This window comes from Varanus komodoensis, unplaced genomic scaffold (assembly GCF_004798865.1).
Source record: "Varanus komodoensis strain SLA01 unplaced genomic scaffold, ASM479886v1 scaffold2, whole genome shotgun sequence".
In the NCBI taxonomy this organism is placed as follows: domain Eukaryota; kingdom Metazoa; phylum Chordata; class Lepidosauria; order Squamata; family Varanidae; genus Varanus; species Varanus komodoensis.
Genome location: NW_025335568.1, coordinates 24,012,102 through 24,084,190, shown reverse-complemented (window position 1 = coordinate 24,084,190; position 72,089 = coordinate 24,012,102).

Genomic DNA, 72,089 nt, shown 5'->3' with positions numbered 1-72,089 from the left:
TTGGGGCCCATCCTTTTTGGAGGGGCCTTTTGGGCTTTTTGACTCCACTTTTCACACCGATCCTCTAACTGGACTGCCCTCCCCTGCCAACGTTGTGTCACAGGCTTGAGAGCTGCTCCATCTGTCTATAAGAAACTCCCCTGTTCCAAGCCCCCTCTTGGTAGCTGCACATCTTGGCTATTCTCAGAGGCTGCCTGAGCACCTGGGGAGTCTGGCCTTGAGACAAGCACCTCTGCTTCTCTCATCTCAACATCTGGAATAGGCCCACATTCCAAGGCCTGCATTCCTCCGCTGCTCCTGCTACTCCTCCTCCGAGTCCAGATCAGCATGTCCTGAGTATGTGTGCCAAGAGCAACTGTCCTTCTCAATCCCAACACATGGGTAAAGGGAATGAACACAGGCCAGTCTTTTTCTTTTGCTTTCCCTCCCTCTGTTGCCTGTTTTATTCTGAACAGCACCCCAAACATTAATAAATGCTAATTCTAGGACATTTCATTTAAATATCATTTGACGTCAAAGCAAGTCTTGGACATGGTTCCTAATGCAGCCAAGAGCCACCTTCCAGGCACTGAACAACCATATTCCTTAATATTCGACAGAGCAGAATATCTGATATTTAATATTGTAGATTGCATAACAGGTCAAATGTGCAGATCAGAGGAATTATGGAGCACATCTTATCTGGGATTCGCTTTTACAAGCCTACAAAGTATTATTTATTGTTCCATGACTGCTACCAGTTGGCTGATGATGTCACACTTGGCTTTTTCCAGCTCCTTTTCTGTCACCCTGATTTCAACCAAGGGAAACTCTACACTGCAGCAAAAGCAAGAAGATGTCGAAAAGCATGTGCTCTGATTTATCACACCCCCAGCATTCTGAGAACACAGACACTATGTCATGTCTTTGCATACACACATCAGCAGCTCTCCCTCCCTTTGTCAGTAGTAATAGATAAACGGGAGAGTTCCTGTTCTCTGGTGTCTCACTCAGGAGACCTGTCAGCAGCTCCGTGATGACCATCTGGGTGAAACAAACTCTTGGCCAGAAGTGAGATGACGTAACATTCAAGGAGCTTTGGCAAGGACATGGCGGATTAGGGTTAAAAACCTATCATATTTGTTAGCTAACTGTGGATGACAGCGCTGGAGTGCACAATAAAATGCTTTCATTGATGCTGAGCAAATCCCTTGAGTTTGCCACACTTGCATGCATGTTGAGCTCATCTATTAGGCTGGAATGAAGCACAGAAAAAGTCACTCCTCTTTTGTTCCAAGAATAAAATATTTGTCTGCCCCAGCTATCGGTCTATTTATCTGAAAATGGAACATGAGCCAGCCAGAGTTAAGTACTTTCTGGTCCATCAGTTTCAATGGGCAAGTTGCACATATAATCGTTCATATTATAAGAAGTAAGTCTTATAATATGCAACTTTGGCCTGCATAGTGACTTTGAAAAGAAGCTCATGCTAGAATAGACTTTCTGGACTTTAAAATATGCATTGGAATATATGATTCATCTTGCTAATATATTTTAGCAGCAAAATGTACACGTTAGTTTTTTGTTTTTTTGTTCCCTTACCCTTTACTTTTGATGTACAATACAAAAACCAAAGTGGCACTTGGGTATTAATTCTTGGAACAAACAAGGACTTTCTGAAGTTCTGAAGAGTTCTTGGAAATGTTTTCTATGCAATTGTTACAGTTTTCTTCATGATACCACACACACACCTTTACAGATTTTCTTCTGTTGGTCTTTGAACGTATAGCAAAGACCAACAAAAATGGCAAGGAGATGGAGAAACTCCTCTATGTGAAAGATATTTCTTTGAGGGCAATCTGTACTTTTCTTTTGCAGTGCAACATGATGGTTAAAGTACTGTAATGGGATTTGTGATATCTAGGTTCTAGTTTGTACTCTGCCATGAAACTACTGGATGAGTTTTGGTTAAACAGCCTCACCTGCCTCACAGGGTTGTTCTGAGGATACGATGGAGATGACAGTTATATAAGCTGGCTTGAGTTCTTTGTCGAAAAAGTAGGATATGAATAAATAATTATATCTCTAACCATAAAAACAGAGCCTTTTTATCATGAAAGCTGAATGATAAGGAACGAGTCTTCAAGATTTATTTATGTATTAATTTTCAATATTACAACTATAACCCACTATTTCTTCCCTTTTACAGAGATGCCAGATCACTAACATATTCCCTCTTCCTTATAACAAACTTTCAATGAAGTTTAGGCCAGACCAAGAAATTATGATGGACCCAAAGCCATTCAGTGAATGTCATATGCAAGTTGGAGCTGGAACCTAGATTTCCCAGGTCCCAGTCCAACCCTAACTAAAACTGGCTGTCAGGAATCAGTTCCCCACAGCTCCCAGCACCTCCCATAGCTATGCATTTACACTCTTTTGCCAATGTATGTAGTCTAGTTAGAATCTGATATCTGACAGAATATCTCATCCCATATATGGCTCCTTGACATTAAGGTCATTGTCAGAGATCCTTCTTTAGGAAACATCTGAAAAAGATATAAGGATGGTGGCTACTTGGAAAAGGGCCTTTTTAGTGTTGGTACCTGATTATGGAACCAGCTCCGCAGGGAGCTGTGCCTAGAACCAATGCTGTATACCAGTGGTGGCGAACCTATGGCACACATGCCAAAGCAAGCATGCAGAGCCTTCACAGCCGGCCCACGAGCAAAGTCACCCCAGCATCGCCCCAGCAGCTGAGCATTGGATAGCAGCAGACATAGGGAACAAGCAGATACTTGGAAAGGAGCGAGGTGATGATGTCACAAGCCGCAACACATTAGCCACAATTCATGCAAGCTTTTGAATGGTTACTCAGTGCGCTGCCAAGGATATAGATATATTTGATTGTACTTGCTGTTTTCAGGTTTTATTGAAGTGTTAGCACTTTGTGAAAAATAAGTGGGTTTTGGGTTGCAGTTTGAGCACTCGGTCTCTAAAAGGTTCAGAATCAACAGGTTAGGATTAAAAAAATGAGGTGTCCTGGCATGATTTTGCTGGTTGGAATGAGTTTAGAATGGGCAGAAATTTGAGCTCTGCAGAAAAAGCTACTTGAGGAAGGCTTTTTCAAAATCGCATTATGTTCAAAGGAACGCTAGCTCTATACTAGGGTTAGGGGTGTGCACCAAGGTGGGGTTAGGGTTAGGAAAACGAGGTGCCTTGCCATGGTTCTGATGGTTGGAAAGTGTTCAGAATGGGCAGAAACGTTGAGCTGTGCAGAAAAAATTACTCAAAGAAGGCTTTTAAAAAATTGTCCTATTTGCGATGGAACTATAACCCGAAATCAATAGTAGGGGTTTGCACAAGTGTAGGGTTAAGGTTAGGAAAACGAGGTGTCCCGCCATGGTTCTGATGGTTGGAATGTGTTCAGAATGGGCAGAAATGTTTAGCTGTGAAGAAAAAGCTACTCACAGAAGGCTTTTTAAAAATTGTCCTACTTGCAATGGAAGTATACCGGTATATTAGGGTTAGGGGTGTACACTAGGGTAGGGTTAGAGTTAGGAAAACGAGGTGACCAGCCATGTTTCTGATGGTTGGAATGTGTTCAGAATGGGCAGAAACGTTGAGCTGTGCAGCAAAAGCTACTCAACGATGGCTTTTTCAAAATCGTCCCATTTGCTATGGTACTATACCCACAAATCAAGGTTAGGGTTGTGTACCAGGGTTGGGTTAGCGTTAGGAAACCGAGTTGTCCTACCAAGGTTTTATTCGTTGAAATGTGTTCAGAATGGGGAGAAACGTTGATGTGCGCAGCAAAAGCTACTCAAGGATGGCTTTTCAAAATAGTCAAATTTGCAATGGGACTATACTCCAATATGCCATGGTTTCAATGGTTGCAATGTGCTCAGAATGGTCAGAAAGGGTGAGCTGTGCAGAAAAAGCAACTCAAAGAAGCCTTTTTCAAAATTGTCCCATTGGCAATGGAACTATACCCCTATATTAGGGTTAGCGTTGTGCACCAGGGTAGGGTTAGAGTGGGGAAAACGAGGTGTCGTGGCATGGTTTAGATGATTGGAATGTGATCAGAATGGGCAGAAACGTTGAGCTGTGCAGAAAAAGCTACTCAAAGGAGGCTTTTTCAAAATGGTCCTATTTACACTGGAACTATACCCCTAAATCAAGTTTAGGGGTATGTACCAGGGGAGGCTTAAGGTTAGGAAAACGAGGTATCCTGCCATGGTTCTGATGATTGGAATGTGTTCAGAATGGGCAGAAACATTGAGGTTTGCAGAAAAAGCTGCTCAAAGATGGCTTTTTCAAAATCATCCCATTTGCAATGTTACTATACCCCTAAATCAAGGTTAGGAGTGTGTACCAGGGATGGGGTAGGGACAGGAAACCGGGTTGTCCTGCCAAGGTTTTAATGCTTGGAATCTGTTCAGAATGGGTAGAAACGTTAATTTGTGAAGCTAAAGCAACTCAAGGATGGCTTTTTCAAAATTGTTCTGTTCGTTATGGAAGTATACCCTTATTTTAGGGTTATCAGTGTGCACCAGGGTAGGGTTCGGGTTAGGAAAACGAGGTGTCCTGCCCTGGTTTCAATAGTTGTAATGTGCTCAGAATGGTCAGAAAGGGTGAGCTGTGCAGAAAAAGCAACTCAAAGGAGGCTTTTTCTAAATTGTCCCATTTGCAATGGAACTATACCCCTATATTAGGGTTAGGGTTGTGCACCAGGGTACAGTTAGGGTTAGGAAAACTAAGTGTCGTGTCATGGTTTAGATGACTGGAATGTGTTCAGAATGGGCAGAAATGTTGAGCTGCGTAGAAAAAGCTACTCAAGGAAGGCTATTTCAAAATTGTCCTATCTGCAATGGAACTATACCGCAATATTATGGTTAGGGGTGAGCACCGGTGTCCGGTTAGGGTTAGGAAAACGAGGTTTCCTGCCATGGTTCTGATGGTTCAAATGTGTTCAGAATTGGCCGAAACATTGAGCTTTGCAGAAAAAGCTACTCAAAAAGGCTTTTTCAAAATTGTCGTATTTGCAATGGAACTATACCCCTGTATTAGGATTAGGGGAGTGCGCCAGGGTAGGGTTAGGTTTGGGAAAATGATGTGTCCTGCCATGGTTTTGATGGTTGGATTGTGTTCATAACTTTAAGCCGTGCGGAAAAAGCTACTCCAGGAAGACTTTTTCCAAATCGCATTATTTTTAATGGAAATTGATTCCTATATTAGGGTTAGGGATGTGCACCAGGGTAGGGTTCGGGTTTGAAAAACAAGGTGTCCTGGCTTGACTTTGCTGGTTGGAGTTTTTTTAGAATGGGCAGAAATGATGAGCAGTGTAGAAAAAACTACTCAAGGAAGGTCTTTTCAACGTTGCTCTTTTTTCAATGGAACTGTAGCCTTATACTAGGGTTAGGGGTTTAAACCAGGGTAGGGTTAGGCTTGGAAGATCGAGGAGTCCTGCCATGATTTTGATGATTGGAATGTGTTTAGAATTGGCAGAAATTTTGAGCAGTGCAGAAAAAGCTTCTCAAGTGACTGTTTTTCAAAATTGCATTATTTTCAATGGAACTTTATCCCTGAATTAGGGTTATGGGTATGTCCCAGGGTATGTCTATTCCATTGTTGGTGAATATATGGCATGCATGCCACAGTGCGCACGCAGCGTTCTCTTGTTTGTCACTTGAGCCAAGTCAGCCAAGCCTCACCACAGCAGCCGAGCATTGGATAACCGCGCATAAAGTGGCCATGCGCATGCTCGGAAAGGAGTCGTGATGCCAGGTGATGCCGTCAAATTCCGCAACTAATTAGCCACAACTCATCCAATCTTTCACAGGACTGATCAGTGCTCTCCCAAAGATATATATATATATTTGCTTGGTCTGGCTGTGAGTTATTCATTCTCAATAAATCCTCAATTTTCAGGTTTATTGCAGTGCTGGCACTTTGCAATAAATAAGTGGGTTTTGGGTTGTAGTTTGGGCACTCAGTCACTAAAAGTTTTGCCATCACTGCTCTATACCAATGCCAGGCATAAACATTTTAATTTTATCTGTTGGAATTTTATATCTTACTTCACCTCACCTCACCTCACCTCACCTCACCTCACTGTATTCTGACATTACAGATGGAGTTTTAAATTTGATTTTGGATTAATTAATTTCATTATTGTTGTTCGATTTAGATGGTTGGTTTTAAATTTGACTTCTCTTGTTATTGTGGGGAATTTTCTCTTTTTACCTGTTATAAATTGGGAATTGTTATTGTTTATCTTATTTTGTTGACATTTAATATTGTAAAGTGTTATTAACGTAATGTAAACTATTCCAAGAGTCATTTGACTAAAAGAAGAGCATAAAATGCTTTAAATAAATCCATAATATATATTAGCTGCAGCAGAGAAAGTTGCTCGGGAGCACACATGGGAGGGAATTTTTGCACACTGTCTGCTCCTTTTGTGCATGTGCAATGGCTAAGGATCTTGATCTCCGCACACAGTTCCATCTCATCCCATCAGCTGTTTCCGAGACTTTAGCTGTTTCCTCTGTGGCATGGCAATAGGTAGAGCTGCTGTTTGAAAACTGCAAGACCAAAGCCCCCTTGGTATCTTGGCCTGTGTTTGCTTCTGTATTTGTTTTTAAGACTCATGCCAATTTGTCACAAGCAGGCAATTCTCCCAGCTAAAGCCAGGTTGCTCTCTGCCAGCCCTCCCAAAACTGACAAACATCTGGCCCTCTGGCGTGTGCCTTTCAGCGGAGTTCCACCTTCCAAAGCACTCAGGCTGCCAGAGATCTGAGCGGCGGAGAGTATGGCTTCACTTTCAAAGTCTTCAGTGCTATCTTTTGAGGGGCCTTGGAGATCCTCACCAGGAAATGGAACAACTCAAGCCTGGCACCAAATAACAGGCAAATGTTCAAGCATCTGTCACCTAAAATGTTGTATTAAGAAGACAGAGAACTCTCAAAACAAAAATCAGAGGTAGATCTGTGGTTGTCCTCAGGAATAGACTCAAATGGGCAGGAAAGCTGTAAGAGGGGATATATGAATCTGCAACGTTAAAGTTCATCAAGGTTCTCTGAATTTTATTATTATTCTTTTCTCATAAAAATTAGAGTGCATTTCCATGTGTATCGCCCATCTCTGCATCAATTGTGCACATTTTTGAAATCTTTGAAAAATGTTGGCATTCTTCTCTCATTGATTAAAACTTGTGTGTGCACATTTTTCAAAAGGACACATTTCTGAAGATATTTTTTGCTGTTTCACAAATAATATTTCAGGCTTGGGAAGATAAGGACCACATTTGCATTTTATTTTATCAATATTTAGGTCTGGGAAGGCAAATTGGATAAATTCTGATCAAAAAAGTAAAAAAAAAAAACCAAAACAAAACAAAACAAAAAAAAAACCCAGAAATGAATTTCGCATTCATCCCTAGCTCCGAGTCTTAAAAGGCTTCATGATGGGAGTGATGACCAGAATGAGCTGCTGTTGGGTCAACCTTCTGGAGTATCTCCTAAGTTCCATGCTCTGATGGAGGGCCCTTCTCCAGACTCTGGAGATCTCTGGTCCCACTGCTTCTCCTACTTGTTCTGGTTGTGCATGAATGAGCCATGGCAGATGTGTGAAGAGGAACAAGAGCTTCCACTGTGACATGGGCCCAAAGGAAAAGGGAGCTCCACTGATGCACTGTGTCCTTAATTAAAATGAATGGGGAAGGCTTTCACACAAAAACATTGTGTGCACATTGGCTGCATGACTTTCCAGAATGGGACATTATCTGTGGTTCATTAATGGATTTGTATCCTGCCTGGTAGTCAATTTCGACTCTCAAAACAGCTTATACTTAATGACCACACCAAAAGTAGCATGGAAAATGTTATGATGCACAACAAAAATGAAACAATCAGAACTACACAACAGTCACTCTAATGTTCTAATAATAGCCATGTAACTTGAGGTACCTCCCTTGGGCAAGGGGTTCCAAAAGGACCGAGGCTGTAATTGAAAAAGTCCTGCTGCTTGCAGACACCAGCCAAGCCACTGATGACTGAAACTCAGTGCAGAATCACAAGCTGCAATCTGGCTACCCTCTTCTTTGGATAACTGAGTCACAGAGGTTCATCAGCACTAAGCAGGCCACTAAAAGAGAATCGGATTTAGTTACCTTTTTGTCATTAGAAAGCTGAACTCTTAAACCACATTCTGAAAAGTTAATTAGAGGCCTTATTTGTTCCACATGGTTGTTAGGTTGTTATTGAAACAGATTTTCTTTTATTTGAAGATTTGGGTAAGTATAATTGACTTTAAAAGCAGTCCTGCTGAGCTGCATTTGCATAGCCTAATTAGTTAAACATGTTCAATTTTCACTAATACATTTTTCAAATACATCCTTGAAAAAAAATCTGGAAAAATCTGCCATCTGTGGCTTTAAGGTCACAAAAAAGTGTTTTATGCATGCTGACTAAGGGGAAAAACACAATTTCAGGGTGTGGTAAGGAATGCATATCTGGGTCTTTCTGCACAACAGAGAGAGAGAATCAATGTACAAGGTATTAGGCAGCTTTAGGGTCAGATTGAAAAAAATCCATAACCCGAATAATTTGAAAGGGAGGGTGGAAGAAGAAGAAAAAGTTCTAAAAAGTCAATAACACTACATTAATTCATTAGATCAAATGCTGTGGGCGGGGGAAAGATGTTGAGGAATAAGGGGGAATACTTCTAGGAAAACTAGGGAAAATGCATGAATAGACAACATTTGCTACAAATCCAGAGACAAATTTTAAAAGGTAGGTAGACTTGCATTCAGTCAGATCACATAGTTCAATGTAAAATATTTCATATTTAGGGCTGAACTAAGTTGTTTTCAATTTTTGGCATTTTTGCAGGAGCAGAGAGAATGGACAGACCCAAAAGAAGTGGAATGGGAAAGTACCTGTGGAATAGGTGACGCATAGCGATAGTTCCAGGGGGAGCTGTCCACGTGACCACCGCCAACCCTTTCCATCCCCGTGTTCTTTGCTTCTGGGGAAACTGCTGTCCGCCACATAATGGCTGTAAAAACGGTATTTGTTTGTCTGTGCCTACTGCAAAACAGGCAAGAAAGCGGAAACTCCCTTAAGTCAAACGTTCTAGTCTGGGAACCCTTAGCACAACAGCACTTAAAGTAAGAGATAACATGTTTAAAACATCTTAGCTTTTCCCAACTCTGCTCTTCCACTTGCTGAGGATGTGTGGGCAGTGCGGCACAGGGCTTTGGGTATGTGGTCATGGGGTCAGGCTGGATCAGGCTGTATGTACCCTCAGCAAGAGGAAACAGTGTAACCACAGCTATCAGTGGAGGCTACACTGCCCCAGGCAACAGCCCTTGGCAGATGCTTCAACTGAGCAATCCAAGTTTTTAATCTGTTGGGCATACTGTCTGTGACTCTGAGATGTTTTCGTCTATTATGCACTGTCTTGAATGGCTTATCTAACCCAGCCTCTTATCCAGTACATTTTGAAGGGATGTGGGACAGTGAGCCCTTTGGGCATGGATGGGTTTCTTGACTCCTCATCACAGAGCAAACCAAAAAGGGGAGCAACAAGAGAGCTACTCACTGAGTGCAGTGGAAGCTGGCAGCTAAACTGCAGACTAGCCATTAAAAAGGCTGGACATTCGTTGATATTCAGTCTTTGCTAGTTTTACACGTATTCATTCATAAATCTGTTCCTTCCTATTTCTTCATTAGTCTGTTTTTTTTTAAAAATCTGAGTAAAAATATGTTTTAAACATATTTCTTGTGTTAGTATTTCTGAATGTATTTAACCTTAAAATATGCAGTTTTAGATTCATTTTGGGTCGTTGCTTTTTTGAGCTGAGCACTGTATTGCAGAATACAATGAGGTATAAAATTCTATTGGTAGCTGTCTTCCAATGTGCACATTAGTTTGGGAAAACAGATCAAGTTGTGCAGCTGAAATGGTGGATTGTGCAAAATATCAAAACATCTTTACTTGAGATTAATAAACCTATGTTCCTAGTTCAGTCCAAATGTTGTATTGTGCCTTTAATCCAGGGTTTCCTGGGCAATAAATTTTCACCACAAAAATACCTATTGATAAAGCCTCTGAATGCACTTGCCAGGCTTGAATCCCACACCACACCAGAACATAAACTTTTGTGAAACCAGATCTTTTAAGTATGTATAGCATAATGCAAATTTGTCACAGTTTTTATCCAAACAGTGGATATACCCAGAAACTACCCTTGGCACGTAGGCCAATTCAAAGGCAAATGGTATATATGGACACAAATGTTAAAAGGTCTCTATAGATTCTTGTGGCATCCATCCAAATAACCCCTAAGTAGGATGGGTAGGAGAACTGACATTTCTGTAGAAAATATTTGGCTAGTCACTGCACATGGATTGCCCAAGAATAAGCACCAATAAATACCCTTAATGTGGAGAATTCACTGTAGGCCTATAAATAATCACACAAAAGGCATGCAGAGTCTACATAAGGCCCTCTGTTATTTACTTAGGGGGTCATCTTACTTGGGAAAGGAAAGGGCCTTTGCTTAAAAGCAAACACGCAAACAAACCCACCAATTCCTGGGGCTGTCAAATAAAATGAAATGGAAGAAAGTGAAAGTGCAGAAGTCCTTCAGCATTGTAATATGATGACTGTCTAAAGCATTGTCCCTGTCTCACCAGGAATTTTGATGCCTGCATTGGGATGACATTTCCATCACTTATAAATGTCCTTAATAACAACAGCATTGCAAAAATACTAATCAGTCAATATCAGAATCAGAGTTTAGTCCAAAATTTTGTATTGCTTCAGTGGAGCCCGAGATGCTTTCATAGGACTCCTTCTGAAACTTATTGGCAATGACTTTACATAGGAGGAGTTGATGAAGTGTCTCTTCCACTCTAGCAGTGGCCCTTTTGGAAGGGCTGAGCTTTCTGAGAGAACAATATCATTTCATTACCAATGCAGTGGGCAAAGGAATAGGAATGGCTAAATCAGTCTGTTTTGCTTTCCCTTGCATTTCAGATCTCAAGTTCTCTCTTTCCCAAACTTTAAGAAGTTTGTGAATTTTGGTACATTCGTATTAAAAAAAAAAAAAAGAAGAACAGAAACAACATTCTGAAAGACCAAGACCTTAGAGAATATATCAGTTTGTTTAAATCTCAAGTTATTTGTGCCCGTATATGGGGAATTTTGTGAACTGGGGCTTGTTCCTATCTAATCCAAATTGCCATGAAAGCTTCCCCCACCTCTAAGAAGTAACCACACTATAGCTGCTTTGGTCCAAAACAGACACAACATGGTGCATGTTTGTTATTGTTTTTAAAAAAGCAAATGACCATTGGGGTGGGTGAGCAAGCTAAGGCATGTGGAGGCAGTTCACTATACCCTGTCTGACATGATGTGGGTGAACTCCTCCAACATACTCCCCCCTCCCGCCAAATTGCTATTTTTCATTGGACGGAACAATCCTATTTGTGCCAAAGGGAGCTTCCCTCTAATATAAATACGGCATTGAACATGGGACACATTTTAATCCTCATTGTGGCAGGGATAAGACTGTCCTCCACATGCATAAAGGGACTGATCCTGTTCTTCCCTCTGCAATGTCCACTTGCCTTTAAATATAAAAAAAACACATTAATGCAAAGAGGTGTTCACAAACTGAGGTAATGACAGAATTGGAGCTCAGAACAACCATCTACTGAAGCCAGAGGAAGTAACACGCAATACAGTTTTCATGACTTGTTTATGGCAGAAAGAAGATAGGAAACACGATGATATTAATTTTTTTTTTAAAAAATGACACTCAATGCTGTTATTTCCCTGGTCATCTATTGTGAAGCCATGCTTTTTTGTTTTTCTTTTAACCCTTTACCAAGCAGGATGCTCATACTGGTAGCTAAATTTCAAACTTTTCATCAATTACCATATTTTGAGATTTCCTGGTCAAAATGTTTTCCAGTAAAAGCTGCTTAAGAGTTTCCACCCTGGAAATAAAAATGTTTCCTCAGAGTGGTACTTCTGAGACCGTGCATTTTAATACTTTCTATCAAGGCAAGATATCAGAAACTTACTCTGCATGGCTTACTTTCCATTCAAGCACTTTGCACACCAAAACCAAGTCCAGCAAATAACATTTGAATAATTGAAGGGTAAGCTTAGTTTTAGAACAAGTTAATTAATCATGCTACTCCACTTGTTCATTAAACTATTATTATTATTATTATTATTATTATTATTATAACATTTCTATGCCGCCCCTTGCCGAAACCTCGGGGCGGCTTACAACATGATAAAATACATTGAAATACAATAGTACATAATAAATTACCATTAAATATAAAAATACAAAAAATACATTGATTTACAAATACAAAATTAAAATTATCAGTATAAAATAAAAATATAGGATGAGAAAGAGAAGGAAGAAGAAGTTGCCCAGGCCAGATCATCCAGTCTAAGTTTTAAAAAATCCACATATGAGCTAGGCTCTCCAGCTTTTTCAAATCATCAAATCTCCAGGTGTCCTTGCGTATGCTCGCAAAATAAATGATCTCTGCATAAAAACGGTTTGGGAATCCTCCGTACATGCAGACAAAGGGTTCTTGCACCTACATTTGAGCAGTCTCACTGGTGAATATGGGATCATTCTAGGATAACTAGATGTTTGAGGATTGCAAGCCAGAGGTGTCTTGTTACTGTTTCCCAACATCTGCACTTGAAAGCTTACACAAACTGCTCTGTTCAGAAATAATAAATGATAACAAACTTGCATGGGAAAATTAATCCATGAACATCATTTCAAGAAAACCATTTACAATGTCCACAAATGGCTAGCTAAAATTAAAATCTGGTCAATTTTATATACACCAGAGACTTGATAAGAAACATCAATCCAAAATATGTACTGTGAATTCTATGACATTGGAAAGACAGTCCTTCTGAGGTCTTATATCAAAAAGGCAGAGATCTCATTAAAAAACATTGCATCTGTTCAGTGTAACTTCTTGATACCAGTTCTATGGTACCAGAAAATTGCATTTTAACATAACAACTATTTGTTTCATAAATTATGGTAGTAGGAATTTTTTACATGATAACAACATAAAACAGCCAGACTTTTTAATAAGGATATGAATTTCATTACTGGTTTCTTTACCTGTGTCAGTTTTTTATATGCTTGTTTTACCTAACTATATAGCTACAATCTGAATTGAAATTTGATTCCTTCTTTCTAATCTCTTTGGTCTCTCTGCAGAGGAAACTAGATATTTCAGATTTTGAACAGATGTAAAGTGAACACGTAAAAACTGTGTCATTTCCATGTGTCAAAATTTCTGCAGAACTAAGAAGTGTAGTCCCTAAATGAAACTGAGGTTTATCCAGATAATTATTCAACAGCCAGCCTTGGTCCTGTGACTAAAAACACTCAGGGCTTAAAATTAATTTAGCCAGCGCACAGACCACTTAGTTAAAATAATTACTCATCGAGACTAATTGAACACCTGATTCTAAAATAAACCTCACAGCTTAAAACATTAAGTAAAGGCTAGAAAGTTAAGACATTGATGGTAAGTACAATGAGAAAGATACAATTATTTGTTCACCATAGACTTGATAGGAATGCTTATAACAACTAGGCCTGGTCTCCAGTGGTTTTGGAATCTGCTGCCATTCACTGCAACTGTGCCGGGGGACACTGAGAGTCACCAATGCCTGTCTAGCAGTCAATGAGCAAAGCATCATTGTGGACATGGGGAACTGAGGTCCATTGAACTGCATTCCAGCATGTGCTGAGATGGAAGTTCTTCCCTTAATCTGCAGAAGTGTGAATTTAGAACATGGCTGAGAGCCTATTGCTACTCTCCAACCTGGACCTTTCCCTGTTTGTGAAAGAATTTGATGCAGGCACCATTTCCTTTTTCACTGGTCATTTATATTCACAAGTGCTATTTCCTTTCTGCACATCTGGATTGGGTTGTCTACTGTGCTGAAATCTGCCGTAATGCATTATCTGCGTGCTGCTCACTTAACTCAGAGCTGCATAACATTTTCAGGCCTGAGGGCCACAATGGGTGTCTGCTCTGGGTTCTGGGGCTTAAGCAATACATGGGTAAAATAGCCCTTGAGAAATTTCAGGCCCTGCATATGTATGAGTGACAGGTTGAAATTGCATTAATTTAGTACTTGAAACTACATTAAAAAAACAACAACCCTTAGGTATGCAATCCAGGAGGAAGAATCAACACTTCCTAGAAAATCTGGAAAGATTATTTCTGGCATAGTGCTGGATAAAGTGAACTGAATGAAAGGAGAACAGTGTTATTACAGACACACCCTACGTTGTCCTCCAAATCCTGCGTCAGTGGAACGAATCTAGTCACTTTGTACATTGTAAGGGTCATGGCTCTGTTCCTTGTCATGTGATCATGACACTGTGTAAATGCTTTTCCATATATAATTCGTTTGTGATTCCTTGGTCAGGCATAGATCTGTCGCCATATTATATTGTCCATGTGCCAGGATCTCAACATTGACTCTTTGTGGTTCATCTTGTATTTATTGTAGGAGCTGATTTTGCCTGTAATGTTAGCTTTCCAGGCAAAAAGCAGGCAGAGCAAAGTGTTTATCTATATTTGTTGCCCGTAATGATTTCAACTCATTGGGACTTCATTGTGTCTGGATAATACTTGTTGCCTACTTTTGAGGGAACATCTGGAATGATCTGCAGTTCTACATTTCAAAATGGTGGAACACTGTGGTATTTTTCTCTAAAGCTTCCAAAGGAGGGGTGGCCAACTTCCAGAGGTCTGGGAACCATTTTTACCTGATGGACTTATCTTGTAGGCTGCAGAGTATTAAAGGGTATCCCCCATAAAGGTCAGAATTACTGAAATTCTGCAGCAAGGCATTCTGAAGCATATCAGAGTCCTATAATAATTACCTTTGGCTTGTTTGCAAACCATTGTGCCCAGTTGTGTAACCATAGAGAGAAAAAGAAATAACACAGGCCCATCTGTCCAGATGGGAGCAGGTTGTTATACCTGCTGCTTTAAGTGAACCTTTCCCCTTTGAATAAATGATAAGTGTAGTCTGTTCTGTCAGGGATGGCAAAAGGTTGGTTATAGATGCAACTCACCAGCTGATAAGAAAAAAAAATCACAAGAAGAGCTCTGCCAGATGAGACCAGGCATTCTTCTAGCCCAGCATTCTGTTCACACAGTAGCCAAACAACTGCTCATGAGAATCCATAAGTAGGCATGAGTACAAAAGTACCCTCATATCCATGTTTCTCAGCAACTGTTATACATAGGGATTCTGCCAGTGATACTGGAGGTGGAATAGCACTATCAGGACCAGTAGCCATTGATAATCTTTACCTCCATGAATTTAAACTTCATTCCTTATTCCTTTAAATAAAGCCATTTAAATTTCTGTCCATCACTATACTTCATGCAAGTAAATTCTGTACACTTTACAAAGAAGTACTTCCTTTTATCTGTCCTGAATCTCCCATCACGAGCTTCATGGGATGACCTCATGTTCTGGTTTTATGTGAGAGAGGGAGAAAAAGGTCTCCTCATCTTCTTTCTGCACATCATGCACAATTTTCTATACCTCTATCGTATCTCCCTTTACTCACTGCTTTTTCTAAGCAAAACAATCCCAGATGTTGTAGCTTTTCCTCATAGGGAGGTTTCTCCATCCTCTTGATCATTTATTGGCCTCTTCAACCCTAAAATATACTTAGCAGATTGACCAGAACTGTATAGAGTATTCTAAATGTGATCACACATTTGTGTAGGGGCAGGATGATACTGACAGTTTTATTTTCAGTTCCTTTCCTAGTTATCCTCAACATGGAGTTTTCCCTTTTCACTGCAACTGCACTCTGGCTTTTCATTTCCACGGCTCTTTCACCTCAATCCTGAGATCTCTTGCTTAGTCAGTCAATGCTAGTGGTCTTCCCACTGCCACACAGATAGAATTGGAACCAGGAGATGAGAGAATCTATGCACAGATATTCTGAGTCGATCTGAACATCTACCTCCAGAGTTGATAATGTGCATGTAACATCCTGAGGGCACAGCTAACAGTCTGGCTTACATGCAGCCCTCACCAATGGCTTGTACAGAGCCCCAAAGACAAATCTTACATATCAAGCAAATCTCTGGTTTATAATTCAGCCGAACAAAAATAAATTATAACTTTATTCCAGCATTAAAGCTGCTAACTTATTTGGGACTTAACCCTTTCAACACTCAGTCCCCATGAAATTGTCAATGCCCTATTACCTTGCTCAAAGCATTTGTCTCTCCATTACTCATAATTATTCCAGTATGCTCCTTTCATGCCCTCTTATTTCTACTAAGTCAGCTATAATTATTAAGCAGTTCTTCTATTAGACATCACTGCATCTCTAAGAGCAATAGACGATCATCAGGCTGTATCGTTAATCTTACCATAATGACAGAACTTATAATATTCTAACATCAAATCCATTTTACAGCTCATTTTACAGCTCCGGGGTTAGTTGTAACACTGACAGCTCCTGTGAGATGAGATTAATATATCTTTAACGAAATATGTAAAACACTTGTTCCACTAAGTTTTACAAGCGATTTAAATATCACATGGTACTTCAGCCACTGTTTTGCCTCTGCTAAGGAATATGGTGTTAATAAAGGAATGATTAACTCTTTCTATTGATGTAGTCCAGGCTATGCTATACACCTAAATAAACAAACAAACAGCCAAATGAACAGGTAAATAAATAATAAAGCAGTACATACTGGCTGTTGGGAGATTTAAAAAGTCATTATGCAGGTTTCAGTTTTAATTCTTCCTAAATCTGATCTACAAAAGAAGAGAATCCTTATTGATTACCCAACAACCTAATGGTTAGTTGTGTTTAAAATGATTTCTCTTTATTAGCCAGGCAGAGATGGAAACAGTAACATCACACATGCAGCCAGAACTGGAACAGTGAATACACATTATTCTACCATTTATGTATAACCCCATTTCATTCCATAGAACATTACACATAATAAATGAAATCAACAAAGGGATTTTCACAATCCTCCTATCTCCCTGTCCTTTGTGACCAAAAGTCAAATGAAAATATGACACTTCTCCAGAACCTTATTGGGCTTGGATATGGGTAAGTCTGCAAAGGAATGGAGTCCCAGAAAGGGGCAAGAGTGGACAATAGTAGGGTTATTTTTTGTGGTTGCATGGAGTCCTAATGGAGCAGAAAAATGCTGAAAAGAGCACTGCTAATATAGCTGTACCTTTAAAAACTCATTTATTACGCTGAGGTACATATTTTTGGTTAGTTTGTTTCAAGAGCAAGCAACTTCACTCATACCTAGCAATCTCTTGTTCTCTGAATCAAACTTATCCTTGGCATCCAAAAGCCTGGAATCATGTTACAGTTCAGGCTGGTTAAAACACATATGGCCTTCAGATACAATTGGTTTCACTCAAAGTACAACCAAGGTGGATTGATTTAAATCAAGTCAATTTACATTGCAAGTTTCCCCACCTAAGCAGAAGCAGAATAAACTGTTTTATTTCTACACAAGTAGGACTCGCATCCCTTTGCCAGTTTATATGCATTTCACATGTTTTCTGTTTTCACCTATAGAGAAGGAATTTCTCATGGCAAGTGTGGTTTGGTGGTTAGAGTTCTGGACTGGGCACCCTGGAGATGTGGGTTCTAGTCTTCACTCCATCATGAAGCTCACGATGTGTCCTTGAGACAGTTGCTCACTCTCAGCCTTACCAACCTCACAGGGTTGTTGTTGTGAGGATAAAAATGGAGCCATGTAAAGCAGCCTTGGGTTCCTCAAGGGATGAAAAACACAGAATGTAAATGAAATGTCGTGATGTTATGACAGTTATAGGAGACTGCACGCTGGACAAGTTTAACTTGTCCTTCTGTCCAGGTTTGATCTTTCTGGAGTAAGTTTGTCTTGGGGTAGCTGCACCCAACATAAAATGCAGAAGCAAACAAAACTGAAATGCAATGGTCAGTAGACTAAAGCAAAGTGTTGTAATTATTGGGCAGGTGAAAGCGATTTATTTTCATAAGGTGACAATGAAATGCAATGTTTGGCAGGGATAATGTACATATTCATATCTGAGAAATGATCAAATAAAAAATCTTTGATTTGTATCCATATGTAATGCAGTTGTTGGCTCCAAATGTGTAACTTTGCTGTCTAGGAATGGGTGGTAGGATTGTTTGTTTGCTTGCTTGTTCTAAAGGCACAGTTTACCTTCTGAAAAGATTAAAAGATCACTGACTTGAATCTGAGATACCTTTTTTTTTTTTTTTTTATAGCAGGGGTAGCTAAGCTGAAGCAGTAAACCAAACAAACATATTATAAATACAAGTATCCCAGAGAATTGAAAGTTACTTAGAGAGTGATCCTTTGACCCCTAGGCAACATCTGGAGAACTTTTCAGAGTCCCAACTAGGAGGTCAGAAAAGAGCACCAATGTTGGAACTGGGGGTCCAGACTTGGGCACCTTCCCCTTTGTCTCAGCCAGTGCAAAAAAAGCTTTGCTGCCTGCTTTTCTAAGGTTGTGAACAAGATCTCAGAGAAAGGAAGGAGGGGCATTACATGGGAAGGACAGGAGAGGGAGGAAATCAGCACCATCAAGATTCAAGGTATCCTGGTGGTGCCTCAGCCCCATCGTTCCCACTGTGCAGTGCAACATTTGAAATTGTTCATCTAGCTGCTTTGTATGCTGAGATGGAAGAAGCACTAAGTTGAGCATCACATCTCTGCTTCTCCTACCCTGAATAGGCCGCCAATAATCCTCTGAGTCTGGAGGATCATAAGAATCTGATAGGACCATGCCCCTAGTTGTGTCAGTCCTTATATTTTCACAAGTACATAAGATGAAGCCCTTTGAAATAAATAAAATAAAATAAAATAATAAATAATAAAATAGAATAATAAAATAAAAAATAATAGAATAGAATAGAATATGGAAACCTGGACATTCTGGGGGTGGTGGAATATTTTGATGAGAACTCTACCCCTTCCTAGCTTCATATCACTTAGGTCTGGAATAGTGGTGTACCTAGCACATTATACCAATTCTCATCAAAATGCCTTATTTTCTCTCCAAAAATTGCTCAGTTCTGTCTGAAAATATTTCAAAGAATTATCAAAGCCTAACAAATCATCTTGTCAAGCTTGGAATATTATCATATAGCAAAGTTGCAATCCCTGCCCTAATATCAAAACTTCACTGAAATCGAAATTCAATTGAATTTCTATTTTAGAGATATTTGCATTTTATATATAAGTATGTGAATCCAGAATCAAAGAATATGAGAAGTCCTAAAGGCCTGTTTAAAATTTGTATGATAATCCCCCATCTCACACACTAAAATGGATTTTATTAATTAATTTAGAATGGCTAGTCTTTCAAGCCTTAAAACTTGGGCATTATTTTGTGGGGATATTTTATTGTTTAATCCAAGCAGAAAATAACTTCATAATTACAGGCAAGCCATCTTAAAAACCCAAACCCAAAAGATAATTTATTTTAAAAGCTAACTGCTAACAAGCAAATTAGCTACAGGACTGAATGACAGCAGATCGATACTGACAGTAAAACTACAGAGATCTTGCTGATTGCATATTGTCTGTAAATGCAAACTGTAAAAGAGGCCCCAACAGGCCTCACAACAATAACCTGAAGAAGAATGAGACACAAAGGGTTTTGAGCTTAAAGATGCTTCAATTTCCCTAGACAGTTAGCTCTTGTCACATCAAACCACCTATTAGTCACAAACTCGTACAACTAAGAATTTTCAGGCCTCTTGAGGTCTCCTGTCATCTTGAAAGAGGCTATACCAATGAAAGGCACTGGCTCCTCTTGTAACATGTTCAGTTTATTGTTTTTCAATGGCTTGAGCAATTTATGATGTCGTGTCAGACTCACCATGACAGATAAATATGTTTGGATGGTCCTTTCCCTAGGAATGGATTAATGCATCCGTTGATGATTTTGGAATGCTGAGAGTAAATGCAAGATAAGAGACACAATAGAATGAAACACACCAACTGATAGGTAAAAATCATTGATGCGTTTTCTTCCAACATCATTTGATTGTTGGGGGCATAAAAGCACTGATGAGAATGTTGCTAATTTCTGTGATAAGTAATATAGATATATTTCTGTCATACATAATTTTAACCCACCTAAAGTAGTCAAGAAATGCAAGAGAAATGGTTCAATTGGCATATCTTGTCCTTGTAGGACAATCTACCAGGTGTTCCAAGGAGTTTTGTAGAAACTGAAGAAGCAGTGATCACCCACTGCTTACTCCTGACTTCTGAATTGCAAAACACAGGGACTTTTTAAAAAGGGCAAGTATTAGGACTCAGGAGCAAAATACTAAAATAAGAGTAAAAAAACAACAACAACCATAAATAACAAGTCCCAAATGGTGCACAACACCTAGTCCTAGTCCAATCTGGTTTACATCCAGAAAAAACATGGGAGAAAAAAATATACTTTACAAAGTAGGTCTTAATATTAATGCATGCCTCATAGCCCCTTCTGTATTACACACAGTGAATGGACATTGGGCATTGGGAAACAGGGCATTAGGAAAGGTAATTGAAGGGACAGAACAGGACAGGACAGAGTAATTAGGCTAACACTTTCACTGCTAATCACTTTCTCTCTAAAACTTCCTCTCCATTTCCTTTTATGCCCATCAAGGGGCAGACCCATGTGACCCTAAATGCAGGTCAAGCATGCCTGACCACTACCCCATGAGGCAAGCCACATCACTGCAGTTTCTCAGTAAGGTGTTGGGATGGCCACTGCCCCAAGTGGTAAGCTGCAGTTCCTCAGTGAAAATCTGATGGACTGAGCCCAGTCAGGCTCGCCATTGAGCAGAAGGGTGTATAAGAGGGCTTCCTGACACAGGCAGTGGAGCTCTGTTTCAGCAGCAAGTTCATCTGAGTTCTAACCATGCTGTCTCTGTCAGCTGGTTTGTCCACTGATCATGGGAAGTTTAAGCAATCCCTTCCTCCCATATATTACTGAATTCAAGTTAGTTTTCAATGCATCATCGGGGATTTGATACATGGAGCTGTTATATAATTAGAGTTAATTGCTTATGCACATTTGCTTCATAACTAGAATAAATAGGCACTGTGGTGGAACTGCTGTCTTCATTCGGTTCCCTCACACTATACTTCCTCAAAGTTCATGTCACTTTCAGCAGCACTGATCATGTCTTAGATGGGAAGGAAGCCAAACTTAGTTCAGGAACCCTCCTCACTCCTGCCTACACTATCCATACCAACAAGACCGATCCAACCTGATCTGGTGTTTCTAATTTTGGCACCGGACTCACAATTGCTCCTGCACCTGCTGTCTCTGAAGCAATGCAACCATGCTTATTTAAATTAGGAAAAGATCTGCCCAGCATATATAGTTCCTTGTATACTTAAGCACCACATATTTCTTACCACCCTTACCAAATATAATTTAGGAGAGTTTACTTATATTTTATATCTTACCTCTTTTTCTTCCGAGGAGCACACAGTAGCCTACATAATCCAGATCTTCTCCATTTTATCTTCAGAACAAGCCTGTGCGTAGGTGAGGCTGAGACAGTGACTGGTACCAAGTCATCCAGTGAGCTTCTGGGACAGGTGGGGATTTGAACTTTGATCTCCTGCGTCATAGTCCAACACTCTAACCACTATACCAAACTGACTCCCTTTCAGTTTCCACTGTTCTATTAACTATTCCAAGATAACCTCTAGAAGATGGTACTACTTATCCCTTTTTATTGATAATGTAAAAGATAAGCTCATGCACTACAGTAATATGTACAAGATAAATTGACAGATTGCTATACTTGTTTCAATCATACTGTTGTACACAGGAAGCAGCTATATTTTCCACAAGGCTACCCTGTAATTAATATTGTTGGGTGGGGTGGCATTGATTCTTGAGCTAGGTTGCTAAAAATGCTGGCTGCTCCACTCCATCTCCATCTTTTAATTGCAATCTCCTGCTGTTTCTAAAAAGTTTACACAAATTTTCAGACAGAATGTTCATCTGTTTACTGAAAAATCAAATGGCAAACATCTTAGTGGAGCTTCTAATTTATGCTGTGGAATGTGGTTTATAAGCCATTCTCCAGATTTGTGATATAGCTGATGTATACCCGCCCTTTCATCCAAACTTCTGTCACCTATGTTTCCTAAACAATAAATTCACCAACAGTGTGCTTTCTCTGTGTGCTAAAATATGTCTGGTTGGGAAGAAAAATAGCTTTGCTTTTGTCTGACCCTGTTATGATTGATCAGATCAGTGCCTGTGATGCTTTGCTACATGTCATCTTGATTTAAACCTTCAGACCTCTATTAAAGAGATAAGTACATTTAACCAGAAAGAATGCATGGAATACCCTGTACATGTTATGCCATTATCCTTTCTGATACTCAGCATGGCACGGATGCCATAGCAATGCAAACATTACCTGGAGAAGAGAGAAGTTCTCTCTGCTAACATTTGGGCACAGCTAACTCAGGAAATGCATACCATTCCTCCCATAGCTCCTCTCTTTCTCATCTTCCGCCTACTTCTTCATGATATTTTTATTAGAAGCTGTCCCTTGCAGTGGACAGGTTAGAAAAGCTTTTTTTCTAAATAATAAATAATACGTAATAATGAATGAATGAATGAATGAATGAATAAATAAATATGAAGGTGTTCCTTTTTATATATGTGTAGAGAAAGTAACTTACTCTTCCATTATTAATGACTCCTGTAGCTTGTTTGGGGTGATGACCTCAGTAAGAAATGAGGCAAATGAGATTTGGTTACACACAGGTACACACTTGCCATTGAACACTTTCCCTACTCTTATGCTACCTCCACAGCAAAAGGGAGGCTGTTGCCCCTTGTTGTCACAGTATATGTGCTGAAGGCTGTTGGATGGATATTACACAAATATAAACTAAGCACTGCTTTATGCAGATTTAGAGCACTGGCACATCACATACCCCTGCTGAGCACATGCTTTGCATGTAGAGGGTCTTACAGTCAATCTCTAGCATTTCCATTTAAAACAGAAATGGGCAACCTGTGGACTAAGGGACTCATGAAGCCCTTGACCCAATTTTGAACGCCCTCTGAATTGCATCAGAGTAAGCAGTCCCTTTTGGGCAGCCTTTTGTATGGGAAGGAGAGAAAAAAAGAGGTTACCCTCTGATTTGTATCCTCATAAAGTTTATCCACAAGGGAATGCATCCCTCAAAAGTAACAAGTTTCCTATCTGAATTACAAGTAGATAACAGGTCATAGAAAAGATGCTGGAGACCTGTTGCAGCCAGAGGGGGCAATACCAGGCAAGATGGTTTCCAGCATAGTAGAGGGGAATTTCCAATGTTCACTCCAGAGATGTCTTTCTAGAGCTGTCCCTAAAGGTCTTTAACCACTGAACCAGTGACTGCATATACACACATGTGTTCTTCTACCCATATCAATATATTCCTTGTCTAATATAAGGCAGATGATTTGAACAGTGTTTATTTTGTCAAAAACAAAGTTTCAAGCCTGAAGCATAACTTAAAATCTGTACTTGCCTGGCCGGAAATCCTGTCTTTGATTCTTTGATAGCCATGGGCTCAGATTTTACATTTATACATATCTAAAAACTTACAGGCAGGTGGAGAAAGTCTTACACACTTCCATCTCCTGCCACTACTGTACTCTCAATTCATCAGAAGCAGCTTTTCCAGATGGGTCATCAGGATATCATTACAAATATTTGAACATAAGGTGTGGTTTGAGTCTCAGTACAGCCAACACAGTAATGAAACTCTCCATCTGGTGAAAGGGCTAATGCTGCAGGAATGCATATATGTCATGAATGACATGGGAGATTTAGGATGTTACACCATTTGCAATAATCTAATCTGAGAGTATTGGGATGCAGGTGGCACAGTGGTTTAAACTGCTGTGCTGCTGGGCTGGTTGATCGAAAGGTTGCACAATGGGGTGAGTTCCCGTTGATCTGTCCCAGCTCCTGCCAACCTTGCAATTCGAAAGCATGCAAATGCAAGTAGATAAAAAGGTACCACTTCGGTGGGCAGGTAACAGCGTTCCGTGCATCTCGGTGTTTAGTCATCTCTGACATAGGGCAACCCTATGAATGAACACCTTCCAAAATGTCTGGTCCTTGACAGTCCTTCCCTGCTCTTGTAAACTCAAGGCTGTGGCTTCCTTTATGGAATCAGTCCATCTCATATTGGGTCTTCCCCTTCTTCTGCCTTCAACTTTCCCTAGCATGTTGGTCCTCTTGATGAATCTAACCTTCTCCAGTTGTGTCTGAGGCATGACAGATACTTCTTTTTATAGCATCATATTCTTCACTCATTTATTTAAAAAACTTATACTTTCTGCCTGCCTTTTAAAATATGTCATACTATATCATGACAGATCTTAATAATCACAAGTGGAAAGACCTTCTTTCCAATGAAAAGGATATGTGCAATATAAGTTTCCCACAGTGGATGCTTGGCTTATCCTGGTTCTGGTCCTTGGCAGGAAGGGATACAACTCTCAGGCTGGGACCTCTGCTTTTGCTTCACCTGCCCCAAAGTAAGTTTCTTTACCTTCAGGCAGAAGACAGAGGAAGCTAGTAGCAGTGGTAATGAATCAGCAAATTGTGTCCTCATTAAAGTACACCATGAAGCTAGTTCTGATTGTGAGCTTTGTTCTTTTTGCCTGAAAATATGCATATTTTGAAAATGTATACATCAACTGAGTGCATCATAGAAGTGAAGACATTCTTCTCCAATGGATTAAAGCATATTTGTGGGCAGTTTTCAAAAATGTTCATTTTTCATGCACATATTTCAAATATACTCATGCTGTCATATGCATTTCTTTTGTTCTACAAATCACATTGTGAGCCTGGACATGTGAAAGACTTCAGCTACAGATTAAGTCCAAGTCTATGTCAGTCTGAAGGGTGCAAACTAGGTAAAGCCGGATTTTAACAAACAAGTCCATTAATAAATAAATAAAATGAATTTCTCATGCATTGCTAGCCAGTACTCAGGTGTCTTCAGGGATTTTGTGTACCTTTCTTAGAAACACAGAAACCCACAGCTCTTGTCTGGGCAAACACAGGGATACTCATGAATATCTAGATATGGCCTGAAGCATTTCAGATTTAGGAACACAAGAAGTTGCCTTCTTCATGTATCCACTACTTTTTGCTTTGACTGGCAGCAGTCAGGCAAAGGTCTTTCCCATCAGCTGCTTCTCATCCTTTAGACTGGAAATTTCAGGGATCGTGCTACAAAGAAAAATAAATTTAGAACACATTGTATGAGGGCAGTACTATGGATGTTAAATAACAGCTTTTAAAAAGTGAAATATGTCTGTACACAATCAAATCAAAAACAATTAGCAACTGAATGACTATTTCTAACCAATTACATTTGGTTAGAAACAGGAACCATCAGAAGTGCTTGTAGTTCCCAGGTATTTTGGCCCTTCAGCATTTACCATTTGTTGTGCTGGATGGGGCTGATGGGAGTTGTAGGCCAAAACATCTGGAGCACTCAAGTTCCACCCCTATTGAAGCTGCAAAGCTAGAATTATTAGATTGCAACCAAATAGCATGCCTAAAATAGAAGTGGGAGAAGATAGTTGAAGCCCAGTTTTGCATTCATTTGGGTTTCTGCCCTTGCTTCATTCTTAATAGATTTCTCATGACATCAGTGAAAAAGGAGAGTCTTGCAGCTTGAAAAATAATAGCTATTTCATCATTCATGATTATTGTGGAACTAAAATAAACATACTATATTACATGTAGAAATGCAACGTAATAATAATAATGATGCTACAGCAGCAGCCCAGAACAATTCTAGTATTTTATCTGCCTGAATTTACTTCTTCTTAAGTCATTTAATAGCCCAGATTCTCTGCAGATCCCCCCGCCCCTGCTTTGCACAGAAGACATTACAACACTGGGTTTTGGTCTGTCTGCTGCTGCTGTCTTTTTGACCCCCCAGACAGAAATATGCATTGGTTCCTGCAATGAAGTACATTTCATCATTTGGCCTGGAATCCCCAAAAAGGCAGCATTTTAAAAATTCACAAGGAGCAAAAGGTGAAGCTTAACTGGTAAAAGCACAAGCAGAGATTAATTTTATGGTGGAATGTCACCACAATAAATGAGCAGCAAGTTCCTGTGGCTTAAATTAAATTATACTGAGGCTGCCTTATAAATGACATTTTAATTGAGTGGTGGAAAGTGGTGGGGGAGAAAATAGAAAGAAACCTTAAGCTATTAAACCTTCCCAGTAAGGGAAATGTGTTTCACAAGGAATCAAATTTACTTATTTTTAGCATTTTAAAAAAATGTGTCATAGATACTCAGGATCTGAATCAACACCCATTGCACTGGATGGACAATATTACTCCACATTTGGTCCCAGTTACCATCCTAAATTGATGCTGATCAAAATGCCCTTTTCATGTTGGAAAAGGAGGAGAGTTGTCAAAAAAGCATCATGACGAGCCACCGTGGGGAGACATCCTCACAATAATCAATCGTCAATCAGTCATGGAAACTGCTTATTCTGCTTTTATACAGGGCTCTTCATTACTCCCTTCATATAGTTCTCAAGAGAGTAGAGATAAAGGTTTCTTTCAGTGAATACAGCAATAATTTCCTTGCTGTACAAAGCAAAACAAAACACCGCCCAAACATCTTATTCTAGCCAGGGAAATATCTCATATAACACAGACCGAAGTAAATATTTGTTGAGAACCACCCCACGCCCCCACCACCTCAGAAAAAAGAAAGGGAATCGATCTTATTCTTCAACAGTCTGCAAAATGAATTGGGGCTGGGTATTTGGATGAGATAACAGTCCTAAGCACCGCAAAAGGTAGTCAGTTGATGAGCATGACAGATTAATATTTCTTTCCCCAGGTTTAGCATCACTAATTCAGATTCCAAATGTAGATGTGACCCAGTGAAAGCTACAACATTTTAAAATCTGCAAAGGATGCTATTTTTAATTATGTGAAGGAAATATACATTAAAAGGATTGATTAAAAAGTTAATAATAACATTTGTTTAAGGTAAAGGTTAGGTAACTAAATTAAAAATGTTTGATTCAGAAATGTAAATGCAACTGCAGAATACACAAATGGTTTGAATTTACAGATTTTTAAAACATACTTTAATTCATTCCTCTTGGGGAGCTGAACAGACTAATATTAGGCATTGCCAGAAGAGAAGAAAAAGCCATTTCTTCTCTCCTTTGCTGCTTATTTTTAAATCATATGCATTTTCTTTCCTTTAAGTGAGCCGACCACCAATTTGGCACCCAATCGACACCACTAACTAACAACTGGATGTTGCTGCTCTGTAAGGGAAGGGAAGCAATTTTAAATTTATTTTCATAGTGGAAAATAGGTTTGCCAAAATAGCTTCAGTTTATGGAAAGGGAGGAACAGCTGTATTTGGTTTATAATAAATCTTTGACAAATCAGTAAAAGCAAATAGACAGCACAACTGTAACCCATAAAAGTGGAAAATATTAAACAACAGGCAGTGAAGTTGTTAAACTTTCCCACAGATGCTGCTGGTAAAAGCCTTCACAAAACATATATGTGAAATGTTCATGAGGAGAGGAATCTGGGAGCAAAGGGGCATGAGAAGAAGATGAAATTACTTCTTATTAGAGGAATATCCCATTAATGTGACAATTCTAGGTATGCGGATGAAGCTATCTCTGCCCGTTTTCCACCCCCTATTACTGAATGTTGGTGCAGAATAATTACTTGCTTGCCAAAAAAAATGACAGGGCATTGACATTGCAGACTTATTGAATTTGTATTGCGTGCCTGCAGGCCATATCGGGGGTTATTCAATTTTGCCTGAGGAGGACAACCTATTATGAGAGATGAGTCAAGAAGGCATCTTCTCTGATTGCCCACCAAAACCATTATCGCAGAACTGAGAGGGCATCAGCAGCGAGTGGACAGACAAGACAACACTGATCTCAGTTACCTAGGGACAAGATACAATTTACATTACTTGAAGCAATAGGACAGAGGGCAATCAGTGCAGGGAATAGGGGCTACAGACCTGGAGTGCGCAGGTATTAACAGTACTGGAAAAACTCAACTAATTGCTTATGCTGGGCCTGATGACCTCTAGCCTTACAAGATATTAACTGATTGGCCTGATCTGTAATTAGAGGAACAGGTTTTGCATTTCCAGGAGCTGATGTTTTCACTGAAAACACTGAGAAGGAAAATAATTCCTTTTGAACAGAGATGTGTTTTTCCTCCAAGCTCATATTTTGTATCATTATATGTTGTTACTGTTAAACTCACTGACATTTACTACTTGTTTTAGATGCAGAAGGCAAGCCAAGGTTAGTCTTGTGTCTCAATTTTGTACAGTTATAATTCTGTCACAAGAGCTGTCACAATATTAAATATGATTCTCCACCAAGTTTTTTATAAATTAAATGCAGATCAATGCCTTTAAAAATAGGCTTCCTGATAGCTTCAAGAGTTTCTAGTTTGTTTCTTTCAGTTTGGGATGGGGATCTAGGACTGAAATCCAAGATTCTGCAAACACATGCAACATTGAGATCACTTCAACATCGTACTCCAAACAAAACCATTTTTCTTCTTTAATTCTGTTGCATAAATTCCAGGCTACTTGTGATATATTTGAATGATGTAAGACTAGGAATGTACAAGCATTGTAAATCCATTCCGTTTATATTTCATGGACTGCGAAACACCTTTTGCTCTGTCATCCACTTATTGATGGAAATGGATTTTGCACAAATTTGCAGTTGCACAAATTTGCACTCTTGAAAATGCCCTGATTCCCCCAAACTGCACATTCCCTAAAAATGTGTACCTTCAGGCTTTAGTTATAAGGAGAAATGTACATTTTTGGTTGGTGCTTTTCTATGACTAAATTTGCATACAATGACAGAAAGTTTTAAATAATGGTCTGCAAGGCAACAGAATCTATACAACTTGGGAAAAGCTGGTCTACTACAGAAACCATGGGTCAGAATCTATAAATTCAAATCAATTGACCCTACTGAGGATTTACCTGCATAAGATCAGTTCTTCATATTGCCCTCTATTCTCTTGCAAAATAATGATGAAGATAATAATTAAAAAAGATTGATTGCATGCATAGATGTAGGGTGTTAAGTTTTGGGACTGGGAAGGTCTACAGTGGATCAAACTCTTTTCCATTGTCTCTACACATTACAGCATCTCCTCCGCATTGATGACCTTGGAGTCTTTAGTACCTAGGAGTGACTATGCCAGTAACATCCCTTCTCCTGTTGACCACAATAGGAGGGAAATAACTACATTGGTACCAGGGCTAGCAGGGTTCCAAGGCTTGTTTCTGGGGAACATCATGTCAGAGGAGTGAGTGGGCAACTAACATGACTGAGGGATTAGAGAAGCACCTGTATGAAGAAAGGATACAGTATGTGGGACTGTTTACCTTTGGAAAATGGGAATAAGAGAAACATGATAAAGGTGCTTAAAAATTGTACATGGTGTGGAGAAAGTGGAAAGGGAGAGATTTTTCTCCCACTTGTATAGTACTGGAATCTGGGGTTGCTGCATGAAACTGATTGGTGGGAAACTCAGTACGAATACAATGCAGTACTTATTCACACAACAGTTAGTTAAACTATAGACTTCACTTCTATGAGTGCAGTGATGGCCACCAATTTGGATGGCTTTATTTTCCTGGGATCCAAGATCACAGCAGACGGGGACTGCAGCCAAGAAATTAAAAGACGCTTGCTCCTGGGCAGGTAAGCTATGGCAAATCTAGACAGCATACTAAAATGCAGAGACATCACCCTGCCAGCAAAAGTGCATATAGTCAAGGCTATGGTTTTCCCAGTTGCAATGTATGACTGTGAAAGTTGGACCATAAGGAAGGCTGAGCACCAAAGGATTGAGACCTTTGAAATGCGGTGCTGGAGGAGACTCCTGCGAGTCCCTTGGACTGCAAGGCGATCAAACCAGTCAGTGCTAGAGGAGATCAACCCTGACTGCTCTTTAGAAGGCCAGAAACTGAAGATGAAACTCAAATACTTTGGCCACCTAATGAAAAGGAAGGACTCCCTGGAGAAGAGCCTAATGCTGGGAACAATAGATGGCAAAAGAAAAAGGGGACAGCAGAGGATGAGGTGGCTGGATGGAGTCACTGAAGCAGTCGGCGTGAGCTTAGGTGGACTCTGGGGGCTGGTGGAGGACAGGAAGGCCTGGAGGAAGGTTGTCCATGGGGTCCCCATGGGTTGGATATGACTTTGCGACTAACAACAGGAAGAATGAGATTGGACAAATTCATGGAAGATAATGCTATCAGTAGCTGCTAGACCTGATAGGTATATGCTACCTCCAGTACTGGAGGTAGTAAATTTCTGTACATCAGTTTCTTGGGAAATAATAATAATAATAATAATAATAATAATAATAATAATAATAGTGCTGTTGCACTCATGTCCTGCTTGTGGATTCCTGTGGACACCTGATTGGCCACCAAGTGAAAAGAATGATAGACTAGATGGACCCTTGGTCTGATTCACTGTGGCTCATCTGATGTTCTTAGGACTGTAAAGATAACTGGGCTCCCCAACATGCTCCAGAACAGTTTATTGTGGAGAACCAGTAGATCATGGCTGGTGGGACAGCAATGACAGCAGTCAGTAGTCCCAGCTCCACCTAGCAGTGAATGTGCCATCCCACCAGTGGGCAAATATCTCTTACAGAAGAATAGCACTTCTGCTGTATTGTCACCTTCCTGAGGTCCATCAAGAGAGCTCCACTCCAAGCACATCTATGAAAAGAAAATAATTTAGCCATGATTTAGAGAAAGGATTTTGGCATGCCTTTCAAAATAGCAGTTCTGATGTTTTTATTACTGCAACAGGCATGTTCTCAGGGAAGACCCTGACAAATATATTTTATAACAACCCAACTTTTTAAAAAAGATCTTAAAATTGGAACATGTGGCAGAAAGCATCCAAAAAGGCTGTTGACAGATTATCTGAGAAATTGTGATGTTAGCATACACTAATTATTTACAAATGTATGGTCTGGGCAGAATTCCAGGGAAATTATAGAAAGGGCCAAGCTGAGTTCCTTAACTAATTGAATAAATATGCATATTTGAATAAATACATTCAAATCATTTAATTAAATATATCTTTGATTACATGTGAAATATATAATTTATCAAATGTATATTACACCAATAGTTGTAGGAATACAGAGCTATAAAAATGAAGGACATAGGCTTCTAGATGAGTTGTACTCTGGCTGACATTCTAAACATACTATCAGTTGATTGAGCCATTGCTTCATTCATTTGTTCATTATTACCACACAGTAACCAATGGTATTATTGTGCAAACTCAAATACAGGTAGTCCTCAGGTTATGGGTGAGTTCTGTTCCTGAGAACATCCTTAAGTTGAATTTGTATTTAAGTCAGATCACATGAGTAAGCCAAATGTTTGTCTTTATATATGTATATATTTTACTTTTATATACATATAAAACACTTCCATAGCCACTAAAATATCTTAAACACAATACAGCATTGTAATAATGATTATTATACAGTAATAATAAAGCAAATACAGGTATTGAGAGAGAGAATCTGAATGTATATGAGCAGGTATCCAGTACTGTAAAATGGGTTGTTGATGGGTTGCTATTAGAACAGTGCAATAGGGTTGGTGCAAGGATTCCCACTAGCCCTGATGGCATTTCTGGAAGAGCAAGTGGAAAAAGTGTAGAAGTTTTCTCTCTGTTTCCTAGACTCTGCTGCTTCTTGGAGAAGGATCTTGCCAACCACATGCAACTATTGTGCCTTCTTATATATACTGGTTCAGGTCAGATGACTCTCACCTTTGCTAAAGGCTAAGCATTCTCATTGCTCCACTCAACATGTAAAACAGTATCCTGTCTATAGGAATGATGGGAGTTTTGGTGCATCCTACCTGCATGGCATGAGGTCAGCAAGTCATAGTTGTTTTTACTTTAATTTGGCACAATTGAATGCATCCCTTCCTGTTGCTGGAAAGCAATGGATCTCAGTCAGCACATTTGGAAGAATTGACTTGTAAGATTGATTCTCAGGGTGTTGGCTTCAGTTAGGAAATTGATCCCATTTGTAGAATAGTGTAGCTGCTGCTGCTGCTGCTGTTCCTTCACATGAACATTTTAAAATGAATACTTTTGGGACATTTCCAAGTGTCAATCAGTGAAGTCATTCTAAAATTTTAGACACAAATTACAGTCAGATAGTGGACACACATACTGGTATTTAGAGCTGCAGTTCTAAAAGTGTTCACTAAGGACTAAATGCCCTACTGAATACAGTGGAAGTTATTTCTGAGAAAAAAATGCACAGGACTATACTGGGCATTGTTGTGTATTCTTTACAATAATGTGAAAAAGACCTTTAAAACCTGGTGCCCTCCAGATGTGTTGGACCACAGCCCTCTGTGGATGGTAGCTGGAAGCCTCCAAATATTCAGAAACAAGTCCCACTGTGTTCAGTGAGGCATTTCTCCTAGGAAAATGTGCACAGGATTTCAGCTGCAGAGATTATATTTTTCAGATATAGGGAACAAAAGGCAAGAAACATTGATCTCCCCGTTATGTGCAACAGTTCCAGCTTCCTCTCATCCACTTCTCCTAATGCCCCTTGGCTCTCATTCAGTAGCGGATGGGAGGAGAAACAGAATTCTTATTTAGCTGAGAACGGTCATCCATTTGGCTTATCTGCCTGATCTGATTTAGTCTTCCCTTTCTCCAACATCTGTTACCAGCAATGTCCTTTGATGGCAGCTTCCTTCAGAAATAAGTCAAGGCTCATCTGTTTCCCCTTCTTTCCTGCTCATGGTAGGCATGCCGTGAGTGGAGGCGGCTAGAGCCGGGGGTCAGGCTAGATTGCCTGGGAGTCCCCTTCTGACTCGCTCTGTTTCTATGTTTCTATCCTGTCCTCCACAATCATACTGCAGTGGTTAGCACCGAAACAAACAAACAAACAAACCAGATTTTTCTTTTTATAAGGTCACAGCGGTTCTTTTTTCCGGAGTGCTAAATGTCAGATGCAAAATACAGCTTGTTTTCTTAAAAGGGAAGACAAAAATGCCCCTTCCTTTTTTTGCTCCTGTGCTCCCACAGCAGGGGAGTGCATGCAGCCCAGGGGCCATGTGTTAGCCACCCCTGTTGTAGGGCCATAATTTAGGGAGAGACAACTGCCATCACTCAATTCCAAACAAGAAATTTCTCAGGAATACCTGTAGTTCTGATTACTATGAGTCAGATAAAAAGTAAATTCATAAGAGACACCTTTAAAATGTAATGCTTTTTCTGCCATTTAATCTTGGGTACATGTATAAGAACAGACCCTTGAACTTTCCTGCCTGCTCCCCTGAGCTCTCTTGACACAACTCTCCTCATCCCCTCTCTGAAATGGCGGACCTATTTTTTAGGACAGACCCCAATAAAATGCAAGATGGCAGCTTCCCAGAGCAACTTGTGCTGAACTATGTAACTGACTCTTCTTTCCTTACACATCGTGTGCCAGCACAGTCACTCTAAAACTGCTTGGTGACCAGACAGTGCAAGGTAACTTTCTCCAGACTTTAACCTAGGATGATTTTCCTGTGTTCTCATTGGGCAGACTACCTTAAGGATGCTTTTATACACCACCTGTGGGAGCAGGGTCCTTCATAGGTTCCACCATTTATTAGCCTTCAAAAATAACTCTTCAACCATGTGTTACATCCCCCTTTATGCTAGTATTATTATTAATAATAATACATATAACAATAATTTTGTTTTGATTGTAACTCTGCAGCTTCTGGAATTTCCAAGCGCAAATAGGTAACAAATGACACCAATGACCGCTTTGCCCAAGAATTGTCTGCTTTAGCTGTTGAGGAAGTATCAATGCAAATGCTACATTAGCTCCTTTTGTTAAACTGGCTAGAGACACATGGAGACTATTTGGGACCCTTGATTCCTTTCCCTCGCAAAAGCCCACAGAATAATCCACAGCTCTGCTCAGAAGCTGGCCAATGGCAGAGCTGTGGAGGAACGTGCTCCTCCATGATGAATAAAGATCTTTCTGTGACTTGCTGGACTGTGCATTCTGGCTGCAGTGCTGAGCTTTTCCACTTGGCTGCTCTCATTAACAGGCCTGACATGACTAATGTGACTAAACATGATCTCATTCAGTGGCTGGCAGATAAACCTGTTAAATACTGGCAAGAACCTCATTTCAAGGATAGAATCATCATCTTTCTGCCTAGGGAGGATGACTTATTTAGAGAAAGACTTGGGATTTCAACTCTCCTCCCCCTTCTTGCACACAAGTTGGCAGTTATGGTCTGTACAATGCTGAGGATTTAAAATGAAAACCCTCATCATGGCAGGGTCTGGAAGGGCTGCCATAAACAGTCTTAACAAGACCTGCGACACAATCTGAAGATCTGGAATCCCTGCCATTAACACCATGCCTTTCCTAGTGCTGCAAACTATTTCAGGCACTTCAGTAGGAGTCTTCTTTTTTCTCTAAATAACAAATGGTGTTTACAGAGTTTATGTGCCAACTCAGAATTAAGGTCTGTTAGGTTCAATAGGTAAGAGGGACCATATTTCATTGGTAGAACAAGTGTTTTGCATACAAAACCACCCTGGTTTGATTCTCAGCTTCTCCAAAGAGAGTAGGAGAAATCCCCACCTGTATCCCCAGAAAGCTGCTGCCAGTCAGTGTGGACAATGCTGGGCTGCAAGGACAAGTGGTCTGAGTCAGTGTAAGGCACCCTCCTGTTTCTCACCATTCTTAGGTGGGAATTGGGCTGCAGTCCAAATCAGCAGTCAAGATATAGAAAAGGAAACTGAGTCAAGGCCAGAGGGAGGATTAAACTCTTTGTGTCCTAATCTTATAGGGTGGCTATAGCCCTCTCTTTGAAGGGCTGCCTAAGGACCATGCTCTGCTTATCGGAAGGGTGTCCTGGCCAATTCCAGTAAAAGATAAAAATCATAAAAGCTGTTAGCACCCAGGCAGCAGCCTGAGCAGGGAGGCACATAGGTCATCTAGTCATCGTCTTTGCCTCTGCCATACTCCTCTTCCAGTTATCACAATCGTTTTAAAATGCGAATATATGCACTTTCATGCAAATGTGTCATCTTCTGTCCCCTTCTTTGGTGATGCATTTCCTGTTTGTTGATTGGTTTATCTGTTTGTTTTTGCTTTTGTCCATTCATATGGCCACCTTAATCTCCCTTCAAAAGTTGACTAGTATAGGCTCCTCTTTGGCCTGATGGGATGTGAGCCCTTAAGAGGCCTGGCATAACTTGTATAGCTTGTCATTCTGAAAGTCAGGAATGGAAGAATGTACCTCCTGGTACATAAATGAATGAAGCATCTGGTGAGGCACCAGAATCTCATGCCAACTCCTAGTTGTGCCCTTCTACCAAGGACTGATATATTTCCACTTGGGAAAAAAAAGTTTTTTGGCCTTAGGCCCTTGACCTTTCACTGAAAGACAGATGCTTCTGTATATTTGTCATGCCTTATTATGAGTATTACATGCAGGCAAATGATGCCTGGGTATTACATGCTTTCCTGCCCCTCTCGCTTTCATCTCTGCTTATCAAAATCCCTCTCTCACTTTTATGAACATTCTTGGCCTGCTCCTCCTCCAGCTCACACACATTTTCTGAACTCAGGAAGTCTGCTAGGTCTTCTTTTCTTTTTTTAAACAGGATTTGCTGTTATGCTTTTAACGAGAAAGGTGTGTGCCAATATATGTTTTTTGAGTTTGGAAGTAACCTAATGTCAAAAGGCTCCTCTGTGATGCAGGTGATGAAAAATGGCCATCCTTTTCTTTGGAGAAGGCAGCCATTCACAGATTGTGAAAAAGAGGACATGCCTTGCCAAAGAACAAGATACAGAAGGTTGTGGGGAGAGGGTTGCAGAAAGAGTTCATGTGCTAATGTACAGCTATAGATACAGATTCATAAATAATTACTATAATTTAAATAAAAATATGGCACTTGTCATCAGCATGGAGGTTGACCTCTATGGCTGCTCAGACTGCTGACCACATGGCAGCTGTCCATGAGCAGCCTCAAGGTTCTTCCTTACACTCTTTGAAACAGAGGACAATCCTCTTTACAGACTTCCAAATAGAGGACTGTTCTGCATAAAATAGGACACTTCACCACCTTGCTTTGGAGAGATTTTTTTTTAAGTCAAGCAAGAAAACTCATCTCTTTGTTTTTAGTTTTCTCTAATATTAGGCAGTTGTTCTGTAAACAGCATGTATAAATGCATATCTAATAAAGTCATGCATATGAGGTATTTGGGTAACATTTGGCTTTTGATTGAAAAGTAGAGTTGTAGTTTTAACAGCCCGTATTTGCAGATAACATACATAGTGATCACGGGTATAGTCAACTGATATATTTAGAAATATCATTTGAAGGAAGGTCTCAGCCTACTGAGCTTGAAACTGTTTCAGACATTCAGTCGTCCCCCCCCCCCCCCGCCCCACCTCGCTGCCTGCAGCTGAACTCTCCAAGGTAAATGGCCTAAAATATTTTGCTGGAGGGGATACTTTACTTTCAAGATTCATTCCTTTGCATAAGAAATATATGAAAAGAGAAGGAAGGAATCAAAGAAGACACAGAAATATAAGTCAAATGTTGTTAAGGGTGGTAAGTGGGAGAGATAGAGAGAAAAAGAATGTGTAATTTTTTTAGTATTAGGCTCATGTGAGTGGTATAAAAGTATTCCCATTTTATACCTTAATATTCAGATTTTCCACTTGTGTCATATCAGCTGAAGGAAAAGCTCTTTGCTACACATCTCAGACATCTGCTACACACTAGTCATCTGCTAATTATCCTGACAGACACCCAAATGAGCTTGTTTGGATGTTCTGCTATCAAAGAACTGGATTTGGAGAAAGAGATAAATAACAGAGACTTAAATATATGTCTATTCTGTGCTTGAACATGTTTCGTATTTCAGTGATATACCCTTTGCTAACAGTGCCTTGTATCACTCAAACAAGGATGAATACCAATATTTGCAATAGTTGTGTGCAGGACTGAGGGCTAGGTAATCACCCTATGCAGGGGGCCACTCTAGAACAGATTTTCCTGACCGTTTTACTTTCTCCATTTCATTTTCTTCACTGCCCCTGTCTGTATCTCTCTTTGCCCTTAACAATTATATTGAAAAGCAAGCAATGCATACTATTATTAAAAGAGATTCTTGCCAGGAGGTAAAACAAGCAAATAAAATTGGGAAATTTGTTCCTAGAAGGTTTGCTTACATATTCTATGGACTAGAGATAGTATAGCTTTACTCTTATTGGAATTGTCTTTTCTTTCCCTGGGTTCTAAGAAAATGTGCCTAAAGCTATTATCGTATCTATCGACTCTGTGGGATTTAACGGACGTGGCTCCTTTCCCCATGTGGCAAGGAAATGACCTCTGTGAGGCAAAGTTCAAGCTGAGCAAAAGCTCTGAGACCGTCATGAGAGACCTGTCAGTTGCTGGGTAGGATAAAAGTGTAAAATTATATGTGACGCACAGTTCAGTCACATCAAACAGCAAAGAAATGTTTACAGAATGAACTACACACTTGCTAATTACACTTTCCCCTTAAGTATGCACATTATGATAGGCAACAAATACCAAGAGATTTCAGTTAGGGAAAGCTTCTAATAAGTATGCAAAAATTACATCAGGCATGTTTTTGCACCTTAATTTATTATGATACTTATTTAGACTGCAGAGACAAATTTGGCTTGTCATATGTACACTATGTTTATTTGTTGGCTTCCCATGCAATATGCATTATTTTTCTTTACTTTAAATGAAGAACCCCATTCATTTTTCAGGCTGATGAGCAAACAATGGAAAAAATAAAGATTTTACTCCTCTTCCATGTTCAGTGTATACTGAACCTTTCAATAATTCAGGGTGCAACCCCATACATGCTTAGACAGAAAAAAGCCTACAACTCACAGCTGACTGGGGAATGATGGGAATTGTAGGTCTTTTTTCAGTCTAAACTTGCAGAAGATTGTGCCTTCAGTGATCTTCTAGTAGTCAAGCTACTTAAGCAGTGATCCCTGTCTAGAAAGCTCACAGCTGTACAGATGTGTGAATAGATGGCTAAGGTGTCACTGTAGGGAATGATTTTGCCCAGTGCACTTTTACTGCCTCTGTAGTTAGATCTGCCCTCCTCCTGCTTTCTTCATTATCATTGTTATGCTTAGTAATGACATAGTTTGTGAATATTACTGCACAGTACTAGCATTGGTGGAAGTAAGAAGACAATCAGAACTGGTCCTTCTATTCGGCAGAATAATGTGGCCACTTCAGCCAGGGCATGCTGGGGTGTTTGGATGGAAGATGGCCCTGCAGCCCTTTCCAGAGAGCTGTGCGATCCACAGGGGAGAGCTGTGTATCCATTGACGGAACAATTGAATGCATCAGTTCCCATTTGGAAACAAAACCCAGTAATTCAGAACTTTGGATAAATTTGGATGTGAAAAGAAATTCAGAAGTGTCTGCCCTTTGCTGTTTTAAGAAACAATCAGCAGAAGGATCCAAGCACAGCAGAAAATCATACCTTGTGCAGTTCACTGGCTGGGATTCAGAGAGCTTCTTAAATATGTCCAGTGGGGAGTGAATACCAGCTGGCATTTTCTTTTTTCATGATCTGTAAACTACATTGCCATGTCCAGCACTTTTGAAACTTCCCATAGACAGTAGAGGTTGATGAAGTGCTTCATTGTCTATCAGCTGCCAGTATATGGTGATCAAGGAAATCATTACCCATGGCTGCCAGGAGGCAGCACCAATGGCAAGGCATGGTACCACCCATCTCATGGACATGTACAGTTGTCGGTCCAAGACATGGTTATCCAATTCTCAGACCAAATATATCCACATCTATGAATTAGTGAGTCACAAGGCAGATACACAACTTTTAGGGCACAATACTATCCGTGTTTAGGCAGGCAAAAAACCCTACAACTCACAGTGTTTCCCAATATTCACTGACAAGTTCTGCAAGCTTACCATATGACAACCATAATAGCTATGGCATTTGTTACTTCACTGCATGACCAGGTAAAATTTCAGCACATTTATATGCCAGTCTACACAGTTTCTCTGAAAATGGATGAGCAGGAGAAGGCATTTTCACTGTGGCACCTGGGATGCAGAACTTCTTGCAGTGGGTGGTTGAGTTTTCCCCTACGTTGCCAACGTTCCATTGCATTCTGAAGATGTTCTCTTTGAGAAAGCCTTTAAGGAACCAATACTATGCATGTAAAAAGACCTACAGTTCCTAGCATGGATGGCTGGGGAATGGTGAGAGTTGTAGGACTTCTGTCTAAACATGCACAAGTTGCTCCCTTAATTACTTAAGCACTTCCATCAATGCTTAATTGTTTTATTTATATTTATGTGGTTCAGGCTAGCTTACAGGCTAGAGCATTGAGCAGCTGCAGAATATTTACTGGTTCTGAACCTCAAGCAACATATTATGACAATGACACACCATGTCAAGGCATTCAGGTTCTGAGAAATTGTTTGATTAGTTTGTGTATTGTAAAACATCTTTCTTTTGGCATGTATGTAAGCCGATAAGAGCTGCCACGTTCAAGCCACTATGGCTCATGCCATAAGTCTTCCTGTAGTCCTCTGGGCCACTCTGTAACAATAGCTACCATTTTGCTGTCACTGTCACTTCACATATTCAGTCTCTAAAGCTCTGTTTGTTGTTTCATTCGGTTCTATGTCTCCCTTAGGAACTTCTTCATTTTAATATAAATAGAGCGCTTTATCATGCAGTGGCAAAGAGTCATGGAAGACACAACTCTCAATATTACTGGAGATGATGCATACAGATGAATTTGGCAGCAGGTCACAAACAAAGGAACATAATGAAAGAGAACTCTTCTCTAGTGAAAGAAAGAGATGGCTAAATGTGATATATGGTTATAAGTCACTAAATATAGCTATATTTTATATGAATAGATGTTTTATGATTCATATTTATCATTTAGGGAAAGTTTATAAAAATAAAAGAAGGGGATATAAAGTATCTCGGTCATGCCAATCACTCTATATTTTAATGGCATTTACAAAGATCAGTGATATGGGCACATTTAGTGTAGGTTTTCTGACAAGGGCCTGCAAGGCAGAAGAGCTATTCTCCCTATAAACTAGGGCATAGGTCTTCTCTATAATTCAAAGGTAGGAAACCTCTGGCCATCCAGATATTTATGGAGTCCAGCTCCCAGAGAGAGCTATCTAGAGAGCTCAGTCACCATGACCGATGGCAAAGGAGTTGTAGTTCAACAATGACTGGATAGCCACAGGTTGTTCACCTTTTCTTTAAGCAATGAGTGGGAAATTTTTGACAAGGGGATAGTTTCCAACCCATGAATCCCATAAATAAAGAAGATGAAATTTGTTAAGCCAGGGTTAGATACTCAAATTAATCTAACTTATAATATTCAGCTTTGCTATGAATCAAGTGTCATTTTCCAATAATTTATTTTCCAGCATGGAATGTCCAATGGGATTCTTTGGTGTGCAGTCAGGATTCAGCTTACCAGGAACCTATCATTATAGAAACATAAGCAGAATCTTTTTTTTTTATAAACTGTCATTACTTATTGAACCAGAAAGGCAGCGTCAATGTAGTAGAAGGATGTGGAAACATCCTTTCAGGTGAGCTTACTGCAGCTTCCAGGGGACTCTATGTTAAATGGATATGGACATGGAATAGGCAGCACATGTGTAGCATTTGAACCAAAATGAGACACATTCTTTACTGAATGAATTTGTGAATAATGGGACACTGCCAAAGCAAAGTTTGACCCGTCCATCTTTCTGGTTGTTGTGTATGCTCATGTAAACTTGCTTTGATCCAAGTTTAAGAAAGTTTCCTACTCTCTTAACCTGGATATTTTATTTCCTCAGTTACATTGGGACCCTCCTTCAGGAGAAAGCACATGTCATCTCCTTTTACAGTTCTTCTCAATCTGCAGTCGCTTTCCAGTTCCCTTCATAAGCAATGGTAACTACTCTAAGTATCCTGATGAATAAATTTGTCTGTTACCCTCCTAGTCCCTCTCTCTGCATTGCCTTCATCATCTTCCCAAATCTGAACAGGGAAGCTCTCTGCCAATTAAACAGATCATCATCACTGGACTGATGATGTACTTCATAACTTTGCACATGAGCAACTATCAGATGCTGTGTTAATGCTTCATAGCAGGGGTCATCTTTGAACAGGTATTCTCACACAGTAGGAAATTCTAAGATACTCTTGTCATTTGCAGTTTAAGTAATTATACTGAAAATATTTAAAAAATTGCTAATTAATTAATTGGATAAAAATAAGTAAGAAAGGTATTATAACATTACCAAGTATTAGGAATAGCGTTGGGATGTCATATCGTACTGGAAATTGTAATAAGCTTGCCATGCTATGGGTCCAGTATTACACATTTAGATGACTTACCTCAGTAATTCAAGAGCTAAAAGAAAGTGGATTCTCAAACATGCATGTCATTAACAGACATCTTGGAAATGTAGCATGTATAATATGCCATTCCAACAACATGTGTCTCTGCCTATCCTTCTCCACTTCATTGCTTTCATACATGTTGAGTTCACTATAGTTGAATGACACAGAAACTCTAGTGGGGACGGAGGTAACACCTATGATGCAAGAGGGAAAAGGAGACAGTGTACAAGTACAGCAATTCCGCATACATGTGCTTTGTAAACAGGATGTTCACATTCCCTAAAGAGTTGCAGAAACTAACATAACAACCTGTATAAATGGTTCATGCTCCAACTGGGCAGATAGAGAGCCTATAAATTAAATCGTAATCTATCTTGGTTTTAATTGAAAAATAATAAAGATTGTTAGTCTGGGCTTCTTATGCATCACAAACTTAATAGATTCAACCAAAAACCAACCTACTCCATTGTTGGGTTTTTTTGGTTGCTGTTAATATCTCAGTAGTGGATTTCCCATATTCAGGGTGCTCTATCTCTTTCCAGGAGGTTTCAGTGATAAATAGACTTTTCATGGTTAACCATGATCTGGTAACCTTTAAATTAGACAGCTTTAATACATGGTACACTGAGGTTGCTTTTGAAAACTGCAAACTTACTGGCTCTTTGCTCTGGAAGCACATGCCACCAGTTCTTAAACAGTTACACTAGCTCCCAGTCCATTTCTGGGTAAAATCCAAAGTGTTCGTGCCAGGGCTGGCCCACCTATGAGGCAGGATGAGGCAGCTACATTGGTGGTTGCGTAAGAAGAGCAGCTCCTCTACACAGCTCCTCTACTCGGCTCCTCCACCCTCACCAGAAGGGTCAACCACAAAAATCTGCAGCAAATGCTCAGGAGAATCCTGCCAGTCATTCTTCAATTATAGCATTTGCTGCAGCGAGAGAGTGGCTGGGGTATCTACAGCATCCAGCCTCTCCCTGTTTCATCATTCACAGTTGTGGGGTTCTTGTGAGAACTTATCCAGTTCTTACCCTGGTCTTACAAGACCCAAGAGAGTCCCAAAGGGTCTTGCAAAACCTCCAAGAACCTGCAGGGTGGCTTGCAAGGGTGCAGTGGAGGGAAAGTCTCCTCTCTTGCTTCAGATGGGGAGAAACTTTGTTCTGGGCAAGTGGATACTGACATTTAAAACCTTGCATGGCTCAAGACCAGGTATCTGAGGGATCCTTTTCTTTCACAGCAGTTGCCTATTTACTGGATCCAACTTTAAGTGTTTTTCTTCAAATTGCTCTGCCAAGGGAGGTACAGAGGGCAGCCATGAGTGAGAATGAGATTTCTGTGGTGGCAACCCACCTGTGGAATGCTCTGCCCAGGAATATTGAAGTGGCACTTACATTTTTAAGTTTTCTGCACCAAAGACCCTTTAAGCTTTCAAGGCTTCCAAAGAGAATGAAGTTTACAGTTCACAGAATCTGAACTGGCTTTATGCTGCTTCCACTACATGTCATGGTGATACTGTATTTTGTCATTTTTTACAGTTGAGACTGTGCAAATGACATTGCTTTATGAAATTTCATTTGGAAGTTTGGAATCGCCATCTGTTAATGAATAAGCTGGTAAATGAGATACAAAAAGACCAACAAAAGCCCTTTTCTAAAGGCTGGTAGTTTAAGCAACTTACTATCCCCTTGCAACAACTTGGGAACTGGGACTGTGAGAAAAGTGGCTGTGTATGGCTCCTAATTAGTTAATGACACAAGAGTTCTTTTGTACAGGGTTTCTTTCTTTGCTTTGTAAACTGCCAGTGCACTTAGGAAGCAGCATAACAGATCAGCAATCATTAGACTTCTGTGCTCATGAATATTTGTTATCTTCTGATATTTTAAGCAGACATGATGCTTATATTTATATAAACTGACACATAATATCATTAAATGATACTGTATACTCATTTTTTAAAGGACCAATATTTAAAAATGCACAACTGGTTAAAGCAAATGCAAACTAATTTGTGCTAATTTAAAAACACAAGATAAAGTTACACCCTTCACCCTGCATATAGTGTGTGTACACAAATGTTTCAAATATTTGGAAAATGTTAAGATCCAGTTACAAATTCAAAAGTAGAAAATATGAGACCATGAAATTCAGTCTTTAGAATGCAGAACATTTGTACATTGTAAATACCAGAAGACTTCTTATATTGCATGAATAGAATTGGCAAGTGGCTATTTTTCTAGTTTTATGTTGCTTAAATCTCTGTGTTTATTTATTTAATGATTTATACCCCACCGTTCCTAAGGTCAGGGTGCCTAGTAACCACATGGACACATTTAAAATAGAAAAAACTTAAACCCAATAAAATACAATTCAAAGAAGAATTTAATCACCCAAATGGTGGCTGGGAGGAGGGAGATAATAAACCCAAATGTTATAAGACAGTAGTGACAATTAAAACTTCAGTATCCAATAACCTTCTGAAAGAACCAGATATCACAGTGCCTCTGAAAAATAAGAGTACTGCCTCATACCTCTAGGCAAATGGTCAAATATCCCCATAATGTACATTATTTTATGTGTTGATCATAAGCAAAAATAAATCAAGTTATTTGCGTAAACCAAAAGACTATTACCGTTAGTAGATTGTACATGAAATTGCCTTTGTCCTTTCTTGCACTATTTATGGTCATTTCTGATGACTGATCCTGTGGCAGAAAAAATAGAAGAATGTATGGACATGATAAAGGTCATATTTGGTCAAACCAAGGGTCCATCTAATCCCACATTCTGTTAAAATCATTGCCTATGGGAAACCCACAAGTAAGACATGAGTGTAATAGCATCTTCCTGAGTGCATTCCCCAGAAACTGGTATAGGCCTATAAACTTCTTGGAGGTATCTGGTTGACCACTATAAATAGGAAGATACTGAACTAGACTGCAGAGTTCTGCTTGTACACTAAAATTCCCACTATCATGTAGCGTTAATTACCTACATAAAGTTTGGTGTAGTAAGGGAGGCTTATGAGGAGGGAGATAAAGAGATGAACTGTGTGGTCTACTATGATGCTCACCATTAATTCACCGTGAAGCAGGCTGAGAATGAAAGAACCTGGCTGTTGACCCAAATGGAATAAACATACACCTCTGAAAATTCATCTGGTGATTGTAACAGATTCAAAGTAAAAGTTAACAAAGCTCAAGACAAAATTAACAATAATGTAGCAAAAGCAGGAAAAAAAGAACACATAAAATCAATAGCAACAAGAAGATTAAGAATATCAGCAACATATTGACCAGTAGCCAAGTATCTGATTACCACAGGCCTTCTTTTTCTTAAGAGGGTTTACCATACAGTAGAAGCTATACAAGATGGGGCTTCCCTGACATGTGCTTTCTAGAGGACATGTGCCACAATGAAAGAAGCCCCATTTGATGTGCTCCCCCGCTGAATTTCACGCAATGAAAGGCTATGAAGCAGGACCTCTAATGTTGATCTGTTGCATGCCAAGAATGGAAGAAAGCAATCATGTAGCACCTTCAACCTCCAATGATGCTCAGCCCAAAGCATCATTTTCTACTGAGTACATTGGTCTTGAAGTACTCTGATTCCAGCTTGAGCAGAAGGGAAAGATCCGTGCAGGACAGGATGTTTGCACTGGATCTCTTAAGGCACCACAGGTAGTCAAGGTGGCCAGAAGTTGGTGTTGTTCCTAATTCAGAGGAAAACTGATGATTCACATATCCGGGCATGCTCACAATCATCACCCGATGCAGAGATCATGACCTTGGGCAAAATTTTTATGAAATTTCTCTTCGCGGCCCAATTTGGTTGTGAACTGAGGTGTTTGTGAGCCAAGGTACTACTGTACTAATTCTGGCCAATGCAGATGGGGTGAGAATTTCATTTGATTCATTCCATTTCTTATAAGAATTTATCAATTTTCCCAATTTCTTGATGGAAAGAATTTGATTTTTTAAAATGTAGGATCCTTACCACTTAACTAGACTTAGTTCTTTACACTACAACCAGTGCCTTGTTGCTCCAATAACTTTAATACTTTATGAATAAATACAGCACAAATCTATTTTCCAGTGTTTATTAATCAAATAAAAACTTAGATCTTGGTTATTTTCATATGTATGGCCTCATCCTCTCAGGCTTAGAAGTGCTGTAGGATCAGATAGAATTGCTCCAATTCTTTGGATCCATAATGTACATAATGTTTGTGTACTAATAACTGCTTTTTAGGAAAGCGTTCAGTAACCTTCTGCTTGCTTTGTGCTCTAAGGTTTTTCTTCACCTGTGTAAAAACATCATCATCACACAGCTGTTAACTATAGCACACTGGCGCCCTGAGCTATTTCTGTGGTCAGCTTGAGATGACATCTGACATTGTATGGTACAATTTTCATTTACTGGAGCCATGTCTATCCTGAAAGTTTACATAAATATCTCCTCCTGTTGCTTTAATCTTAAGACACAAACATTTATATATAAATCAACCGCATGTAGTACTTGATCGCAACAGTGCTGTTGACAATATTAGGGGACCTTTGCGTAGCTAAAATCAGATAATCGTTGGCCTAATAGGAAACTGATTTTATGATGGGTTTGTTTAGTTGACTTAAAACATAGAATACAGGCATCATACATACAGCAATACATACAGCAATATGGCAACCAAACATTGGGCAATGCATGGCTGCCAAAGCAATTGTTGCAAAGCCCTTCATTGCGAACTACATTATTTAACAAACTGCATAACAGGTTGATTATGAAAATTGCTGTTCATAATGCATCATTCCTACAGAGAATAATTCAAAAGCACATCTTCCCTGCTCTCTGATTATTGCTATTGGCCTCAGTAGAACTAATAATGCTACATTAAGGAAATATGTAAGGGTCATTTTGCATATATGGCTTATATGGTTTGAAGAAAACATGTAACCCTGTAATATTCTGCATTTTGTGACCATTCAGACCCTTTTCTTTCTCTGGTGTATATGGAGATACAGATAATGTAGATATATATAATCACAGAATAGTAGAATTGGAAGAGGCCAGAGGGCCCAATGTACTGCTCAGCGCAGGACACCAAGTTAAACCGCCCCTCTCAGATGGCTGTCCAGTTGCATCTTGAATGCTTCCAACATGGGAAAGCCCAGAAACCCACTAGGTCATTGGTTCTATTGTTATACTGATCTAACAGGACATTTTCCCTGATATTTAAATTGTTATATTGTTATTGTTTATGTATGTTTTTCTGTATTTTTTGTGAGCCGCCCCAAGGCTTTGTTGCGATGGGGGCAGCATAGAAATGTTTTAAATAAATAAATAAATAAATAAATATTTAGACATAATTTGGCTTCCTGTAACTCGAGCCTGCACTCTGTGATGCTTGAGAAGAGATCCTGGTCTTCCTCTTTGTGACAACCTTTTAGGTACTTCAGGTTCCTGATATAGATCAGGAAATTATTTTTCATTCATACCTTAGAAATAAAGATATGTGAAACAGAATTAAAGCTTCCTGTGAAGTTCTTACCCTGTAAAATAAGTTATCGTTCCTGGTGAACATATTGCTAAGCAAAGAATAAGACAAATTGCAGGTCTAGCCACATTTGTGGCTACAGCAAGGAACAAGACTGCTGGGCAGAAGCAGAGGGTGGCTACTGCAGACTTTAAAAAATGGAAACATGGCATCCAAAAGAAGTCAAAGAAAAGCTATATGTCTAGATGAAAATGAGAAAGAATCACTCTAATTTAAATAGTAGGCCAAGACTGTGACCATGTCTCATGTGTGCTTGCCCATTGTTCAGCTTCAAGTCCCTCCCCACCCCCCAAAAGCAGTGCACATTGACAGCCTGTGGAAAAGACAACACACAAACAAGCAGGTAATACAAAACTAGCCACAGCTAGGGCTTCCAGAAAGTATTAATGTATTCACAATTCACAAGACAACCAGCTCACCAGATGGGGCAAATACCGGGAGGAGAACAGCACAGGCCACCAGCAACTGAAGTTGCCCAAATTACTTGACTATGGAAGCTCAGGAGATGGCCATATGTTAAGTCCTTAAATTTCCCAAAGGTATTTCTTCCCGAAGGAATGGCTTTAGTATTTTGCAGCACTAGAAGAATAGGCATTTGTAACTTGCTGAGTTATTTGAAAACCCTTCCTTTTGGACTGCAGTATGACTACCAGACTCTTCCAACTAATATTAGCAGTGAAGCACCTAAAATGAGGCCAATTAGTTATTTGCTGTACTTGACAGACAAAAGGTGTATGCAAGCACAGGACAAAGACTGCAAATATATATATATCCCTGATTATGTTATTGTCCAACATTTTAATTAATTTCTTATACTATCTGTGTATAATTTAAAGGGTTACTTTAAAGATGTAATAATAATAGGACCATAGTGTTACTTTAACTAATCACTGACACTGCAGGGTGCTGAAAAATTATGCAGCACTTCTTAACTCAAACCATCTAAGGAGAAATTACTTTTGCTGTTACTGGCTTTAATTTCTCCTTTATTTGCAGAGCTGCTCTGAAAAAAATGTATGTGATTTAGCTAATGCAGTTCTCTGAAGGGCCATCATTTTGGAATATGACTTAGGATGGGGTGCCAGGGAGGTTGGTTAGAGTATAAAAGACACCCCAAATCTCTACATCTCAGGCAAGAAATTAACACATATCCCTGCCAGAGTACCAAATCTGGTACTCTGTGTGGTTTGTAATCCACTCAGAGAACATTAGCTTTTGGGTGGTCTAGGAATGTAATGGATAAAGTTTACCTGATATATTGGAATGCACTATTAGAGGGGAGAAACATGTTTATCTGGAACTTAGAAGAATGTGCTGTAAGAAACAGAGGGAAACCATTAACAGTCCCATCGTGTGGCATATTGTTACTGGACTGTGTCATACAAATAGGGGAATGCATGTTGAAATGCTTTTCTGCACAAAGAACACTTGATACCCTAACATACAGACATAGCCCAAGATCACTCTTTTCAGAATAGCAGAGTACTATAATTCCAAAATTTTAATGCAGGGGTGGGGAACTTGTGGCCTTCCAAATGCTTTTGGACTGTAATGCCCATCCCTCACTAGAGTTTATGCTGGCTGAAACTGATGGGAATTGCAGTCCAGCAACATCTGGAGGGCCACACATTTCTTACCTCTGTCTTAACAAGAGCTGAAGCAAACAAAGCACTCCCTCATCGTATTAAGGTATTGTTTGAAGAGTCAGTGTGTGTGCTGACATACTACAGATTTTTGAAGCTTAATATAGGCTCAAAGTCTTCCTACAACTAAACTGAAAGAATAAACCATGTAAATCCCCCATGAAGCCTAAACTGCCAAGATTTCATCTCAAAGTGTTATTGTTTCACTTGGAAATAGAACTTGCACACATGTTTATCAGTAGCCTGCAGTCACAATACGATCACATATTGGATGATGATGATGATGATGATGTGCAATCTCTAGTCAAGATCAGTCCACTCTTTCCTGCCTTATTGTTAGCCTGTTAACCTATTCATCAGCTAAAAAGAAATAAAAAACAAAACCTTTCTGATAGTTTCATTGCAACATTTGACAGACTGTCTCCGAATCCTAAGAACAGCTAAGTGGCCATTCATATTACTCATAGGATACTAAACTGCAGTTAAAAACACACATCTTAACATATGACTTGGGCACAGAGTAATTCCCCCATAATCATCTAAACGTCCCAAAATGATGAATATGCAGTAGGTTTTGATGAAATGCTCAGTGTAGCAGTCCTCCTCCTACTCTTGAAAGTGAACTAGGAAGAGTCATTAAAGGCCTTATGAATTACCCATTAAGGTTCTTGCCTTACACTGTCTTTTAGTTCTTCTATAGTGTTGTAGCATCTAGTACTGACCAAGCATTGGAGAGTAAACTGACTGAAATAGAGGAGGCATTGATCCGCCCCAAGTTAACAGGTCTCATACAATGCCAGTCCAACAAAATAAGGACACCTTTCCAATGCTTGCTTTGGAAGCACAATGTATAAGGAAATGCCCGAATTTACGTATATAGAACTGAATTGAAATGCATACAGAATAATGTTATGTGCAGTACTCTACCTGCAAATAGCAAAAACTGGGTGCTGTATAACTGTTGAAAATTTGTCTGATTACAGATAGATAAATGATGGGCTGGTGACAGCCTCATTGTCAGAAAACTGCTGTTATAGTCTCTGCCTGTGACTTTAAAACTTCACTAGGGGAAAAATTACATCCAGGCAAACAGCAGCAGGGCATAGCCTAAGGCACAATCTGCCAATAACAAAGTCCCCAGGAAAACTGATTTGTGGCTTCTGATCGCCTGCTCCTAAGAGCCTTTGCTATTGACTAATTTTGGTTCATCTGGATGTAGATCTATCTTGGCTAACAAGAAAGCAGTCACAGTCTTCATTTAGCCATTGAGCTGGCTCTCTTGGGAGGTGTGTGCAGCTGTCTTTACCTTCTTCCCAATCGACACATCAAAAGCTGTGGAATATATTTTCATTTTCAAAAATGCAAACGGCAAGCAAGATAAACTTGCCAAACTAGTCTCAAAAAGGAGTTATTCATTATAGGTCTGTGCCAGATGCAAATGATAAATCAGTTGTGACCATGTAGAATTTGGTGCTCTATATAAATTCAGGACATTTTCAAGGAATCCATTTATTCCTTGGACATAAAAATCATATCATTGTAGCAATGACTGAAACAGTTTTTACTGAAAGGGGAACAAGAAGAAAATGACAACTAATATGATATTCTTTCTGAGGTTATGCTTAGGGGATCCAAGACTTCCTTCCTTTCCAAGACTACTCTGCTCTATGATTCCCCATCTTGATGCTTTCCTCATATTTTGGAGTATCTCTCCCATCATTTCTGATCATTGGCCATGTTAGTTGAGGCTCATGGGATTGGTAAGGAAAACCATTTTCCTGCAGCATTCATGTCAAAGAAACCCTATGTATCTGTCTATGCATCACCAGTGATGACCTTAGTATCAGAAGAGTCATTATCTATTATCTTTAACTTTGTTGTTGCTAGAGGTGCTCTCACGTTCATGGTATGAAAAGCAGATACATGAGGCCTCCACATGCAGACCTGTACTTGAAGCACACTGATTACACAATCTCTCTTCTCTCTATATCAAAGGTTATACATACAAGCTGGTCATATCCTGCAGGATATTTTTTGTATACAGTGGAGGGAAAGGTCTTTTACTTGGTTTCCAAAAGAACAACAGAATTGCAGCAACCTCTAGAGCTAGAGCCTGGTTGTCTAACTTTGTCAGTTTCCTTTGCTGTTATGGTTAACATTGTTATAACTATTCAACACTGCGAGGAATTGTGACTTTGTCCACAGTCCAACCTTTGTTCATGTGGAACATCTTAATCTACATGCTGTGCTGTTTCTCTGAACTAAAGGTCTCAAATTCAGATTTGCACCATAGTGTATCAGAACCATGAAGAGAACACTGTATGAAAAATTAAATCTTTTACAAATCAGAGACACATGGGGAAAATGAAATAGTTGGAAACTTTGTGTGCCAATGTACTATTCGCCAAACTAAAAGTTGTGGTTGTGTAGCTTGGTTTATAGCTTAGTTAAAGCTCAAATTTGGGTAAGGGTGTGCTGCTAGGCAGGTTGAAAGCAGAAAAAATCAGAGAATGAGCCCTTTCCCAGTTAGGCTCAGGACAAAGGAGCTTAACATGAGAACAGACTTCACATTTTGAGTTCTCTGTTTTGAAGCCTTTAGCATACCTCACAAAGGTCATCCATGTGTAGAAACTTATGTATTCATTTTATTTATAGCATTCTTTTATTATCCAGAGTCCAATGCAGTGTATATAATCCTTCTTCTCTCCACTGGTGGTAGGTTAGACTAAGAGTCAGTGATGAGGTCTGAAGTCACCAAGTGAACTTCACAGCCGAGAGGAAATTTGAACTTGAGTCTTTCCAGTGTCTGTTTAATGTGCTACCCAGTGTACCACATCTACTATGAAAGTGCAATCAATGTATTTCTCCATCTAAAATGTAGTGCTGCTACACTGAACCAAACTGACATGCATGTATGCATTTGCAGTCAAATGAGAGCCACTAGTTATTGAGGGTAGTTGCATACAAACCAATATGGACAGAAACAATCTTCTGTTTGTTCTGATTTTGGTTCTTGAAAAGGCCTCATATTTGCTGATGCTTTACACAGTTGAGGTTTTTTTCAGTCTTAATTTTCCAGGGCCCTTATGTCTGTATATTATCATCTTGCGAAGGTAAGTGACATATTTGTGGTTTTGTCATCATCATTCCTCTAATAATTTTATTTCTTTGTGGTTCAGATACAGCTACTTTCTTAGAGTTGTCATTGTGATCTGTCTAGAGTTCAAGTTGCCTTTTCTAATATGCATTGCAAAAGCAGTTTTCCCAAGGAATTACAATGTGTAATGCTGTTGGGTGCACCATACCAAGAGGGAGAATTTTGTTTATTTATGAGGATCCTTACACAATTGATAGAAAGGAGACTGATTTCAGCCATTCAACAAGTAATTTCTGTCTCTTTCCATCCCTTCCTTAGCCCAGAAAAAAGCTTTTCTTCCCATTCTTACCTTCATAAATTGGAGGTTCCGCTAGTACTTTCATTGAGATATAAGAACCATAAAGGTTACTGGTACTTTAATAAGTTCCATAGTTGATGAAATCTGAAAGTGTTACCTCATGTATTGTTTCTGAAAAATGAGCAGCCATGAATAATAGTAACTCAAAACAAAATCCCATTAATCAAGATTGCCCTACTGCTCTGCGGTAGGGCACTTACCTCACACTTCTGTGGTCAAAGGCATTAAAGGTCGTTGATTCAACCTTCTCCATGTGTGTGACATATTGCCACTGTTTTCCAGACAGCTCTTTCAATCCAGTTCCCCTTGAAGAATGTGCCCAAATCACACAGAGAGATTATTGGTACAACTGATTATAATTTACTGTGGAAAGGCTTGGGTGATACCGCAAGGACAGAATGTTCGAACAGGTAGAATGGTCTCTGGAAACAAGGGAGAGATACCAAGTAACTCAGAATTCTTTGTAAACATCATCCCCTTCTTCTCTACAGATACACACGTAAACTCAATTTTCCCCACTCCCCCACCATTCTAAGGATGATTTCAGTGCACAAGTCATCAGGGATTTCCCCATTATTTTCCACTTTGAAGATGAAAAGGTAAACGATGACAAAAGAGAAGACATTACTTTGTTTGGTGTAGGAGCCCCATCTTACACTTTGCTAACATTATAGCCAGATTTCACGGTCACAGGAAAACAAAACACCCAAAATGGAGCAGTTATTAATTCAATAAATCCAGCTGCTCTCAAGTGCCCCTGGGCGAAGGCAAAAGTTAAAAGCAGCTGCTCATTGACGACATCTGTGACATGACCAGGGTAAGGGTAGCTGCCTTAGCACATCATTCACCACTTTTAAGGCTGACTGCACTCAATTTCTTAGACAATCTACACACCATTTTCAGTTCTGTACCTCTATAATTTATCACAACAATACCTCAAGCATACAGATTGGGGGTGCGGTGAGTTGGGGGGGAATGAAAGCAATTTACAGTATCAAGATGAAAGAAACTGGATAGAGGGAGAAGACCTACTATGTAAATCATATCCACAACTTCAAGGAATGTTGACATAATATTCTGGAATTAATTTTTCCAACATTCCTATGCAGGTCATACAAAGGTAAATCTAGTGTCCCTCTCCCCCCACACCCTTGGCTGCAGACCCTATATCTGGAGTTGTTTATCAATATGTTAAAGAGGAAATTGATTCTGCCTCCTCTTTTTCTTGCATGGACAATGGAAACCGTATGTACCAATCTTCCTGTTAAAAATAGCAGCCTGCTTGGGGGAGTAAACATTGTTAAACAATTTGTGTGGAGGCTATTGAGTGAAGTGTTTGGACTAGTGTGTTGGTAGCTTATTATCAGCAGTATCTGAATTGCAGTGAAATAAGCACAGCAAGCTAATACAAAGAACAAATGAGATCTTATAGGATAATCGTAGCAGACTAATGATAGTCAATTCTACCCTCCTCCACCCACCCCTATCTGCACTTGAACTCATAACTGCTCTTTCAAGGGCAACAGAGAACCTACCTAAGAACAATAGCCAATGGAAATAGAAATGTATTTCCACCTTATAGCTTGTCTTCTGAACTTTTCATCTTGGTTTGATGCAGACAGATACGTTTCCAAGCCTTGCTGACTAGCCAATTGCCATTTGGTGACGACAGGCATAATCATAAAAAAGCAAACAAGACAAAACGAGTGATGGCGGAGTCAGTGCTCAAGCTTATTGTAGCAAGCACGCCTTTCCCAGCCCTGCTATGAGGTGACTGTAGAGATGGGGACGGGGACATCGAGAAAAGGTTTTCTAAGGGTGAAGGCTGCACCTCAGACTATATACCCTAGCTGGCTAGAAAACCAGACATAAGCCTATCTGTGGGAAATGTCTTGTAGGAGAAGGATATGCGTGACAAAAGAAAAAGCTGAGAGGAAGGCATAAGAATAGGGTTGGACCACTTGTGGCTCTCCAGATGTTTTAGCCTACAACTCTGGTCAGCACAGCACAGCAATCGTATCATGGACATGTGAGCCGACACATCAGGATGGCCACAAGTTGTTCTGGTTGGGAACCACCCACCTTCCTAAGAAAATCTCCCTTGAGATACCTACCAAGCACCCACATTTGCCTGGCAAAGGAAATTCAAGCTGAGGAACCTCAATTTTCTCTTGCAACATGCAATTCTAATACATACAGATGGGGAAGATTCATTGCAGAAGATTATATCATACCTAATGGTTAAAACAAAACCACGGTGTAAAATTGCACTTTATTGTTCATGTAATTCTTGTTTTAAAAGACCCTCTTCCTTCCTTATAGATTGGATTAAGATGGATCATAACATACAGATATAAGATAAATCAATAATATGGACAATTGCTGTCTATTTCCATAATGTATTAGACACTGATAGACCTGTCACATATAATCAAGAAAATGCAGCTCCAAAATTCTTCTATCTCTGCTTTGCTTCAAACATGTCATTGGACAATGACAATCTGACTAGGACTGCATATGAAACCTTGACTCATGGATTGCACTCTTTAGTCCAGAGAAATACACCCACAGGCAGCTATTGGAGTTCATGTCTACAGTGGAATTATAGAACAGCATAACCTCACTTGTTCCAGTTCAGGCAATATAGGCTGGTATATCCTGCACTGTTTTCAAGGGCAGCTCATGCAGGGCAGATCATAGCAGATGATTGATTGTTGTGGTTACAGAAGTATGTCTGGAGAAAGTTCTTCTTTTCCTTTTTCTCACCCCTTTTCCTTTAATCCTTTGAAATACAAACTAAAGAAAGGGATTTAGGATCCTACTAAATTCCTCATCACCCCATAGTAGCTCTGTGTGAACTACTGAAACAAGATAATGGGCCAAATTCAATGGGGCACTTATGCCCCTGATGAATGCTGTCCACCTAACCAATTCTCTTCTGCAAATGGTGAACCCTCCAATTTTACTGTATGAGCAGAATGCACAGCATATGAAAAAGACATTTAATACTCCCCAGGGAAAGTCCCAAAATGACACACCAAAAGGTGTGTTGGCAGAGCTTTATGGATTGCTTCAGAAACGCCAAGTACTAGTAGTTGCTTGTGCAATAGAATTAGTAGGCCATAAGACAACCAGTGGGGGCAGGCAGTGGAAAGGGCTAGAAGACCATCATGATCATGAAGAAATAATGGCATATGACCATTCTTTCTTTGTATCTCAGCCTTCTCTGTATAGTCATTCTTGTTCTTCATTCGTCTTCATTGGGGTCTGAGTTTGCTGTGCATTAGTGTTTCTTACTGTCTTGTGTGTAGTACCAGTGATGCTTAGAGTTTCCCGTGAGAAGCTAGTATACCACTTTTGTTTTTGGATAGTCTTGGGTGTAATCTAAATATCAGCTGAGATATGGGAAGGTCTGTTATCTATCTGTTGATTATACTTCAGTTGTTCAGATGGTTGTGACCTGTCTATAATCTTGTATAAGGTTAGGGACTGTCCCTAAGAGCAGAACCTGGATACAAAGCTAGCTGAATGAAGTGCTATGTGCCAGCTAGGAGAACATTTTGTGTCATTTCTTTGAGGGGTTCCAATAGCAGAAGAGAATAAAGCATTGTACTCTGCACCGACCTAGTCTTTATGAGCCTTTTGAAAATGAATTTTAGTCTGCTCCTAAAGCTTTTTAATAATTAACCACAAGGGTGCTTATTGTCTCTGGATCCAAAACAAGACTGTCTGCCCCTGCCAAACAGAGCTTAAGCATTATGTTCGATTCTGCCCAATGTTGCCTTGCTTCCATGTGATAACTTGAAAAGTCAGGAGTAGGTTGCAGCAAAGCTGTAATGTAAGTACTTGCCTATCACACCTGGGTGCTACACAGAGGTTTGTCTGCTGGTAGACATTGTAATGATGGGCTTATCCCATCACCATTCAGAGTCAGAACAAGAGTTGGGAAACAAGCATTTAATCCTATCTCCTGCCCTTAGTTTGACCTAGGCAAACACCATGCTTGGACAGAACTTCCAAAGGGATATGGGTTGTTTGCTGTGTGTCTTGGCACTGTGATTGCTGGTTTCATGGTGCTTCTTGGGTGAAAAATTCGTAAATTTCTTCTATAGCTATCAGCATTTTTTGCGTTCCATGTTAGTGGTACATCCCACTGTACCTTATGCTGCAGTATATGTCCAGCTGTATTGTCATTTACTAAGGGTCATTAAAGAAATTTTTTTTTGTGAATTCAGAGCGTAGGTTGCTGGGAAAGGATGGAGTACAACTCTGCTTAAAGGGCTTGAGCAATTTAAGAGACCCAAACTTGAAAGAAATTGGAATTGGCTGTCTGCTTAGACTACCTTCATAGGGTAGAAGGTGGAGGCACAGTTTTGTTGCATTCCCCTCTCAGATAATGTGTGGATTTTAATCGCTTTGGCTAGACTTTGTTTATAGGATCACCTTGGCTACATTAGGATGGTTGAAGGTAGTTCTGGATCCCTCTATGCAACAGCACAGGAAAGAACCAGAGCTGTGGTGGGTATGATGTTTCTTGGTCGGACCTCTTTGGAGTTGTACTTATTCTAGGCTTGCACATGTTGTGGGGTACTTTTGTAAAAGTTTAGCATCTAAGAAGATAAAAAACATATGAAAAGTCAAGGTGGATCAGACTAATTCAGTGTAACACTCCATTCACACAGTGGCAAACCAGCTGTCCACAGGATCCCTTAATTAGGTGGATTCAAGAGTTTTGCTTGCCTAAGCTCCTTGGCAAGAGGTGTAGCAGCCATTCATAGCTTTCTCCTCCATGATTTTGTGTCCAGTCTGCTTTTAAAACCATCCAAATTGGTGGCCATCACTACTTACTGTGGCAGTGAATTCCATAGTTTATGCGCTGTGTGAACAAATACTTCCTTTTATTTGTCTGGAATCTACCACCAGTCAGCTCCATGAGGAGATTCCAAGTACTTATATTAAGGAAGATAGAGAAAATGGTTCTGTTTCCTCTTCTGCTGTACAATTTTAAATGTGTCTGTAATTTTTACTCACCCCTTTTCTAAGGTAAATAATCCTGGTTGTTGTAACAATCGCTCATACAGGAGTTGCTCCAACCATTTCATCATTTTAGTTGCCCTTCTCTGAACATTCTCCAACTGAGTAATGTCCTTCTTCAGTGACCCAAACTGTATGCAATATTCTAAGCACAGTCATACCAAAGATTTGTATGAAGGGAGTAACATCTTGGCAGTTTTATTTTCAATTCCTTTTCTAATTATGTCTAACATGAGTTGTCACAGCAGCTGCACAATGGGTTGACATTTTCATCAACCCAACAACGCCGAAGTCCTTGTCTTCATCAGTCACAGCTAGCTCTGTTTGCATGAACTTATACTTGAAGTTGAGATTACAACATGCATTACCTACACATTTACCATTTTCATACCCTTTTTCCCAGCTCGGAGAGATCCCTTTGAAGCTCCTCACATTTCTTTTGGTTTTAACCATCCTAAATAGTTTGGTCCTATCTGCAAACCTGGCCACTTCATTACTTACTCCTAATTCCAGATCATTTATGAATAGGCTGAAAGGCATTGGTCCTAAACTAATTGGATCCCACTTGTTACATCCCTTCACTGTAAAAAAATACCATTAATTTCACTGGTTAAAAAATTAATTACCATTAATTTCCATTCTCTGTTCTTTTTAAAATTTTAGAGAAAGATTAGTATTGTTTTATCACTTTGTAGACTTGGTAGGCACCTGAAAATCTAGCTTCTGTTTAGTGGAGAATATGGAATCCATGTTGCACCTGAAGTGCATATTACAACTCCACAGGTGATGCACCATGACAATTATGTACATCTGGATGTGCTGATACATATCCCTTTTATTTTCTGTTTTAGCCTTATTATACAAATAATATGAAGGAATATGAAGCATCCTACAACATTAATGCTAAATAGACAACCATAATGCTAAATGTTAACATTATGGAAAACTGAGTGTCCAGCAATGTGATGATGAACTGGTGCTCCTTAAAATTAACTTTAAATAAGCTGGTTCTGCATGCATGTCATCCAATGAGGGATAGTAACTATGGTGAAGGCTTAAATACTCTGAGATGATCAGAAGAAGCTATAACATTTTTACTGAAAAGGCATTTAAGTAACAGAGCATTGATTTCTCCCTATGTGATAAGCCTGACTCCAGTAACAATATATTTCACTGCATGTGTGTACATAGAGTAGGTGAGATTAAAACAACACATGGGCAGTACTAAATTTCCAATGGAGGAGATATGTCGAGTTCAGATTGCAAGGAAATAATCTTCTCTATCCTAAAAGTACCTGTCCCTAACTTTAACTGTGTACTGAATGATGAAGAGCCCCTGTAATTCACTGGTAGCGTACGAGTATATTCTTTGCAAGCAGACGGTCCCAAAAGCAATCTCAGCATCTCAAGCTTATTAAAAGTCTAGATAGCAGGTGATGTGAAAGACCTGAGATTTTGGAGAGCCACTGCTGGTCAGAATAGACAATTCGAGCCAGGTAAACCACCAGGTCATCCATGAAGGTTTTTCTTGTGCAACCAATGGGAACTTATGATAAAGGCTGCCATCTTGGCTGGTTCATACATTCCAGAGATGGGTTTTTGATGTTGAAATAATTTCCACTGTGTCCCAGGGTTAATCCATGTTTAGTTTCAGCTGAAATTAAACTCTTCAGGTCAGCGCTGAACAAAGGCCATTCTTTTGGTGACTCAAGTGAAATAGGTCTGGGAATCAGCTTTGAGGCTCTCTCACACACTTTATAATTCTATCTAATATAACTATTTATGTCCCTATGCACAGAAATATCTATCGTGATTTTGCAGAGTGCTTCTAGATTATGTGTTACTGATATTTACAGTCAATAACTAACACCTGCCTTACTGGTGCCAACAGTAGCGTTCTCAGACTTTGCTGCCCCATGATAGGAAAGTGATATTAAAATGAAAAGTTTAGCTGGGCTTTCCCCCTGTAACTTACACTGGTTGGTAGGCCAGAAGGGTCATTTGAAAACCATGCTCTTAATTTGATAAATTGCCATAAAGCTTAGTGTGAAATACAGTAAAGCATTTGTCTCTCACATGCATTCTTTCTTTGTGAATGATCAAACTATTTAATGAATTTTGGAAATTCAAGTTGTCCAAACTCATGAAGAGTACCTTTGTACTCAATTTGTGTCTCTGAATCTTTTCAGCGTTAGTGAGATTGATTGATTGATTGATTGATTTTAATCTGGATGTCGCCTTGTTGATTGTAAGACTTTTGTCATCTTGCATCCAGGAGAAGATTGGTCAATATTCAAAATATAGATATATAGCAAGTAGCAGTGCTGGCACATTATGGAAAAAGAGTAAGTATATACTTTGGTAAGAACCAACATTGCACACTCTGGTTCCCATCTGTACCTGGAGAGTGCTTTGAAACTCACCGTATTAGAACTTAGCCCCCTGGCTTAAAGGGCTGACCAGAAATGTTCCATTTTTCACAGCCTCATTTAAATGTCACAAAAATGTGCAGACATCTTCTGGCTATTTGAATGCAATACATTTCAACTATGGGTATCAGACTGTTATTTATAATTTTCCAATACTACCCTGAAACAATGCTACACCATGACACAGCACGTTTCCAAGTATCATTCTAGGATGAATAATGGTGGTAGCCACCATCTGAGTGCTTTTCCAAGGAGTGTTGGGAAATGTAGGTCATCCCCCCCCCCCCGCCACAGTCCTTGAGAATGGGACTGCCTTTTCTAATCTGCTAACAGTTCTTGTAGTCGGCATATGTGAGTCAGTGAAGACACAAAGAAGCTCAAAGTGAGTAATCCATGTAATATTTTCAATGACAAATTCATTTCATATGGCAAATTTTTAGAAAAGGCATTACTATTGCTATGTTTGTTTCTTCCACTAGAATTTTGGCATAAATTCCTTGCTGTTGCCTTGCTGGATTAAGGGACTCCCATTCTAACACTAAGCTTCCTACCACAGCTAGCCATGGGAATCATTGACAACTGGTTGTCTGGTCCAGGGCATGACTCAGAGGCACATGGTGGAAGCTGGGTACCTTCGCACCTGGAGGGAAGACATGAGAACCTGTGTGGTTTTAGTTCTGCTATGGGCGAGGGTAAGATATACAAAGGGGGATCTCCTCAAAAAAAACCAGGGTGCCCCCCTTGTAGTACAGGCTTCATTGCTAGGTTAGTGTACCCAGTGATGCAGGATACTGTACACATCTGCACCAGTGTTCCTAGCCGGGTTGTTGTGAGAGATTATTCAGCTTCAGTGAGGGTTTTGTTTTGGGTTATGGGTTTTTTGTTTTTGTTTTTTTGTGGGGGCAGTGGGGGGACTCTTTCAACATGTTTGCCCATTTCGTGGTGGCTGATTTGCACGGACAATGAGCAGCAGTGCAATTTTCTTGAGCAGAGTGTTCGGCAGTCATTGACCAAAAGCGGCATGACCGGGGTGCCCCACCCTCCCTGTTTACCTGATCTCACCCTGTGCGAGTTCTTTTTTTCCCTAGATGAAAAAAAAATCCTCAAAGGGATACATTTGGCTGATGTGGAGGAGATGAAACAAAAAACGGCAGGTATAAAAAGCATAAAAACTGAAAAGTTCAAAACCTGTTTTGAGCAGTGGAAAAAACGTCTCTCAATTGGAGAGTACTTTGAAGGTGACTGAAGTTTGAACATGTACAAATACACAATATTTTAATAAATAAATTCCTGTGGGGGGTTTTTTGGGGGGGGCCCTTCTTGTAAATGGGTGGCCATATGTCCTATGTTAGAGAGAGTACTCTATTTGAATGTGTCAAAGAACAGACTTCTATTTGTAGGTATATTCTATTGGAAAATTGTACAGCTCACATCCAGTTTAAAGAAAAATATGAAAGAGGAGAACACAGGGCTTTCCCACCAATAATTAATACATGCACCACAGACTGAACAGGTTTTCTTCACTATGATGAAATGGACTTTTTTCTTTTATAATTATACTTATTTTGAAAGAGTCATCTCTCTGTATATAAATTAGCATGGCGAAGGGGCTTGTGTAGCTCAATGAAGCTGTGAGTTATGCTGTGCAGGGCCACCCAAGACAGACAGATCATAGCAGAGGGCTCTGACAAAACATGATCCACTGGAGAAGGAAGTGGCAACCCACTCTAATGGGTTGCGAATGTTGTCTATGGGGTCACGATGGGTCAGACATGACTTCACGAGTAACAACAACAATGTGTACTATTTATGGTGATGCATTTTCTCAGTCTGATGATGCATATGTAGCTACCCTACATATATATGCAATAAGATTTTTTTTAAAATATACTAGAAGATAAACCCTAATGAAAATAGGAGGATTTACTTCCAACTTAAAATAATTAAGATTGTGCTGAAGGACTGTTGGATGGGGTAAAATTGTGTGGGCATTTCAAAGTTTGAGGCTGATTATATTTAGGCTGATTACCATTTTTCTTTTGCTCTTTTCTTTTCAGGCAGAAAGAAAGAAAGAGGAACCAAAAAGACCACAAAATTGAGTGTGCTGTGCCTGGCAACTTTTGGGACTACTCTGTCATCACTCCTGTAACGTGACAACCCCATAAATCTTTCCTTTCTCCAACTAAAATCTTGATTATCCTATTAGAAAAAAGTTACTTCAACCAAAAGAGGTTCATATGGTTTGAACATTAGCAAAAGAAGTAAGAAAAATGAACAAGGGAGAATGAGATGGTGTGGCACAAGCAGAGCAGCAATTTGACAAAACCATTCATCTGATTCTTCATTTTTTGCCAAGCAACTTGCTGTCAACAATTGGCAACATAAGTTCTTCCAGCTAAAATCTGCATTAGGTTATATTTCACTCATACTGGCCAATATTCCGCACTATTCCAGCATTATTCCTTTCAATCAATCTTTCTTAATGTAGCCAAATTATGATGAAAGACCATTAGTTCAAAATTTGGAAAGGAGGTAGAACAAGAATAAAGATCTGGGTGCATGTCTTTTCATCTTGTTTGCTTTGTTAAAATTACCTCCTGTCCATTGAAAAAGTATTTCCCACATCCAGTCCCTTGAGAGTTCATGGAAGTAGTTTCAAAGTGACTAATGTAAGAATACACATGGCATGGATTTGCCTATATCATCATCATCATCATCATCAAAAAGGATGCTGAACAATCTCATGTGGTGAAGGTTTTTGGAGGGATATTAAATATAGCATGTAAAAATACTACAAAACATGATGTTTATATGTGGGGAGTGCTAACAGTTGCAAATGTACTATCTAAAAACGTATGCAAAGATCATGATAAAAGGTTTAAACATCAATTTGGCACTGCAAAAAGCAGCCCTATTCAGGTATCACTCAATTCAAACATTAGATCTGAATCCAAATACTAATTAGAAAACACAAATCTTCATGCTTTCCATTTACTACCATTGGAATGCAATGCACAAGTATAACTTGATGGGCCTGCACCTTCTGAAGACATTCTTGTCTTCTGAAGACAAGAAGCCTGCCAATTATTAGATTAATAACTACAGCAGGTTTTGTGCAAGAGTATCCTTTACAATTTGGGGAGTTGCAAAAAGTCTAATTCTCCTAGGTTTGTTTGTTTGTTTGTTTTGTGGCCAATTATTATGAAAATGATATCCAGCATAGTGCTGTCCTTAGTTAAGAAACTTCAAAAGTTTCAGACAGATAGATGTAACTTTTTGTTTATTTTTGTGGGAATGTTTAAATTTGGGGTAGGGTTGGGAAGTAAATTGTCTTTTTAAAATGAAATTTATATGAAATTGAGATTGCCTAGAATAGGCAAGAACCCTGACAGATTTCAGAAGAATCAGTGATGAAAACAGGAAGTTATGACAAATAAAAAATAGTTTAACATACTTTAGTTTTCTAGTCAGTTGGCACCGAAGTCACAGAAAGCAGAATAAGAGAAGGGCACATGATGCATGTGGAATGTACTGTGGTCAAGCCAGAAGGACTTGAACATTAAGAAACTTCCAAGCAGGCACCCAGTGTTAAACTCTTCCATGTCCCATAGATCCTGCATTTAACATTTCTTAATACAACATCAATATTTTCCTCCTAAAGCTTTGGGATTGGAGACCTCTGGTAAAAATTTCACTGTGTTTAGAAACCAGAACTTCCAGTCATAAATCCGCACCCCTTACTTTCCTTTTCCCTTTTCCCCACCATGTGGGGAGAACTATTCATTCATGAAGACATGCACTCCCTGACTATGTGTCTCCAAATCCCAGAGCACTTGAAGTGTTGAGAGTTGGTCTGCCTTGCAGGAGTCCCACTTTGATTTGGACATCTTCTGAGTCTATCCAGTTTAGTCTGAATCAGTTCTGGATTCGATGGTTGGCTAAATCTAATGCATCCTCCTAATGTGTGTGGCTTTCCTCATTGGGAACCCACCATCAGCGACCTTCAGCAATTATTTGTTTACCTCACCACACAGATAATGCTCATTTTCCCAGCTATGGAAGATATGGTGTTTGCTTTGGTTTCCAACAACCTTTCAGGCACAATGGAAACTTCTGGTATTATGGCATTGCATTTCTGAACTGAGATCATGTGAAGACATGCTCTCTTTAGGCACAGTAGGTATGAATTAAGTGGTCATTTCCCTTACTCAGCATAAAAGCTGCTAGTTTTGATAAGCATGAAAGATAAGGATATACCTCTTATGTTTATTTTCCAGTGTTCATATATGATCAATAAAAAAGCTTCAGAAAAATGAAGTATAATACAAGATCAGATCTGTCCTGTCTGAAACAGAAAGTAAATATCTGAGACACCTGATAGATTGAACTATGACTAATCTGTACAAATTTTCATGGTTGTCTTAGGTATTTACTTCTTTCCTAGCTGTCCATGGGTATTAAATGATTATTTTGTCTGGCTAGCAATAGGATTTCTCACAGCAAGTTTATATTTTATTTCATACTGTTACTGGACCCCTCAAACATTAATGTAGCATGTTTGGCGAATGTCTAGAGGAGGCTGAAATTATCAGGGGATTGAATTCCCTTTATTGACCCACCTTCTGTGTCCCACATACTGGGCTTGCTACTAGAAACAGTATCAGCCTAGGTATTAAGTTACTAACAAATGGCTTTTTGAAGCTAAAACTAAAACCAAAAAAAAACCCTAGCCATTTTTACATTTTTTGTGTTAGTGATACAAATTTAGAATATAAAGTTAATACCAGATCATTTATTTATTTTATTTGTTTAAAATTTTCTATACTGTCTATATTTCCATAGAAAATCCATATATTTTCATAGAAAATCTCTAGATGGTTTACATGAATAAAAATCAAACCAATTCCCAAACAATTTACAGTACTTGATGTAATGTTCCATTCTGTATTGCGCTGTTGAGAATTTCAAAGCAATTCATGCATGATCTCTCAGGAATCCATACAGCAATCTCATATGATAGGCTCAGTATTATTCTCATCAAATTGCACATGGGCAGGGGTGAAAGAAGGCAATGCAGCTGAGACTGCACAGGGCCAGAGCAGTGGTGATAGCTGAAGATGGATCTTCTTGATTCATGATTCCTTTTCTTACCCTCTGCAGTACACTGTCCCCCAGTGCCCCTCGGATGTCACAGATTACCAGAATAGCAAACTTATTTATATAAATTGCAGAAATCTACTCTCTAATTAGTGGTAAACATTTGTACATATGAAGTTACCTATAGTAATGGTGGCCATTGGCCCAGTGCTGTTTATTTTGATCAGCAACAGCTTGCCAGAATCAAAGTCAGAGTTGGTCCTCTGCACTTGTGCCTGTGGAGCCGGGAATTAAACTTGGGAATGTCTATATGCAGAGCTTGTGCTTTATCACAAAGAGGAAGCTTTCGCTTTAAATGCCTACACTACCAGGTAGGAAGGGACAGACTTGAGGTGCACACAGAGATTTAAGTGATAGCAGAATGCCAGTACATTCAGTGGTTGTACATCAGCAGTTCAATGCATAACACTTCTGCTCCTCTAGAAGGATGACTGTAGAAATATTGGACCACTTAACTCTGAGATGCAATGTAACTCCACTGATATCACTGAGAATTTTTCCAGTAGTGGCCTCCACTAATCACTTATACCAATACAATTTGTATGCCATGGTTTGATTATCTACAATCAGTAATACATAGTAGAATCCACACATTACTAATAAACAAGTATTGGAAATGTGGAATGAATATGTACATACATACATCTAATTTTAAGTGATTAACTATAGTTCTGTGATTGTGGCTATAAGTGGGTGATTATAAGGTGCTAAAGAAGAACTGATCCAGGTTAAGCAATTCTCAATATGTATTCTTAGTTATTTACTACATCTGTGGAAAAAAAGGAAAGAAGCCATCTATGTAGTACTGAATATTTAATATACCTTTAGCTCAAATAGGAAAATCTTTAGTGACTTGTGTGGTGACTTATCAAGAAATAATTTAGAGCAGCACACTCCACTGAAGTCAATAGTTCATTCCCCCATGCCTGTTAGATATGCTTGAAAATCATAAATATTAACAAAACAAAACAAATCACATTCACACTACAAATTGCATTTATTCCTGTGAAAATCAACACCAAAGGTCAAATTTCTATCACACATGCCCTAATTTTCATCAAGCATTCTGCATAATGGTCTCTGTCCAGTTTTCCATGCCACCAACATCAAGGCATCCTAATTCAAAATGAGGACTTTGCTATGCAGTGTAATATCACCAAGTGCAGTAAATGAGGCCAGTAGGGCTGGCTGCCTCTCAGCTGTGACAGTCTGCAGCCGTGCAGAAGTGCTTACAGCTGCAGTGACATGGTACTAAGCATGTTTTAAGATGAGTCCCAGTTGAGCAGCATCTTATCCAACCAGAAACAATCCCACAATCCAGCTCTTTTTAACTGATCATCCTTGTATCATAACAGATTAAGGTTGCAGCTACTTTGGATTATGGTTAATCTAACCTTTATCCATTCACATCTTCACCTGAAACTTACAAGGACCAAGAGTCAATTGCCAGGGCATAATTCACAATGACACTGATCTTTCCTTCCTCACTCTAATTATCTGGATTAAGAATAACACTTTTGAGTAATTATTTTCACATTGGATAAACATTAAGCTTTCCTGGATTTATCCGAGCTTTTTCTTAACATGAAATAGATCCAACCAGGCTTATAAGAGCATAACTGACAGCAGTGACAGCTTAATCAGGGAAAGCCTAAACAACTAAAACAATAGGAAATGTTTGTTTCACATTGTTTGGTGGGGGATAAAGAAAGAAAAAATAAAAGTCAGGGGCTCAAAATTTGATAACCCAAAAGGCAGAAGAAAGAGACTAGAGAGACTAATTCAGCTAAGCCTGAAGTACTGTGAATAAAAATGCACAATCTTCCCATGTGCAAAGGAAGGGCCGACTTTCATGAGCAAATGGGATACAGGGTGTGTTTGTGAGAATTCTAAACAGAAGCAGCATCTTAATTTACAAAGACAGACCTTCTTGGAAAACAGAACACCATCTCCAATAGATTCTGCTTGCACAATTTATAATTAAAATGAAACAAGTCATGGCCTTATGATTTGAAATATCTTCCCCCTCCCCCAAAGTATCTGAATTGTCCATCAGAGCTTTTCATAGACTGCCCAATATTGCTATCGCAAACCAGCTAGAAAAATCTTCCAAGCTTGTCTTTGAAACTAGCCAAGATCATATACAATTACACACTAAAATCACATCACAGAACCCAATTACACTTTGGCTTTGCAGATCCACAGATAACCTCTTAAAGAGCAAACTCCCTTACTGTGTCGACCCTTGACCTGAAAGCTCTTTTTCCAATCTTCAGCAACACTGTGTGTTTCTCTTCCAAAGTGAACGGCCAAGACTTGGAAAAGGCATGGAAGGAATAAGGTTTGGAAGGACAGCAAACATTCTAGTTACCACTACTTGCAGCTTTAAAGAAGACATACTGGTAAAATTGTATGCTTGATTTTTAATGCATCCCATACACTACTGTTTAATTTAATCTCAACATTATTTATGAAAGATTTTTTCATAAGTAGTTTTCCATTCAGGAATAGTCTTAATAATATATAACCAATAATTTTATTTAGCTTTTTTAAAAAGCTGCAATTGTGAGGAAACTGGAGCTTTGACTCAACTAAACACTTTAACAGGTGTTAAAAATAGAATAAGGCATTAAAATGTACTTTATCCATACTCTGTAATGGTTTCTCCTAGTGATAGCACTTTCTCAACTCTATACTAATATACTAATCTTATAGAACAAGATAGCATTAAAATCTTCAAAACAATATAATAAAGCCCATTAGGTGGGAAAGTGCCTTGACTATATAGTGAGAATGGTGTACATTTTAAAAAAATTAAGGGCACATCCCTGTGCATGTTCAGATAAAAAAAAAAGTCAAAAATTCCTAGCATGAAGCACACGTTCATGATGGTTGGCTGGGACAGTCTGGGACTTGTAAGACATTTCTAATGTACACAACATTGTACCACAAGTTAGTGTCTTAATTGCAAAAAAGCAAAGAAATGAAAAAGAGACGAACTGATTGCAAAGAAAAGTAATCCTTTCAGAGGAATGCTGAGACAGTGCTCTGAAACTGCTGGAACCAATCCATCCAAATGCTCTTTTTTAGTATACGCCTGATGTCTGTGATTGGTGATAGCAGTTAATTTCAGAATTGGGGGAGTACAAGATTGCTGCATCTGCTAAGAAATAAAGCTAGCTCCACGTGCAAAGGTTTGGCCTGGATCATGAAGATCTTGACCTCAGTGGTTATAAGATCTTGGCCAACATCTTTGCAGCTTTTCTACTTCCCTTTTCTACTCAAAGTTAACTGCCAGTGGTTATAGCAATGAATACAAAAGTTTCTTCCAGGCCTTTGTTATTCTCTAGAATGCTAACACAACCTTACCTGAAAGTAGCTAACAGAAGCTTAATTGTATTTTTTCTGGGCCTACCTGAATCTAGGCACTTCCTATAATGAGCACCATGACACAATGCCAATGTCACCTTCACATAAGTCTTGGTGTAGAGGGAAGAACATGGGTGCTTGGGGGCTCGTGCAGGAAGGAAAAATTTCTCAATTTCAGTTGCTAATTTTTCTAAAATTAAGTTTGCTTTAAGATTTCAAAATCTTAAAAACAAGTTCACATGAAATTTGTAAGCACTCTTGTGGACATTTTTCCCAATTCATTAATTTTTATATAAATTGTTGCCTAACATGCTTAGTTTTGCAAGACGCTTTCCAGGTACAATGCATTGTTGAACATTAATTCCCAATATGTACATTTTGTGTTGAAATAATGGGTAAGTCCGTTGCGACATTTTAAGAACTGTGCATTTTGGCACGTAGTTGCGTAGTTGTTTGGGTACACATAGACATCTGAAAGCAAAGAATTGGATAAATTCAGATCAGAATGCAAGCTGAATTATTTTTCTCCCCATCCCAAGGATCAACAGGAGATTTGAAGAATGTTTATGAAAACAACAGTGATCTGAACTTTTGTTACTGTTGCACCTGAATGCCAGGTATTATATCACCTAAATGTGTGTTGTGGTCTTGATGGGTTTCTGTTAGGATTCACTTCTATGCCTTTTGACAGGCATTTGAACACATTGGCAATCCCCTGAAATTTTGGTAAAAGGGGGTTCATTCCTCAGGAGAACAAAAAATGTTCATAAAGCATATGTCCATTTTCATGCAGGCCTCTTGTCCATAATGTCAACATAAACCTGCACCAACCCATCACAGCAGAACACCACTCACCATGCAGGAGCCATCCAAGCTGAGATCAAGACAACGCTTTTTTTTTTTTTCCAGCTCAAAATTGCAGGCTGGTGATCCAATCCTCCCAAAGCTTCACGGAGGCTACCAGAGTGAGAATTTCTGAGATGATTTGTATAAGTGATGCATATTGATGGGAGTGGAAGTAATCTTTTATTTCCTTTTAACTTAAGTACTACTAGTAGTAGTAGTAGTAGTAATAATAATAATAATAATAATAATAATAATAATAATAATGCTGAGCTCCTTTGAGGGACTAGATCTGGTGCCTACTATCCCAATCCAGTGCACTGGATACAGTAGTTTCTAGAGAATTTATTGGGGGGTGAAATCTGCCCCCACTATATAAGCCATTAAAAAAATATTTTGTGGCAGTTTCTCCCCACCCACTCAAAAACAAACAAACAAACAAGCTGCCTCAAGGAAGGAATGATGATGGCCTCAAAAGCCTTCCACCAGTGTTGCCTGAGACAGCGAGCATGTAAAAATGTTTTTAAAAACATTTAAAATGGAGAAGGGGTGATGGGAAGTTGGCTCCACCTACAGCAAAGCCCATCGCCTGAACTATAGAATAACTTTTCCTTAAAAATAACCAAAATGAGGCCTCCGAATCCAGTTCCTGTGAACGGAACAGCAAATTTGAGTGGGGCTCTTTTGACTGAGCCCTAGAAACTAGGACCAAATCACAGGTTCATCTCTTTTACATGCAGACTTCTACATTAATCCATTCAAGCCTTCATTCTGTGTAATACGTGGATTGCTTTTCATTCTCTAATGCAGAAATAGCCTAATTTTGGTTCTTGCTCCTGCTCTGCCATGCAATTCACTGGGTGTTTTTACGCATTACTGATTCTTACTGTAACCTACCTTACATGTTTTTGTAAAGATAAAATGAAAAGAAAGTGGGGTATTAATGTAATAATATAATAGATAACAATAAAAACAAGTACATTAAAGCCACAACTATAAAAGAAATAAACATCATCAAGCCAGACTCAGAAAGAGACCAGAAATGATGAATCAATACTGGAATGGTCCTTCTGCTGTTCCACTTATTCTCCTAACATTTGATCCCAGCTTTGGAGTTCTTCAGTGTTGTCTTGACAGAGCACCCATTAGTAACCACAAACTACAAGTCCAAATTAGAACAGGTTGTCCTTCCAGTGAAGCAACCATCTATATGGTGAGATATTTTTGTGTTCAGCCTCCCTTATACATGCTCATTTGAACACTGAGTTGAGACTAATATGGGCATTTTAACAAGTGTATGCCATGGAAAATTGTCTTGAGATGACAGCTCAATATGCTCACTGTGGGAGTTTACACAAGTTGGCACATATCAGTATCGGTTCACAGTCTGCTAAAGGCAACAATAGCAAGTGAGGATGAATAGGGCAGTGAGCTGTTGTTACCTGTCCCTAATGACAGGGTGAGCTACATTTAAGGAAAATAATAAATCCAGTAAAGTAATTGAGATTCCAGTGGGATTTAGTGAAATAAAATGAGCTTCAAAGCAAATGCCCAATAAATCAAAAGCCAAGGGATATACAAGCAGCAGCTGAAAAGCTGACTTAATATCTATTTGGCAAGAGATTCCCTTTTGCACAAGATTACACCATCTTCAAAGCTGCAAAGGAGAAATGCACACATATGATCTGTTGCAGGCCTTTGCCTTGGCTGTGAGGACACCTTAAGTCAAGAGCAGGCAGAAAGTAGCTGTCCAGATGTTTTAGTCTTCAACACCAGTATTCCTGACCAGTGGCCATATACTTTTGGGAGTTCAAGCATCTAGAGATCCATCTATTGTCCATTCCTTCCATAAATGATTACAGCATATTTCTCTAGTATCCTTATAATGATGTTGCACTGGGAAGGTGGAAACCAACCTGGCCCTGTGTATTACTTGGAGGAACAACAGCTGCTGGGAACTTACTTACCTGCCAGAATGAACACTCATAACTGTAACTGACAATTGCCCTGTTTTGGAGAGCTGAAGTCCTCGTATTTGTATCAAGGCTGGTTCCATACATTACTGGACTGCTGGAAAAGCAAGGACTGCTGGTTCCATACATTACTAAAGAAACAAGAGCTACAGGTAGTTTGCTTCACTTTTCAGGCCATAAAAACTCTGAGACTAAGAACTAGTGCTTGAGTGTGCTTTTTTCTTCTTTTCCATATCCCATTTCCTTTATTTTAAGCCTGAGTATGGGAACTGTCTTATTACTCATATTTATGGCAAACCTTTTAGAGACCGAGTGCCCAAACTGCGACCCAAAACCCACTTATTTATCGCAAAGTGCCAACACTACAATAAAATGTTGTGTTGGCACTTGAGGTTTTAGTTTATTAAAAACAACTCACAGCCAGTCCAAGCGAATAGATCCTTGGCAGCGCACTGACCGGCCATGCGAAAGCTGGGACGAGTCGCAGCTAATGAGTCGCGGCACGTGACATCATGGCCTGGCACTGCTACTCCTTTCCGAGCATGGGCATGGCCCCTGTGTGCGCTGTTATCCGATGCTCGGCTGCTGGGGCGATGCTGGGGTGACCTGGCTCGGATGCAGTCAGAGAGGGCTCTGCGTGGCCACTGTAGCACGCATGCCATAGGTTCGCCATCACTGTTATAGGCGAACCTGATCTGGGAATGTTTTTCAGCTGAACAGTGAGTAAATATGCTTTACATACATACATAAAGAAGAGAATTTTCAGGAGTGAAAAGGAAAACTGATAACAATAGTAGAGAAGTTTATGAATTCTGTACTGCAAAATTATCAACTGTGCGACCTGATGTAAATTAAGAATTAAGGTACAATCCTATGCATGCTTTAGAATGTATTTTTAATGGACCATTGTAAAGTGCCCAGAAAGCTTCAGCTATTGGTCAGTACAGAAGTTAAATAAATAA